Consider the following 72,089-nt stretch of genomic DNA (forward strand, 5'->3'; position numbering starts at 1 on the left):
CATAAACATCCCCTTATGCATATTAACTTTTGCCCTAGAATAGATAGTGGGAGTAGGGTCCAGTTAAGGTGCATAAGCCCAAGCTTATGCACCATGCATAATTGCTATGCGCGCCCCCCATATTACTACGCGCGCCCCCCAATTGCTATGCGCCCCCCGATTTTCTAGCCCCAATTTCTAGCGCGCCCCCCATATTGCTACGCGCGCCCCCCAATTGCTACGCGCCCCCCAATTTCTAGCGCACCCCCCCCTGGTTTTTTTTTTTTTTAGATTTCTAGCGCACCCCTCAGATTTTTTTATCACGCTTTTAATTTTGATTGATTGAATTTTATTTTATTTTATTGATTAGGGATAAATTTCAGAGTATTATGTATGGTTAATTATTTTAGTAGTTAGTTTTAAACTAAAATCATACCAAACCATCATCGTTGTAACCGCTGCAAGCTCTTCAATCTTCTTCGCTCTCGCTATCTTCGTTTTCCAATCGGAATCTTACAAATCGATTCTCTTGAATCGAACGAAAACGAGAACGAATTGCAATTTCTGAGATGAATCGGAATCGGAGTTTTGCAATTTATGAGATGAATTGGAATCGGAGTTCGTGAGAGAAGGTGTGAGTTAGTGAGAGAAGGTGAATAAGATGAACAGTGATCGCGGATGAACAGTGATCACGTTTTCACTGTTTCGCGTAAGAGAAGATGAACAGTGAATTTTCGTTACAATTATTCTGGAAACCATTGTGCTGGTTAAATGGTTTCAGAGAGTTAAAAAGTGAAACCATTTGTATTATAAAATGGTTTTATGTGTTTATTGAAATCAATATTGTGTTTTTATGGTTTTAAAAATCCTGGAAACCATTATGCTGATTAAATGGTTTCAGAGAGTTAAAAAGCGAAACCATTTGTATTATAAAATGGTTTTATGTGTTTATTGAAATCAATATTGTGTTTTTATGGTTTTAAAAATCCTGGAAACCATTATGCTGGTTAAATGGTTTCAGAGAGTTAAAAAGTGAAACCATTTGTATTATAAAATGGTTTTATGTGTTTATTGAAATCAATATTGTGTTTTTAATATTGAATTTATTGTATTATTGAAATAATATTCCTTCATTATTATTACTATTACTGAACCAAATTAACATCTCAAGATTCTCTAACCAATAATCACTCAACAATTATAACAACACAGACTGCGTTGTTATAATTGTTGAGTGATTATTGGTTAGAGAATCTTGAGATGTTAATTTGGTTCAGTAATAGTAATAATAATGAAGGAATATTATTTCAATAATACAATAAATTCAATATTAAAAACACAATATTGATTTCAATAAACACATAAAACCATTTTATAATACAAATGGTTTCACTTTTTAACTCTCTGAAACCATTTAACCAGCATAATGGTTTCCAGGATTTTTAAAACCATAAAAACACAATATTGATTTCAATAAACACATAAAACCATTTTATAATACAAATGGTTTCACTTTTTAACTCTCTGAAACCATTTAATCAGCATAATGGTTTCCAGGATTTTTAAAACCATAAAAACACAATATTGATTTCAATAAACACATAAAACCATTTTATAATACAAATGGTTTCACTTTTTAACTCTCTGAAACCATTTAACCAGCACAATGGTTTCCAGAATAATTGTAACGAAAATTCACTGTTCATCTTCTCTTACGCGAAACAGTGAAAACGTGATCACTGTTCATCCGCGATCACTGTTCATCTTATTCACCTTCTCTCACTAACTCACACCTTCTCTCACGAACTCCGATTCCAATTCATCTCATAAATTGCAAAACTCCGATTCCGATTCATCTCAGAAATTGCAATTCGTTCTCGTTTTCGTTCGATTCAAGAGAATCGATTTGTAAGATTCCGATTGGAAAACGAAGATAGCGAGAGCGAAGAAGATTGAAGAGCTTGCAGCGGTTACAACGATGATGGTTTGGTATGATTTTAGTTTAAAACTAACTACTAAAATAATTAACCATACATAATACTCTGAAATTTATCCCTAATCAATAAAATAAAATAAAATTCAATCAATCAAAATTAAAAGCGTGATAAAAAAATCTGAGGGGTGCGCTAGAAATCTAAAAAAAAAAAAAACCTGGGGGGGTGCGCTAGAAATTGGGGGGCTAGAAAATGGGGGGGCGCAAGTTTATCTAATAAACCTTACAATCCAAACTATCATAAAGTCGAACTAGGTACTCTTACCTCCATATCAAATATGGTGTCTTTATGATTTCTTTTATTTGAACTTTTGTGGGTAAAGAATAACTTTAATTAAAATAAATTTTCGAAAGAGTCATTGGAGATATAAACGAACTATCTTATTTGTAATCATGTTAAACATGATGTAATATAAATAGTTGTTACTATACTCCTTATCTAAGCATTTACCATTACGACTTGTTCGTATGGTCTTAATACTTTTCAAAATTATTCCTTTACTTCATTCATAAATTCTTTGAACAAATTCAAAGAATCATACTTTGTGTCAACCACACATATTCACAACTACTAAGTAAATGAAGTAAAAGAAATAAAATTATATCTAGCAAATAATTAGTTTAGTAGTTCATATACATCTCATATGTATATATTTCAAATAGATCAAATGTCACTTTGCCTTAGTTGGTAATTGACATACTGAACTATTTTCAAAAGTGGAACTCACATCCTTCAAATGATATAAATCAAATGAGTCCAAAAATTCCTATCCATGGAGTATGGAAATGTGTGTCTCACCTATTAGTACTAAACAATATTAATTGCCACTAATTTACAAGGTTCAAATCTTATTTGATCCTTATTCATCATTGTTATAGATAAGGTTATCAAGTTGATGGAACTCAATTCCATTACTCAATTAGAACAATAGAATAGAAAACATTATTTGGATAATGAAACAACACTTGTCTATTATTCAAACAAGCAGTCATTTTTCTTGTCAATACAAGGTTTAGGTCCAATGTTTCTATTATTAAATGAAACATAATAACAATTATTTGGTTCCATGTCAAACTTAACTTCTACGATCAATGAAACTATTTCATTCTAAACGTAGGTTGACTTTATCTATAGTCAAATTTTCACTTCTTTAAAACAATTTTCAATATTTCAATAAATATGAAATTAACATCTGGTATCATATACCTAAGTTAAAAAGTGGATAATTTAACTTTCTATAACAAGGTCTATGAAGAAGTCTTACTTCTTTCTTCAACTTTAACTCTTTCAAAATCATTAGTAGTTTTTCTCGTATTTGAGAGAACGATTCTCAATACATGTACCAATTCAGAAACTCCTTTCTGAACCTTCTGTCCTTCCTAAGGACATTTTACAGTAAAATATAAAATATATGCCAAATATATCTAACTACGAAAATAAGAATATTTGTATCATGATTAAAACATATTTAACTCGGCCTTTAATTAAATATGCTCCCACTATTTTACTCAAACCAAATGACCCTTCACATTTAATTCGGAAAATCCTGTTGGAAGATTTTCTAGTGGGTCGAGATCCGTATTTCACCATGTCTTGAGTCAGCTTTGGCTGATCACCCAAAACATAGCTATTTAGGTAGGAACTCCTTCCAATTGTATCTTATACAATTATCAAACATTACTTAGTTGGGTGAATAACTCCTTATTCTAATCCATCATATAGATTGTTCCCAACTCCTGCTTCTAAACTTTTATAATCGTATTATAATTAGTTTAGTTAAGTTAACCCAAAAATAGCAGTCGGATATTACAATTATCCTATCGCACCTTACTAGTATAGAAAATGCACCTCGCTTTGGCGAAACCACATAATTCGATATTAGTCTTGATGAGTGCTAAATGTTGGAAAGCTTTCAACTTAATATTTCTTTTAAGGGATTTTAATTAAATTTAATCTCACCGTATTTTGTATCTCATACAAAACATGTTTCAATTTACATGACACTCATGTAAATATATGTTTAACAATTATATAAAATATTCAAGACATATATAATTAAAACATTCATCTCATGCATCACATACATAAAATAAACTACGGTGGTATAGTTATGGCCTCCTAAAATGAAAGAATTAAATAAACTAATTTATTACAATTCTTTGACCCACGAGCATACTTCTCAAGTTACTCCGTCAGCATCCTTTTGTTTGGCTTTGTCTCCCGTCATCACGAGCAATTACAATTTACAAATTATTTAAATAAATAAAATAAAATAAATGAATTGTCACGATACGCAGGCCGTATTTTAAAATAAACCACGACACGTAGGTCGTATTTAAACCAAATAAAATAAATACCAAACACGCTAAGGCCATAACTATATACCTTTAAGAATTAATTGATTAAAATTTAATCAATTAAAAAAATAAAAATAATCAATTATAGTATTACACTATTATTATTAATCTCAAAACTTGAATACATAAAATTAATTCAAATAATTAATTTAAAACAAAATCAGATTATTGATTCAGATCAATCACTTTTAAAAATATCAAACTAATTTTATTTGATTCAAATCTCTTAATTCACAATCAAATTCTTTTGAATCAAATCTTTGACAATTCTCCAATCATCAAATATGGTAATTTATTTATTCAAAACACTTTTGAATTAAATAATTAATTTAAAACAGAATCAAATCTTTTGATTCACTATTGTTTCTAAAGTAACGATCAATTAATTGATTCAAACCTTTTAATTCTTAATTAAATATTTTGAATCAAATTTTGACAATCCAGTTATCAAATATGACGATTTATTTATTCAAAACTATTTTAAATAAGATATTTGCCAAAACAGTATTATCTTTTATAACAAACAAATTAAACAACCGATTGCAAATTGATTCATATGTCCTTTTGAAACAATTTTAAAATTCATATGTAGAATCAGGTATAAAAATTGATTTCAAATTCACTAATTCAAAATCAATATATAGTTTAAAAGAATATGTGACCATGAATTGGCAAAGTCACGCATCATGATACAGAGTATATCCTTACAAGAACAACACTTGTTTCTATAAGAACCGATTTCAAACTTTCAGAATTACTATAATTCAAAACGATGATATACTCTTTTAATTACGAATCATATTTGTGTCATCATGTTATCAAAATAAAACATCATCAAATAAACTTGTTCTTGATCAGTGATCACACAGATGCATATAAACATGAATATATCACCATATAATCATCATTATATATTAATCCGATTTAAATGTAATGATTTAATCGAAACCGATGCTCTGATACCACTGAAGGGATTTAAGAGGGGTTTTTCAAAAAAAATTAATCCTCTTAGCGGAACAATCCCGATGAACGGATCTTAATTAAATCATTAATCACAAATCAAACACAAACTTAAACACTTTAAGGATTCATGTGTTTACCTCTCGAAGGGCAGATCCTTTGAAGCAGAAATAGTTTCTAATCACGAACAAAGCAAAATAGCGATGTCTCTACTCAGTCCACACGAACAGACCTTCTCCGATGACCGGTGCTAGCCAATTCCAACAGAGATTCAGAGAGAATAGGGTTTAGAGAGCGGCGGCTAGGTTTCACCTTGTGAATTAGGTTATGCTCACAAAACTTCATCACAAGGGTTCTATTTATAGAACCACTTGTGTGGTCATCAAACCAAGCACTGCACCGTACCATACGGTGGACCACATTTCTCTATTTTCATAAATTAAATAATAAGTCATACTTAATTATTTAATTACTAATAAGTCCTACTTATTATTTTATAAATAAGTCTTACCTATTTATTTCTCTCATCTATCTGTTCTTTGTGTGTGACCCTTAAGGTTCTCGTAACGTTGGCAATAATATTAAATCACATATTTAATATTATAAACAGTGAGCGGTATCTAGCAACACATCACTGCTACCCAAGTGACGAGAATGTCATGTGATCTGACGAAACCTTTCTGTGATAACGATCGTGTGTATAATTACCCCTTTGCCCTTATGTCTATATTGAACACAAGGCATAGTATGTCACCCTTGCTAAGTTTAATATTGGGCCCATAGACATATCTCCTGTTATGTAGGAGGGACAAATTCCATCTAGGTCACTCATGTCCCTCAGCATGATTCGTGGAATACTCATCAACCAACTTTATAGTCATCCTGTTACGGATAACGTTTGAATGGCAACAAGGTAATACACTCCTACATCTAGGGTACATAGTGATTTCAGGTCGAAGGGTGGAATACACCATTATCACTATGAGAATAACTTATGACACTTTTCATAACATACTATGTAGTATTCTCATGGCGGGTCAATCCAATATAAATATTACTCCTAACATTTATATCTATGTGAAGACTTGATATCTCATATCCATGACTCGTGAGATGAGGTCATCAGTCTACTCACATAATAGTCTCTATGTTTTATCGTTATCCCACATCACAGTAAAACTTGACTATGGAGACTTTAAGAATAGTGTCCTTATGTTTAATGGAGTCTCACTATTAAGTCACACTTAATGTTCCATTAATTAGACTAGCTATTCTAGGGACTTTATTAGTTTCAAATAAACATAATAAAGAAATGCCTTATTATATATATTAAATATATAAATCAAAGTCATCATACAAAAGACGATTCTATCAAAATATATTGGCTTTTAGGGCTTACTCCAACATGCGCCACTGCGCAGTTGTAACTGCCTCTGTGCGCCAAGGCGCGAGGGCCTGCGCATGGCGCAGGTTCGTAAAATTATAAAAGAAGTGCAGGGGTTCGACTTTTTTGGATCTGAAACTCATATTTTAGCTCAATCTCGCAACTCTCTCAATTTTCTTAGCTAAAGACCACTAGTGCAGAAAGGGGATTCCACTACCGGCCAAATAGGGATTCCACTACTGGCCGCGGCCGGTAGTAAACACACTCGTCGTTGTAAGTCAATACTTTCCACGACGGGTCTTTTTATACCCGTCGTGGTATGTCAGGTTTCTACTGTATTATTAATTAAATTTATGAGGATTCCACGACGGTTTTTACAAATACCGGTAGTGGTATGTATGAGATTCCACTACGGGTATTTTCAATATCCGTAGTGGTATGTATGGTTTTCATTTTTTTTTTTTTATAGTCTGGGATTCCACTACCGGTATTTGTAAATACCGGTAGTGGTATGTATGGTTTTCATTTTTTTTTTTTTATAGTCTGGGATTCCACTACCGGTATTTGTAAATACCGGTAGTGGTATGTATGGTTTTCATTTTTTTTTTTTATAGTCTGGGATTCCACTACCGGTATTTGTAAATACCGGTAGTGGTATGTATGGTTTTCATTTTTTTTTTTTTTAGAGTCTGGGATTCCACTACCGGTATTTACAAATACCGGTAGTGGTATGTATGGTTTTCATTTTTTTTTTTTTAGAATCTGGGATTCCACTACCGGTATTTGTAAATACCGGTAGTGGTATGTTAGTTTTCACTACTGATTGTTATAAATATCAGTAGTGGTATGTTAGTTTTATTTTTTTTTTTCGTTTTTTTGTAGCATCCTGTGCCTGCATATTAGTAGTGCAGGTGTGTAGTTTTGTAACATGACCAAATTTCATCACAGACCCCAAAGAATGAGCCATTGCTGCTAGTGCTAAAGCTATATGTTAAAAATCAGTTGCACTAGCAACCAATAACCACACAACAATTGCCTTTAAATTTCCAACATCTTGATGCAAATTAGATAAGAAAGTAGCAAGATCATTTCCATCAAACAATTCATGTGCAGTTAAACTATGCTTCTCAGCAACAGCATCATAAAATTCCATCACTAGATAAACAGTCCTAAAATACCAATTCCTAAAATACCAATCCTAAAATACCAATTCCTAAAATACCAATTCTAAAATACCAATCCTTCATAAAATACCAATTCCATCACAAAAATACCAATTCTAATACCAATTCCTTCATAAAACCATCCTAAAATAGTCCAAAATAAACAGTCCAAAACAGTGAGAATGCACATCCGAGCCAAAATACCAATTCCATCACCTGATCTGCTTCCAAGACTCAAACTAAAGCTAATAACCAATTCATCACCCTGCAGAATCTCAAATTTGACAGAAACAAAGTTCAAATAAACAAGTGTAAACTAAAATTGCTGCAATGTATTGAATAGACCAATTTGCAAAAACAAAGTTCAAATAATTAACTATTCTATAACTCACCAGATAAATCTTAACCCTCCAATAACTCCAAAAAATATGTTGACCAACGTAATCGCAATTCATACATCTCCTCAGCTGTTAACTCTTTTGGGTCATTAAATACCTACAATAAGTAAATAATAATATAAAACTATTCTTGACTCGGTTATAAAAAATTATTGATGTATAAAAAATAAAAATTATTACCTCCATCCAAGAATCAGTTATCTTAGCAGTGACAATGTCCAACATATTTTTCATTACATAGTATCCACAGTCATTTGAATTATATTGTTTCCTCGCCTACAAATTATATATAGTAACATTTGATCAAAAAATACCACACTTACTTATCAAAAAAGTAAATATATATAAAGTTAGAATACCACACTTACTTGTGGATAAAGCCATACGGTATTGTTCTTTCTATTGCCATTCGCCATTTGATCAACCGTAAAAACACTAATTCATAAGAAAAAAAAGCCGCATAAAATCATATAAAATTTGTAATAATTTATGTTTATAGTATATAACCAAAACCCCTAAAGTATAAACTTAATTACCTTGAAACAATTTTCTCCATTATTGGATTAAGTTTCCAATGTAGTGAACAAATAACAACCACGGTATTTATCTTTGGACAAAGTACTATCAACTGCCAATGTCCTCTGTACGCGTGCGTGGAAGCAGTATTATATTGTTAATAACTATGAGTTATAAAAAATAAATAAGTATTAAAAAAATACACAAATTCATACAAACTTACCCATGGTTAAATGGTAATAATTGACACTCTTTCTTTTCATTTTGTAACTTATGCTGGATGTATTTCTTGCATTTACTTTGAGATATTCTCTGATCACTTTTTTTCCCAGCATCACCAACAATGTTCAGAAAAGTTGGTTCCAAAATTCCATATACATTTGTGGTGTTGTTTTCAATGCATAAACGATGAATGTACCTGAATATAATTTTAAAGTTAGGAGAGATATATAACATATTAACAGATATTGAGATAGTAGTAAATAAGAAAGTACACTTACGAGCACCAAACACTTAGAGTACTCATGTCGAGCCAAATAAAACCCACCAACAACTCTCTTATACACTTGCAAGACATGAGAAAATTAGTACACATTGAACAATGAATTAATTCTACATCCAAATGATCATCACCCCTTTTCAGAACCATCATTAACAATTTCTGAACATCGTCCATGTTATCTTGAGCCTCTGCTACCGGTGCAGGAGAACGACTTCCTTTTGCGCTTTCAGTGACAACAACCTCCTTGAGTTCATTTTGCATCTTGACCGGTGCAGGAGAACAACTCCCTTTTGCGCTTCCGGTGACAACAAGTTGTTCAGTTTGCGCTTCAGGTACCATGACTCTATTATTTGTATCAGAGGTTTGGGATAAACCCATGGACTTTAGTGTCTCCATAAGAGAATCTTGCATCATCTTACGCTCTTGCGCCAACTTTTCCTCAAACTTAGCTTCCAAATCTGCTTTAAATGCTGCTAGTTGCTCTTTGACATCTATACCTTGACTTTGACGTGAAACCTTTGATCTTCCCCAGTAAGTGGTAATGTTATGTTTTTTTCCAACACCACGAACACTACCACCATGCTCAGGTGTTCCAATGGCTTCTGTTAGGACATCGTGACGTCTCGTTGGAACAAAGTCACCCTTTTTTGAGTCTTCAACAATTTTCTCCTACAACATGCACAAACAAAGTCACAATATAGTAAATAATTGTGTTACTTGAAGCAAAAGCATGATTATAATGTTACTTACAATTTTCTCAGCAACTTTTTTTACAGGCTCGGATGTGAATTCTCCCCCTTTCTTTTGTCGTGCTCTCGTCCATGTCTCATAGCGTTCCGGTGGAGATGGATGACGATCATCATCAGTTAAGCCAGAACTATCTTTCGATAAGGACAATCTCTTTTCATTGATCATCTGCTCCTCGAGCCTCTTATACCCTCCACGGGATAATACATGTGGGTAAACATTCTTTGCATGATTCTCCCTACCCTTTTGACTTTTTTCCTATTATAAACTCAAATAATTAGTAATGTAAAAATCACATTCAGCAGTTTCAGCAGTTTCAGCAGACTTAGGCAATGTTAAAGACAGTTTCAGTCAAGTTTCAGTCAAGTTTCAGTTTCAGTCAAGTTTCAGCAGACTACCAACAATGTTAAAGACAGTTTCAGTCACAGTTTCAGCAGTTTAGGCAATGTTTTAACGCAGTTTCAGCAGAATCACAGTTTTAGGCAATGTTAAAGACAGAAACAGCAGTTTCCGCGCGGTTTTAGCGCAGTTTTAGCGCGGTTTTAGCGCAGTAGCAGCAGTCAAGACATAAAAATCACAAAATCACAAATCACAAAACACAATATTTAACACAGTAGCAGCAGTAGCAGCAGTCAACACAGTTTAATGATTTTGAAATTACACTAACCTTAAAATCAGAGGTCTGTCGATACTTCACAAACTCTTCCCATATATCTTTTTTGATGTAAGGATACTTGACGTATGGAGGAACGTCATCTGGTTTGGGGTCTGTGATATAAGTTCTAGTCAACCGTGATTTAAAATCTTTCCACCGCTCCGCCGCATAGTGAAACCATATTTTCTTAAAATGATCATTCCTTTTTGCATCATCAAACTCGGGTATAACAAAAATAGCCTAAAATATTTACATTAAAAAATTTGGTGTTAGCATAAGATGTATTTGATATGATAATAAAATATAACAAAATGTTGAATTTCAAATACCTTAATATCTGTCCACATAGCATTTTTTACTCCTTCAGGTATATGTTTCCACAACTCTTTCGCAATACTGCATCTTTCTCGAGTAAGAAGTGCTACGTAACTCTTAAAATGGGAGGCATTGTTACCATAACACTCTCCAGTTTCTAGATCAAACTGGAGAGGGATCTTTATACCCGTTTTACGAACGTTTTCAATTGCTTTCAACATAGTGGGACCTCTAACACTTTTTTTATTACGTTGACTAGTTTCAGCAGAGTTGTCGGTTGAATCAGCCATATCGTATCTGTTTACACAAAACACAAAAAAGTTATATTGTCGGTTGAATCAGATTATGCAGAAAAAATTATGCAGAAAAAAAAATTATGCAGAAAATGGTTCTAACCATTTTAAATATCAAATTATGCAGAAAAAAAAATAAGCACAAGCTCATAATTAAACATAAGTTATATTGCCCAGAATCTCAAAACAGATTTCTTAAGGTTCAAGTATTTAAACAATACAGCAGTAGCAGAAGTTTTTTTTTCAAAACATAAAAGCTAAAAACTAACAGTACATATTCAAAACATTACAGATGCATTACATAAACAGCACATCAAAACATAATCAAAATAAAAGGAGAAAAGCAATGATATGCTAGCATCTGCAGCTTTTTCTTCTCTAATCCCATATTCCTTCGTCATGATCTAAACGAATAGCTGCATGCACATCATCCTCTTCGTTTTCTTCAATGAAGGTAGGCACATCTGATGAGAAAGGAGGAATTTCGGAAATATCAAGCTCTTGATTTTCATAACTACCATGCACATTTTTTCCTTGTAGAACCACCGACCACCGTTCATTAGAAGGATCTTTGACATAAAACACTTGTTTTGCTTGGGATGCCATGATGAAAGGTTCGTCTTTATAAGCTAACTTGCAAAGATCAACTATTGTAAATCCTAATTCATCAATTCTCACACCATTGTTGATATCAATCCATTTACATTTAAATAAAGGCACTTTAAACACAACGTAATCAACCTCCCAGATCTCTTCAATCACCCCAAAGTAGGGTGTAGATGCCATAACCGGATTTTTATCTTTGGAACTAGAGAAGTGCATGGACTCTGCCACAATCATAACCCCACTATTTTGCATGGTACTGCGGTCATCCTTTGATTTTGTATAAAAGGAAGTTTTGTTAATATCATATGCACTCCAAGTCAATATGTTACATTTAGGCTCATAGGACAACCACTTTATTGTATCGGAAACACTATCATCTTGGCAGACCTTTTCTTTAAACCACTCTGAGAATTTCTTATTATGCTCTCTTAACACCCATTTTTCATTCATCTTATCGTGCATTTTCTTTATGATGCTTTTGTGAGCAGACAAGTAAGGTTGAACTTCATCAGTGTTATTCAATATATACAAATGCGCTTGAAGAATTATATCAATATGCATGCTCTTGACATTTAAACCTTGCGTGCCCACACCGTCACATCTTCCATCATGACGAGACTTGGGAACCCCTATAGCATCCACTTCTGACAAATAGTTTGAACAAAACTCAATAGCTTCTTCTGCAATGTACCTCTCAACAATCGAAGCTTCCGGACGGTGTGGGTTTTTTGTATACCCTTTTAGGATCTTCATGTATCGCTCTATTGGATACATCCACCGTAAATAAATTGGGCCACACAATCTAATCTCCCTTACTAGATGAACAATCAAATGAACCATAATGTCAAAAAATGAAGGAGGAAAATACATCTCCAATTGACACAAGATAACTGCAGCTTCGTTTTCCAACTCGTCTAACTTCAATGGATCAATTGCTTTACAACATATTGCATTGAAGAATAAGCACAACCTGCATATAGCTTTCCTAACATTATCGGGCAATATCCCACGAATAGCCACAGGTAGTAGTTGTTGCATCAAGACATGACAATCATGAGATTTTAAGCCGATTAATTTGAGATCTTTCATTGATACAAGGCTCTTGACATTTGACGAGTAACCATGTGGCACTTTGATACTTTGTAAACACTTGCAAAAACTTGTTTTCTCGTCTTTAGACAAAGTGTGACACGCGGGAGGCAAATATGTCTTGTCATTGATTTTTTGTGGTAATAACTCTTGTCGTATACCCATCAAATCCATATCAAGACGAGCATGTGCACCATCTTTTGTCTTGCCTTTAATGTCGAGAAGTGTTCCAATTACACTATCACATACATTTTTCTCCACGTGCATCACATCAATACAATGTCTTACATCAAGACTAGACCAATATGGAAGATCAAAGAACACTGACCTCTTTTTCCATATACTTTTCACAACAGGCTGCTTTTTCCTTTTGACACTTTCACTTTCGGCTTTTGGCACTTTCGCTTTTGGCACTCTCCCTTTTGGCTTTTGGCACTTTCCGAAGACAACATTAATGTCTCGTTGTCGTTCATAAACTTCCTCTCCAGTTAAGGGCGTTGGAGCAACACCATTCTCTTGGTCTCCGTCAAAAGCTTTTCGCAATCTACGATATGGATGATAACGATTTAGAAATTTTCGGTGGCCAAGATAAACAGTCTTCTTTCCATTTTTCAGTTGCTTATAACATGTTTTTTTTTCACATATGGGACACGCATTATGCCCTTTAACGGAATACCCAGACAAATTGCCGTATGCCGGAAAGTCGTTGATGGTGCAAAACAACATGGCACGCATGTTGAACTGTTCACCAGAATACGAATCAAAAACATCCACTCCTTCCTCCCACAACACTTTCAAATCATCAATTAGTGGACTTAGATAAACATCTATGTCATTTCCTGGTTGTCTTGGGCCTGAAATCATCATCGATAACATAATATATTTACGCTTCATGCACAACCAAGGAGATAGGTTGTAAATCATCAGGAGAACAGGCCATGAACTATGGTTAGTACTTTGATTACCAAACGGATTCATTCCATCAGTAGCAAGTCCAAGTCTAAGGTTTCTCGACTCTTTGCCAAAATTTGGAAACAAAGAGTCAATTTTCTTCCATTGCAAAGAATCAGCTACATGGCGAATTTGGCCATCACATTTTCTCTCTTCTGCATGCCATCTAAGATTCTTTGCGTCATTTGCATTAGCAAACAATCTCTTGAACCTTGAAATTATTGGTAGGTACCATACGACTTTCGCGGGAGGACCCGTTTTGGTCACCTCATCATCACTAGAATCACCATCTTTCTTTTTGTAGCGAGACGCCTTACATGTCGGACAATGATTATAGTTTACAAACTCTTTTCGGTATAATATACAATCATTAGGGCATGCATGTATCTTTTCATACTCCAAACCCATTGGACACAATACTTTTTTCGCCTCGTAATAACGATTTGGCATTACATTACCTTCTGGAAGCATTTGTATCAACAATTCAAGCAATTCAGTGAAACTTTTGTCGGTCCACCCATTTTTTGCTTTCAAATTAAACAATTTTAACACCGCAGACAAACGGGTAAAATTTGTGCATCCCGGATACAATGGTTCATCCTTGTCACTGCATAAAGTTTCATACACATGCGCCCTCTTAAACGAATCTTCTCCAATATCACGCATCATGTCTTCCAGTCGATCATCGATATCCACACTACCACTTTCTCTATGGGACACACTTGGCGTTGCAACTACTTCACCGTGCCATATCCATTGTGTATAATTTTGACAAATCCCGTCACAAATTAGATGATTCATGATTTCTTTCTTAGTACGTTTTGGTTCTTTATTTGCACAATTTATACACGGACATAGAAAAAGTGGAGGAAATTCAGGAGGAGGACGTTCTAGTTCAGCATTACTTTCCGCAAACTGTAGAAATTCCATCACTCCATGTCTGTACTCAGTACTTAATCGATTAGCTCTCATCCAACTACGGTCCATACCTACGTTTCGAAATTTATGCATTCTAAGTTAAAGGAATGACTAGGTTGTTACTATTGCGAAACATTCTCTCGCCCTATTTTAATAAAAATTCATAGCCTATAACAGAATGACTAGATTATGCATTCTATTTTAATAAAAATTCATAGCCTATAGCTTCTATGTTTTGAAATAGAATCGGTACCTGTAGATGAGACCGTGATTGAACCTTCTAACTTCAAACAAAGATGACAACACCAAAAAAGAGCAACACCAGCCCCTGCACAGCACAAGCAACACGCAGGAGCAGCAATCACCGCCTAACGCAGGAGCAGCAATCACCGCCTAACACAGCAACCCCTGCACAGCACAAGCATTACATATCATCTATGAAGTAAAAAATAATCAAAATAGCAGCAAAATAAATATCATAAACAGAAATGACCATATATCTTTTTACTTTTCATTAAATCTCATGCTAAAGTGACCTACACAGACCTACACAGACTTCCAAATCTCATGCAAATTTGTATTTTTATATTGACATTCTCATCATCAAGCCATCAAGCAGAAGAAGAATGAAAACCCACACAAAAAAACACAGACCCACACAGAAATGAACATCACAGACCCACGAAAACGACGTGAATGAAAACGAATGAAAACCCAAGCGAATGAAAACGAATGAACAAGAATGAAAATGAATGAAAACGAAAACGAATGAAATTTGGAGGAAGTTTGATTTATTCATACCTTTACCGAATAAAAACGAAGAAATTTGGAGGCGATTCAAGCATTCTAGGGTTTGGAGAATGAAACCGAATGAAATTGGAGAGATTGGAGAATGGAGAATGGAGAATGGAGAATGGAGAGATTGGAGAATGATTGGGAAATTGGAGTGTTTGATTTGAAGAACTTGGGACGATTTGGAAGAACTTGGGACGATTGAGAATGGAGAGTTTGCAGTGGGAGGGAGATTGAACGCGTATGAAAATTGGGAATGAAAATGACAATATGAAAAATATAATAACACTATTAGGATTCCACTACCGGTGAATCCTAGATCGGTAGTGAAAAGTGGGAATATGAAAAAAATAATAACACTATTAGGATTCCACTACCGGTGAATCCTAGATCGGTAGTGGAAGATAATTAAAACAAATTTGTACGTAATTACGACATTGCCACCGTGTCTACTTTCCACTACGGATTTAGCAAAGCCGGTAGTGAAATCCCTTGTCTCTGAACTTTCCACTACCGTTTTAAAAATATCAGTAGTGGAATCCTTTGGTCAAATGTATTTCACTACTGGTATTCACATACCGGTAGTGGTATCTCCAAACCAAAAGTCATTTTTCTACTAGTGGACCAAGAAGATGATGCAAGAATCAAGCAAGGTGTTGATGATGTGCAAGAGGAGCATGGCACATTAAGCAACAAGGTTGAGAGTTCTAGGTGAAGAGTATGGAGCAAGCACTCAAGTGATCCTTAAGCAATTGTAATCGTGTAATTCACTCTTTCAAACTTCTTTGCATGTAATGCGTTATGTTTTGTAGCTGATTACGTAATTGATTTTAATAATTGAATTGCTATGAGAATAGAATTTAGTTATGGAACTAGGAAGTTTGAGTAATTGATTGTGTTTAAGAGATTAGGCATTAATTGATTATGATATTTGAATCTTGTGTTGAAAAACCTCAATGAATCACAAATCACTTATATCGATTAAGGATTTGTGATTGATTGAGAGAATTGGATTGCAAGAGATTGAATCCAATGAGTGATGATTTATTCTTGAGTGAATTTAACTGATTCAATTGCGTCTAATGTCACGTGTTGCATACGAAATACTTTGATCCGACGAACTCTCGATCGTTTGAAAAACTTCTGAAACAAGATTCGAAAGAATTTTCTGAAATATTCCCCAACTAAATGTTCAAAAATATCGTTTTTAATACTTTTACCGTGATACGAATTTAGCACAATCCTCGTGGAGACGATATCTTAAATACTACTTGTCGACATTTGTATACTTGCAAATTGTCTATCAATAGTCATTAATGCCATCAAGGGCCTTGGCCCAGCGCTGGGGACTATATATACGAGACTCCATACCATTCACAAGGTACGTATAATCTTAGCACAGAAAACCTCACTCTCTTGAGCGTCGGAGTGCTTGCAGGTACACAACCCCCCTCCGCTTCAACAGGGGTTCACACAAGCTAAATGCCGGCGCGGTCGCATATTCTGATCAGGTAAGATCACACTCCAACCTTTCTCACAATCTTGGTTCTACACTCCAGGACCAAACTTGAATTAGACATCTACTTTGTGCATGAGAAAATTGTGTCGAAGCAACTTCATGTTTCAACTATAGATCAATCTGCTGATCCACTCACTAAGCCTCTCTTTCACCTTCAAATTATGCTACCATTTGAACCAAACTATTTAGGGTGATTCCTTGTCATGACCCTCCTGAGGGCCGGCCCGACAAATTTTGATGCCCCGAGCAAATTACATAAAGAGGCCTTGTCATGACCCTCCTCATGATTAAATTTTTTTTTATTAAATTTGTTTCAATAAGTGTTTCAATATTGCTATTAATTAGTTTATGTTTTGTTGTAATGGGTTTAACATCATATTGAAAAAATTGTCAAAGGCAAGAGTTGAACTTGCGCCCTTGACCTAAGTCTTTCCACTGCGCGCTGAACCGTTTATCATCTCTTGGTGTTTATTTCGGTAATAATACTTGGAATATTGCATTTAGGACGGATCTCAGAAATTTTTCAATTTTGAGACCCTAAAATGTTAAAATTCTAGATTATGGGTCTGTTTGCACTATCTCAGAGCCGGACCTGACCCTCCTTAAGTTTGTGGGGGCAAGTAAAATCTTACAAAAAATAAAAAAAGTCTGTCAAAAAATTATAATCATCAAAATGATAACTTTGGGGTAGGCAAAAAAAGTCAAAAACCAAACCGAACCGTCAAACTAAACTGAACCAAACCAAAAAAAAATTGAACCATAACTAATGGTTTTAAAACTGAACTTGGTTCGGTTCATGGTTATCAATTTTGTTCGGTTCGGTTTGGTTTAATGGCTTAGTTATTTTAGTGAAAAATTATTGTGGTTTGGTTAAAAATCATAAAACCGAACCACTTTAACAGTTCGGTTCGGTTCAATTCAAAAGATAAACAATTCAATTCGGTTCAGTTACTATAAATTTTGAAAATAGTTTGATTCAGTTCGATTTTCTTCCAAAATCGCCCCTATTAGATTTGTATCCAAAGCGCTCTCTCTATGCAATTCTGACGCATATTAATTAGAAAAACGTATAAACTCACCGTATCACCTATAACTTTATGTTGGCATACATACACCTATGCTAACTTTTATCTGATTTTCCTTTTTAAGTATTAAACAAGTGCAAAAAGAAAAGGAAGCATCATATCAAATAGCATAACAAATCTGTACCAAAAAAAAAATAGCATAACAAATTAACAATATTATTCATGATTACATTTCATTACAACCACAAAAAGGCGCTTAAAAGTTATATATATATATATATATATATATATATATATATATATATATATATATATATATATATATATATAGGGGTTTTCTAACTTAGACCCTAGTTAGGTCTAAGTTAGCAAGGTGCACCTTTTGAGTTGGACAAAAATACCTTTTTTTTTTTTTTTGAAACAATAGAGCAACTGGGGCATGTATGTAATTTGCATCATAAAAATACCCTTTTTTTTTTTTTTTGAAACAATAGAACAACTATTACATTTTTTAAATTTCTTCCAAATTTCGACCTCATTTTACGTGCGAATCGAACGCCGATTTCAAAAACTAATACCGGAAACCTTTGTAAAATTGAAAAACGATCAAAATCCATATAAGGAACGTCGAGTTTCGTTGAGTATTGAGGGAGATCGAACCGGGTCAAAAACCGGGTCGCACGACCCGTTTCTGCATAAAACGGGTGGGAGGGACGATGAACAGTGCGCGTCGCCCACGCCCACTCTCACCGGAGGCGCGTGGGGGAGCGTGCGGCCTCAGGGAGGCTCTATTTTTTTTTTATTTTTTCATAATAAAATAGTAGATAATATTCTGGAAATTTTGGTATATTGTATGAAATTTTTGGAGACTCGAAACTATTTTTAGTTAATTAAATGAGTAAAAAGGTAATTAAAAATATTATAATTCCATAAAAAATTTCCAAAATTTTATGTAAAGTACTATGAATTATTTAGAACCCTATTGTGTACCTCACTCTCCCTAGTTCAAGTCATGAAATTATTTTCACAAATTCCGCTGATTATTTAAAACCATTTAACAAATAATAATAATAATTTCATAGATTTGTACTCTGAAACCAATTGTTTTTTTATTTGTTTCTAATAAAATATTAGATAATATTCTGGAACTTTTGGTATATTTTATGAAATTTTTTGAGACCTGAAACTATTTTTCGTTAATTAAATGAGATAAAACGGTAATTAAAAACTATTGTTTGCTTCTGAAACCATTTAGCTGGAAGAATGGTTTCAGAGAGTTATACTGTGAAACCATTCTAGCAGTAAAATGGTTTCAGAAGCAAACAATTAAAAATCAACTCCCCTGAAACCATTCTATCAGTGAAATGGTTTCAAAGTACAACGCTCTGAAACCATTGTACCAGCTAAATGGTTTCAGAATGGTTTCAGAAGCAAACAATTAAGAAATTACTCACTGAAACCATTCTACCAGTAAAATGGTTTCAGAGAGTTATACTGTGAAACCATTCTACCAGCTAAATGGTTTCACAGTATTATATAAAGATAATTAAAGGTAGTGAAAAATTGAGTTTTTTTTTTGTGTCCAAATCAAACGAACCAAGTCTCTATTTGTAGACAAAAAAAAAATTATGAATTTTGGTATAAAAATAAAAAAATAAAAAATTAATTTACAACGAAATAATTGAGTTTAAAGTATTAAATGAAAAAAAAAACACGCCAACCACCCAACAGTTGACACGTGTCCTGCTTTTTTAAAATGAAATTTTCTCTCTCCAGGCGCAGATCTAGTGTGGTGCACGCGCTGGCTTATCATGGAGATGGATGATCTGGACTGTCTGATTGATCCGACAGCCATGATGAGATCATCTCTTGGCCGTCGGATGGAAATCAACGGTCTGTAACGGTGGTCCTGCGGTAGGCGCGCGACACTGGATCAGCGCCAATATGTTTTTTTTTTTTTTTTTAAAAAAAAAGAAAGGGTATTTTTGTCCAACTCAAAAGGTGCACCTTGCTAATTTAGACCCAACTGGGTCTAAATTAGCAGCCCCCATATATATATATATGAGCAATGCTATTGTCAGTTGTCACTCGTTCTAACACTCGCGTTCTAACCTCCGAAAGCTAAAACGAATATATACGATACAATACAACTTTGTATCCGATCAAACTTGAAGTACAATATGTACACATAAAATACCAATTGTACTGATCGCCCCTTATAAAGGATACTTCAGAATTAAGTTCTCATAAAGCAAGACAGCTTGAGAGCACAGTCTATTAAAAGAACAAGGAGTAGGAACTTTCTTAGAAGATATCGGCCTTCACACACGTCCATAGATTGGTCTGCCTTTTTATTTTAACCTGTTTTTTAGATGAAATACTATGATAATTTAGAGTTGAATCGAAAAACTAAGTGTCCAAATAGTTTCGCCTTGATAATCGAGTTTAAGGGTAGTTTATATTCAACACCACACCTTTCAAACCACCGAAGTGTTTTTTCTACAAAGGAAAAAACTGTGACACGTTAACCCCAAAGCGGACAATCTCTCGGAGATATAAACTTGATGTCGGATCGGAACATTAGTGTCGTCTGTGGCAAACGAACCCGCGCATGGTCGTGGGTCGACACACTTTAACCCCTTAGCCTCAATGGGAGGGCTATACTATTTCAGATATACCAAATAGTCTCACATCACTTGGTAATCAAGGCTAAGGGTAGTTTATATGCAACAACCATACCTTTCAGACCACCGAGACATCTTTTCTACAAAGGATAAAACCGTGACAGATTAATCCCAAAGCGAAAAAATCTCTCGAAAATGTGGAATGTTGTATCCGGAAGAGTAAGTAAAATCTAAAATATAATTATTTTACTAAGAATTTAAATTTAAATTTTAAAACGTACAGTTCGTTCTTAAGTGGAGTGCAAAGGTATGGCAACGGGGCGGGGACGGATTTTGTCCTCCCCAAATCCAAACCCATAAAGTTCGGGTTTCCCCAAATTCGTCCTAATTCCGAGCGGGGATAACCCCAAACCTATACCCAACGGGGTCGAGTATCCCCGACGGATTCGGATATCCCCGTTACGCCTCTTTCCACATGAATTAGGATTGTATTTTAATATTTTTTTTATTAAAACAAAAAGTTAAATGTCCAAAATTATTTTGTTTCAACGGTATTTTTTAAAATAAAGAAAAGAAATAGAGAAAATGGTTTGTTTAATACTCAAATTAAAATTAAAAATAAACATATGAATGTAATTTAAGAGATTGTTTACGGTTACTATTTTTTTTTTTCGTACATAAAGGGTTACTAATTTAAAAGAGGTGAAATCTAATTTTAGTATCAGTGGGGCGGGTTCGGAGATGGGTTCGGGTGGATATTGATGTCCCCATCACTACAAGAAAACATTCATTTACCGGCGGAAATTACTGGCGGTTTTGGCCCTCAGTAGCTTACTGGCGACCTAAGCCCCCAATAATTATATAAAACCGCCACAAACTAAACAAATAATATTTAAACAACAAAATTTAAACTTACTGGCGGACCTGGCCGCCAGAAACTGGGATTTCTGCTAGTGGCGGTCCAGGCCGCCACTACCTAAGCAAGAAGTCAAAAAAAAAAAAAAAAAACTGACGCCTTGAAAATTGTCCAGTCAATACTGGCGGCCTTGGCCACCACAAAAATGTTGGAAATATAAAAAATAGCCGTTGGACTATCGTCCTTGGACTTAGTGGCGGTTTTGACCGCCAACAATGTCCTTGAAGTTTGCCCAGCTATTAATGGCGGCCTGGGCCGCCGTAAAGTTGTTGGAATTTGAAAAAAAAATATGACCGTTGGGGCTTAGTGGCGGCTTTGACCGCCAATAAGCTCCAAGTCCAGTTTTCACGAATTTCATCCCCCTCTATATATATCTTCCTTCACTTCACAACTCTCATTTCCCACAATCTTTTCTCTATCTAAAATTTCTCCAACATCTCTCTAAAAATTCTCCAACTCTTTATCATTTCACTCTTGTTTTTCTTCATTTTGGTAAGTATTTCTCTAATATTTATGCAAGTTTAATATTTGATGTTTATATTGATATGATAAATTGTGTTTAGTTAGTTTTTAAATTTTAATGTAGCAAGTGTTATTTTGTTTGGCGATTTGTACATAGGAGTATAATGTAGACACCACTCTTTCTCAGCATAATAATGTAAGTTCAATTTTTTTTAAAAAAAACTTTATGAGTTGTTTTGTAATGTTATATATTTTTTTATTAATAGTTGTTTTTCTGTTTTTTATTTAAAGATTCATGGTTGGTTCGTCCGTTGTCGTGGTTGGGAGCTTAGTTTAAATAACTCCAAGTCAGACACTACCCGGCACAACAAGTAAATAATATTATTTGGTTTGTATAATATATATGTTTATGTGATCTTTTAAGCTTAGTATTTTTTTTGTTATTATTAAAATATATTGTTGGTTAATATGTTTAATGTGATGTTTTTGAAGTTATTCTCGCCGGTTATATGTTTAATGTGATGTTTAAAAGTTATATTTTTAATTTTTGTTAACAAAATTATTAGATCGTGTAAAAAGAAAAATAGTTATTAATATTTAACTTAACCACATGCATGTAAAATGATAATTATGTTTTAATTTTTATTTAAAAAAAAAGTGTTAAATTTTTTTTAAAAAAAATAAATAATAATGTTTTATATAATAATGAAATAAATACATGTCATATAGTTAATGTACTTTTTAATTGAATTTTTTTAAAGTCAAATAATAATTCTGTTTTAATTTTTGTTTAAGTGGAAAATGTTACATTTTTTATAAAAAAACAACAATTATGTTTTATATATTAATAAACGAAATACTAACAATTTAATTTTTTATTTAAATAAAAAATGTTTTTAAAATAAATAAATAAATAAATATGTTTTTTATATATTAATAAAATAAATACATGTCATATAGTTAATGTACTTTTTAATTGATAATTAAACAAAATACTTAAAACAATTTAATTTTTTATTTAAATAAAAAATGTTTTTAAAATAAATAAATAATTATGTTTTTTATATATTAATAAAATAAATACATGTCATATAGTTAATGTACTTTTTAATTGATAATTAAACAAAATTTTTAAAACAAATAAATTTTTCATTTAAATAAAAAAAAACGTAATTTAAAATAAATAAATAATTATGTTTTATATATTAATGAAATAAATACATGTCATATAGTTAATGTACTTTTTAATTGATAATTAAATAAAATACTTAAAACAATTAAATTTTGGCTAAATTGCACTTTTGGTCCCCTAAGTTTCAGAAACTTGCAATTTTGGCCCCTTATGTTTCAAAATAGCACTTATAGCCCCCTAAGTTTCAAAATGTTGCGATTTTGGCCCCCTATGTTTCAAAATAGCAATTTTGGCCCCCTAAGTTTCAGTAGTTGCGATTTTGGCCACCTATGTTTCAAAATAGCACTTTTGACCCCTATCTTTACCCCTTTTGCAAAAGGTCAATTTTGATCGAGTCAAAGTTGATGTGGCAAGTCACTTAAGTGACTCAGCTGCCACGTCAACATTTTTTTGTCATCTTATAATTAAAAAAACTAAAAGAATAAAAAAATAAAAGGAAGAAGTCACATGCTTTAAATTTATTCTTTCACTACGTTCAAAAAAAAAAAATTATTCTTTCACTAACACACATATATAATCTCAAATCCTAAAGAATTAACCAAATACTTCGTGACGTTTATTCAAAAGGATTTTTCACTATACGTAAAAAAAAAAAAACCTAATTCCAAATCCAAAAATAGGAAACAATGGAAATTGAAAACTCTTCGTGCTTTTTGTTATGTCTTTTTAATTATGTAATGACTTCATATATGTAATGACTTGATTTGTTATGTCATTTTGATTTAGAAAAGTGTCTTGAACTTCCATTTAGAAAAGTGTCTTGAACTTTCATTTTGCAAAAGGGGTAAACATAGGGGGCCAAAATTGCTATTTTGAAACATAGGAGGCCAAAATAGCAACTTTTTGAAATTTAGGGGGCCAAAAGTGCTATTTTAAAACATAGGGGGTCAAAATTGCAACTTCCTGAAACTTAGGGGGCCAAAAGTGCTATTTTGAAATATAGGGGACCAAAATCGCAACTTTCTAAAACTTAAGGGGCCAAAAGTGCAATTTAGCCTTAAATTTTTCATTTAAATAAAAAAAACGTAATTTAAAATAAATAAATAATTATGTTTTATATATTAATGAAATAAATACATGTCATATAGTTAATGTACTTTTTAATTGATAATTAAACAAAATACTTAAAACAATTAAATTTTTCATTTAAATAAAAAAAACATAATTTAAAATAAATAAATAGTTATGATTTATATATTAATGAAATAAATACATGTCATATAGTTAATGTACTTTTTAATTGATAATTAAACAAAATACTTAAAACAATTAAATTTTTCATTTAAATAAATAAATAGTTATGTTTTATATATAAATAAATGCATGTCATATAGTTAATGTACTTTTTAATTGAGTTTTTTTAAAGTCATATAATGATTGTGTTTCATTTTTTTTCTTAATAAATAAATGTTACATGGTTTTTTAAAATAATAAATGATTATGTTTAATAAACAAAATACTTATAAATACTTATAACTATTTAATTTTTTCTGTACCAAAAAAAAACAATTTAAGTTTTTATTCCAATAAAAAAAACGTTTATATAAATAAATGATTATACATGGAAGTCGATACCCCCTAATTGTAGATCTAATATGAAATAGATCTATAATATAATAGTCGTGTTGATATTGTATATTTATCCAGACATGGATCGTAGATGGATGTATGATCGTTATGAAGATGGAAAAAGAGGGCATGTTAAAGAAGTTTTTAAACTTGGGGTTCAGTTGTTTAATGATGCAGTAAAACAAAAGTCTGTTGTTATTAGGGAAGGGGGAATTAGGTGTCCTTGTGTGGTCCGTCAATGTAGACGTATTCGCAGCGTAGATGAAATTAAGTTTCATTTACATACTAAAGGATTTCAGCCGAATTATTGGGTTTGGACAAGTCATGGTGAATCCTTTACATCGGAGCAAGGTGCTTCATCAAGCAATACTGTATTACCTTCACAAAATTATCAGCATAATTACCCGGCAGAATTACCTTCACAAAATTATCAGCATTACCCGTTCAACATGATGAACAATATGATAAGTGATGGTCTTGGGTATAATGTGGTGAACGAGTTTGAAGATGAATATGAAGGAGATGAAGAGCCGAATGCCGAAGCTCGGAGATTTTTTTATCTTTTAAAAGAGACCAATGTACCGTTGTTTGAAGGTTCTACAGACTCGAAGTTAACAGTTTGTGTTAGACTTTTGGGTCTGAAGTCTCAATATCTAGTTCCAGAATTAGCCATGGACTTGATCGCGAAACTGGTGCTGGATACGACACCCATCTTCGCTCGCGGTGATTTGCCGCGAAGTTACTATGAGGCAAAGCAGCTAGTGTCAAAGCTAGGACTAGGAGTGAAGAGAATTGACTGTTGTGTTAACGGCTGTATGATATTTTATACCAATGAATTTGGTGTTAGTGACGGTGATTTACTTGAATGTAAATTTTGTGAAGAACCAAGATACCGTCAAACAAAAAATTCGAGGTCAAGTAGTAGAAAACCGACACCAAGAAAGACAATGTTCTATTTACCCATAGTATCAAGGTTGCAGAGGTTGTATGCATCATTGCAAACTGCCACAAAAATGACATGGCACTCTGCCACAATTTGAGTGTACACACTGGTGGTTCTACATCTGCTTCTACCTTGAGCATAAGGTTCACTCGGCAATATGGTCATCCACCAACTTTATGCCAAATGAATGTAATGCTGCATCAAAAACCAGATGGTTCTTGGGATACTGTAAAGGCTCAAAGGGCAAATATGAGTATATATATTTTTTTAATTAATAAATAATTGGTTATTTTGTATAATTTAATTAATTGGTATAATTTTATTTTTGAAGGATTTGATTAAGGGATATATCGAGGAACTCAAAGCTACCGAGGCTGCCCTTCCACTTGCTTTGCGGAAAACTGATGAAGAGCTACAAAATATGATATTAGACAAATTTGTGGAGTTTTCCGGGGGAGAGTATAAAGGTCGTATCCAAGGTCAGGGTAGTACGTCTTCGCTCATTCAGAGGACAACAAGAGGATATATGATGGATACTATGAGCGACTCTTATGACAGTACTGCCACCATGCCTACTGGTCGATCTCAACGTGTGGAAAGTATTGAAGAAGTGGAACAACGATTGAGAGCTGAACAACAACAATCAATTGCTTCTATGAGAGAAGAGTTGATGACACAGCTCAGGGCAGAACTCTCTAGGGGGATACCAGGACAATCAAACCAGCAACAGTTTCAGCAGCAACCATTTCAACAGCAGCAACCATTTCAGCAGCAGCAGCAACCAATTCAGCAGCAGTATCAACGTCCTAATCAATCACAACGTCAGCAAAATACCAACCATTTCAATTATATGACAGGTGTGAATTATGCAGTTCAACATATTCGGAACGTTGGAAGGAACTCACAGTCGTCCTACCAACCGGCAAGTCTTCATGAGGACCCGGCGGAAGAGGAGGGGTATCGACCCGGTGAAGTTGATTTGAACGTATCCTCTGACCTGGATGAGAATTTCTTTACTGGTCTCCAACATGAAACTTTATTGCAAGGGATGCTTGGGCCGCAGTGGCAGGCGATACTTGGAGACTTGGAAATTCCCGGTTTTACAGTTAGTCATGATTCCACTTCTCTGAATCAAGGTGGCATAAGTCCACTTGTCCAAAGTGGTGGAAATAGTCAAGGCAGAGGGGTAGGTTCTTCAACTGAAATTTCTATGGGCGGCGGTAGGGCAAGAGCCGGAAGGGCAAGTGTGGGAAGGGCAAGCGCCGGAAGGGCAATCGTGGGAAGGGGAAGCGGTGGAAGAACAAGTGCCGGAAGAAAAGGAAGGGGAAACGGTCAAAATGCATAACCTCCATTTGTGTTGTCGTATTAATTATTTTAGTAGTTTTATTTGTGAAAGTTCTTTAAGACAATTATCGTATTTGGTTTGTAACTTAAGACAAATTATCGGGTATTTTGTTTGTGTTGTATGACAATTATCGTATTTCGTCGTTTATTATTGAATTTTTAATTTATGTTGTTATTTTTGGGTCAACAAATTAATTTATGTTTAATTATTAATATTTTAAATAATTCTGTCTTATTTTTATATTAAATTAAAAAAGTTTTTTTAAAATAAATATAAACAAAATTATTAAAAACATTAAATTTTATATTTAAATAAATTAAAATGTTTTTTAAAGCAATTAATATTTAAAAAAAAGTTTTTTTAAAACAAAATAATTAATTAAAAACGTTTTTTTTTAAAAAAATTCGAATAGGCTGTAGTGGCGGTTCAAACCGTCACTAACTGGTCAAATTATGGGCAATATTAGTGGCGGTCCTGGCCGCCAGTAGGTCTGTCGCAAAGAACTGTCCTTTCTGACACTATATTTTGCGGCGGTCAAGGCCGCCAGTAACGACTTTGGTCTTTGAATTGACCGTTGTTACTTTGTGGTGGTCTGGGCCGCCAGTATGTGTCGTCATTGCAGTTTTCGACGGCTTAGGCCGCCAATAACATTACCGGCGCCTTATTTACTGGCGTATCGTGGCCCCAGTAAGCCGCCACTATTTACACTGTTTCTGGCGGTTTTTCCCCCTTACTGGGGGCTTTTGGCCGCCAATAATTGGCGTTTTTCTTGTAGTGCATTACCCGCCCCAACCCCATCTTTTAAAATTGGGAAAAACCCAAACTCGAATCCAAACTCAGTCAACTTGAGTTTTTCCAGTCAAAACGGGTAGGGTTTGGATGGGTAACCGCGGGTATGAGTTTTCAACAACTCTCAATTATTTTGAAAGAAATTGATAGTTAAAAAATGGAATTATATTTTTAGAATAATTCTTGAAAAAAAGAATGACATATAATTGGAGCCGGAGCGGAGAGTATATATTTTAATTAATTATGTATTTTATGTTACCATCAATTTCCAACACTTCTGGTTAATTATTCCCTAAAATTGAATAATAGTTAAAAATTACCGTAAATCAGACTCTCACCTCAATCAGACTCTCACCTCAATCAAATATGTTCCTGTAGTGTAAAATATGTATTAAAGAAAATCACATAATTTACTTCTTGAAAGATTATTTGAGTTATATTTTATTATTTTATGTTAAAATTTACACTGTTCGAGTATCCTTCTTTAATAAATTTAAGTTTGGTGTTTGTAACAGTTAAATACTTTAAGTTTTTTAAGTAACAAATATGTAATTTAAGTTTTTAACTTGTTGCACCGTTACCATATTTCAGTTATCCTACGTTTACAAAAACACTGACATGACCGTTAATTCTAATGTTAACCACGATGAATTTGAGGCCTAACTGAAAGGGTGGATAACTTGAAGAAGGGTAACAGTGCAACAAGTAATAAACTTAAAAAACCAATTTCTCAGCTAAAAAACTTAAAAAGATTAATTTGTTATATAAAAACCTTAAAAATCTAACCGTTAAAACGCAAAACTTAAAAAGACTTCTTAATACATTTGAGCCAAATTTTAATAGCAAGAACCGAAATAATAGGTTTGATTAGTAAAATTGTCCCTTAAAGTCATTTTTTGTTTCATATTGGTCCCTTATAGAAAAAAAGGTCCGAATAGGTCCCTTAAAGACATCTCCGTTAATCAGTTTGGTCCCTAAAAAAAGGTCTGAATAGAACCAAACTGATTAACGGATATGTCTTTAAGGGACCTATTCAGACATTTTTTTTTAAGAACCTATTCGGACCTTTTTTTTTTTTCTTTAAGTGATCAATCTGAAACCAAAAATATGTTTAAGCCGAAATAATATCATTCAAAAAATCCACACCCTCCGTTTTTTATATAGTTAGAAGGGAACACTCCACTATAATTACCAGATACATTTATCAGTAAAATCAATGGATACTTTGCTTGCACCAATAATAATATAGTAATTCAAATAACATTATTCTAATTATGCAGGCATTATATAAGAAAAAGAAAGCATCTTTAGTAGGGTAAAAAAGTGCTAGAAGGAACCAAAAAGTAGAGTTGGGCACTATACCAGCTAGGGGAGAAGAACTGTTCTGTGTCAGTTCATAAAGCAGAGGACCAAAACACTCATGCTTCTTTTTACAACCATTCTTATTAATTCGAAGAATCCATACCCTCCTTTTTTTTATTAGATGGTAAAACACAAAGTAATGAGCTTATTACACTAAAACGGAAAAAGATTGCCTGTTGTAACTGGTTAACGCAATTATAGTATCAACTGTCATGATTTATATGAATAGTCGGGATTATTTTGATGCACATGAATCATAGCCGTCCGATGTAAAATCAATGGACAAGATCAATTATTTCATATTACTGTGTTAATTGTGTACCGCAGAAAATCCAGGTCCCACTAAAACCATGTGCCTTCTTTTCCAACTCTATAAATACCAATAACTCCAATGCCTTATACTCACAACCAATTACAAATACATTACATCATAGTGTGAAACACAAACACAATACCTTATAGTTCAAGTTATCTACAAAAAAAACTAGAAGGGTGTGAAAAATGGGAGCTAAGAGGTCTTCTTCTTCTTCCTTATGCAATGTGTTCAAGGCATGTTTCTCAAGTGGAAACAATGATGAGTATTGGGAAGGTAGTGGAATTGGAAGAAGAATGTTTGCAAGTGATGAAGATAGAGGTTGTTTTGTTGCTGAACCTGGTATTGATAGGAAAGCTTCTGATTTCATTGCTAAATACTATGCTACTAGAGTCACTGATTCTCAAAGCCAATTTGCATCTTGAATTAATTAATTTCCTTTCTTTGTTGATTTTCTATTCCTGAAATAATTAGTAGCTATTTTTCCATCCTCTACTATGATCATTTGTAGTAGGATCTTGATTCTCTGCAGTCAAATTTTTTTATTGTCACTAAAGAAGTTATATCTCGGCTATTTGATGAATATCAAATGGTTTATATTTTGAATTTGTATTTTAAAATCAATTTTCTGAAGTTAGAATATATATTGTCTGATATTCATCAAATAGCCAAGATATAATGACTACGGTGACTACAAAATATTGACTGCATCAAACCGAACTGCGGAGCCATTTTTACTAGAGTGCATTCTTTTCGCGTTATAAAACACACTCATACTCAGATTTGAGTGTGTTTTACGTGAAACCAAACACATAATAAAGAAGCATGCAATCACCAATTTGAAGATATTTAGAGATGATTACAATAAAAAGTAATAACAAAAATTATGTAAGAATTAATCACTCTCGTGATGTTGTTCTTTCATTTGGTTGTAGTGATGTACTTGAGGAATGGATCATAAATAATGTAAAACTTTATTCTTTCATATATGTTGTGAGAGTTTTGATTTTGTAAGCTTTGTAAGAGACTATTTACTGTTTAGAAGTATGTAAGTTCATTTTGACAGTTACATTTTTTTTTCCTTTCTGTTTTAGCCATTTGACAGAAACTATTATCTATTTATCTTAAAAAGCTTATTAATTAAAATTATATATAAAGAAAAAATACATATTCTGATATGAATATCCAAGTCAAGATCTATAAATTTTCAAATGATATACATAAACATGTTTTAAATAAACATCGGTGACAGAGAAATCTGAGACTCGACATAATAATTTTTAATTTTGTGATAAACACAACACAACTGCAATTGAGGTTGCATTGCACATTTGCACCGGTCACATTTGACTGTAATCCTCTGTGTGAAAAGTAAAGATCAAACACCATTGTTGAAACTAAACAAAGGAATTAGAGCTTAAGCTATGAGGAAGAAGCTGAATTTGGCTTAGGCATTGAACAAGCCTTAAGCAAGAAGAAGAAAATTTTATTATTCACAAACTTAAGATGATTACAATGTACATCACTTATTAATACAAATCCAATGTGTAACTGTCATCTAACTAACTCTAACAGCTACAATACTAACCATTGGATCAAAACAGAAAACTAAAACTAACTATCTAACAATCAATTGGTTATGGAGGTTGGTTAGCTTGTAATGCAAGTAAATCTTTTATTGACTTTTAACTCCAATTTTGACATCCCCCCTCAAGCTGGAATAGATATCAATCATTCCAAGCTTGTCTTGTAGCATGTAAAATGGGCCTGGATGAAGTGATTTTGTCAGAATATCAGCCACCTGTTCTTTTGATGATACAGGAAGTAAATGAATGAGGCCTGTTTGCAATTTCTCTCTGACTACATGACAGTCCAACTCAATATGTTTAGTTCTTTCATGGAATACTGGGTTAGCAGCAATGTGAAGAGCTGATTTGTTATCACAATAGAGAACTATAGGTGTAGAGTGTGGAATGTTGAAATCGTGTAGTAAATATTTAAGCCACTGTGCCTCACATGTAGCTTGTGCTAAGGCCCTATACTCTGCTTCTGAAGATGATCTAGACACTACATTTTGTTTCTTGCTCTTCCAACTTATCAATGAGTTACCTAAAAAGAAACATAGACCTGTAGTGGATCTTCTAGTGTCTGGACAAGCACCCCAATCTGAATCTGAGAAGCCCTTTAAAACGAGTGATGAGTTAGCAGCAAAAAATAAACCTTGTCCTGGACAATTTTTGATATATTTCAACACATGTAACCCAGCCAGCATGTGTTCATTGGTTGGTGCAGCAAGAAATTGACTCAATTTACTAACAGCATAGGCAATTTCTGGTCTAGAATGAGTGAGATATAGCAATCTACCAATGAGTCTCCTATATGCAGTAAGATCAGATATAGCTTCACCAGATGCTGAATGCAATTGTAACTGTGGCTGCATTGGAGTAGTACATGGTTTGGCACCTAGAAGTCCTGTATCTTGAATTAAATCAAGTGCATACTTCCTTTGACATAAAGAAATGCCTGCTTGTGTCCTGGCCACTTCAAAACCTAAGAAATATTTGAGAATTCCAAGATCTTTAATACTAAACTTTTCATCCAATAAGGTTTTAATCTTTTGAATTTCTTCACTATCTGTCCCCCCTAAAACAAGATCATCAACATAAACTAAGATAACTGTAAATCCAGATGATGCTTGTTTTGTAAAGAGAGAATAATCGGATTTGGATTGAATGTATCCAGATGAGAGAAGAGTTTCAGTGAGTTTAGTATTCCACTGCCTGCTTGCTTGTTTAAGACCATATAATGATCTTTGAAGCTTGCAGACTAAGTTATTAGAGGGAAGGGCTAGACCAGGAGGTGGTTTCATGTACACTTCTTCATTGAGGTCTCCATGAAGAAAAGCTGTGTTAACATCAAGCTGATATAAAGGCCAGTTTTGTATGGCTGCAATAGCTAAGAACATTCTAATAGTAGTCATTTTAACAACAGGGCTGAATGTATCCATATAGTCAATACCCTCAGTTTGTGTATAACCCTTAGCTACTAATCTGGCTTTGTATCTCTCAATTGTGCCATTTGCATGAAGCTTCAGCTTGAAAACCCACTTACAACCAATAGCATGTTTATGTTTTGGTAATGGGACAAGTTTCCAAGTGTTATATTTTTCCAGAGCAGTTAACTCAGCTTTAATTGCTGCTTTCCAATTTGGATCACAAACAGCTTTCTCATAGCATGTAGGTTCAGATATGGTGGTGATATTTGAAATGTAATGATGGTGTGCAGAAGAGAGATGTTGATAAGAGATATATGAAGATATAGGATACTTACATTTAGAAGATGATGATGATGTATCCTTTGATGAATCATGAACTGCAGCATTAGTAAAGTTGCAGTAGTAATTTTTAGTAAGATATGGAGGAGGTTGAGTGACCCTATTAGATTTTCTAAGAGGTTCAGGTTGGATAATAGGTGAAGGAGGTGCATTATGAGATAAAGATGGTGAAATTGACAGATTTGGACTGTCATTGGTAGGATTATCTGAATTAGAAGTAATGTGTGGGGAAGCTGGTGGTGGTATAGAATGATTAGGATTTTGACTAATGAGATGATTTGAAGGATCATTAGGAAGTGAATTTGAAATGGTAAGTGGTGAGTTCAGGTCATTTGGGTGAGATGGGTCAAGAGAAGGATAATGACAATCAATGAAAGGATCATCAAACAAATAAGCATGACTATGTGATGTATGAGATTTGACTACATTATCTTGTGTTTTCTGAAAAGGAAAAATATGTTCAAAGAAAACCACATCTCTAGACACAAAGATTTCTCTAGTTTTTAAATCAAGTAAAATATGACCTTTGACTCCAAATCTGAAACCTAAATTCAAACACTTCCTAGATCTGGAATCTAATTTCTTTCTATGTGCAGACAAAGTTGCAGCATAGCATAAGGAACCAAAAATTTTTAAATTTGATATGTCAGGTAATTCATTGTAAAGAACCTGATAAGGTGACTTATTTGTCAAGAAAGGAGTAGGGAGTCTGTTGATGATGTGAACAGCATGACTAATGGCATAGTCCCAAAAAATTTTAGGTAAATGTGATTGAAAAAGCAATGCTCTTGCAGTGCCAAGCAAATGCTGATGCTTCCTTTCCACAATGCCATTTTGCTGTGGTGTACCAACACAAGAGCATTGATGAAAAATACCATTTTCAGAGAAAAAATCAATCAACTTGAACTCATTGCCATTGTCTGTCCTGATGCATTTAATTTGAGTTTGAAATTGTGTTTTAACCATTGAAACAAAATTTTTAACTAAGTTTGCTGTTTCAGATTTTTGTTTCATTAAGTAAATCCATGTAAATCTACTTTTATCATCAACCACAGTCAAAAAATACTTATAACCAGACATGGAAGGAATTGAAAGAGGGCCCCAAACATCCATATGCACAATATCAAAAATGCATGTGGAAACATTTGAACTATTGACAAAAGGTAATCGTTTCTGCTTAGCAAAAAAACAAGTGTCACAAGGAATATCAGATTTGGACAATTTGACAAAAGGGAAATTTTTATTAATTTCAACAAGTTTATCATAAGAGGTGTGGCCAAATCTCATGTGCCACATAGTACATTCTTTATTGCTATCTACAGGCTTAGTACTATCTAGATTATTGACTGTTGAAGTGGGAAATTTGAATTTGAAAGATTGCTTGTCTGACAAGTCAGCATGATTAGTGTATTTTGTGTTGAGAATGTACAATCCATGATTCAACTCAGCTACACCAATCATCTTCTGGGATGAACTTTCCTGTATCATACATTTATTTCCATTAATCAACAAAAAACAATTTAGGCTCTTTGTAAGTTTGGATATAGAAATCAAGTTAAAGGAGAAATTTGGAAGATACAAGACATTAGTGATGTACAGGTTTTTGTCAAAAATAATGGTGCCTGCAAAATGGCTTGTAACTAAAGCACCATTTGGCAATTTTAGTTGGATTGGTTTAATTCTCTTCATGCACTGAAAAAATTTTATGGAATGACAAACATGGTCTGTGGCACCTGTATCTAATATAAAGGTGTCATCTGTTTTTGAAGTAAAAGGAATGGTACAAAGAATACCTGTACTTGTTGAAGGCTGAGAGGTTATGTGATTCACACTATGAGATTGCATATTTGCAGAATTTTGGAGAAGAGCCAGTAAAGCTTTGTGCTGATCTGGAGTGAAATTGATAGAGACTTGAATTATGAATTGGGCCTTGATTATGATCCTAAGCCCAAAGTAAGCGTGAGAAAGAAATAAGGGAGGATGAGCTGGCAAAAAGAAGGGATATGCTTGAGTTAGTTACTATATAGTGGGAAAGGGGGAGTGAGAGGGATTAGCTAAGAATTTTGTTATTTGCTTGGTAGGGTCACCTTTGGTGATTTGGGGAGCACGCTGTGCTTTGTGGGCTAGCAGCACTTTTGCTGTTAGTTTGTTATCTTCTTCTATTCAGTTTTCTATTGTAATCACTATTCCATTACTATCCATTAATACAGTACCTTCATTCATCGTCATAATATCATCGTTTCTTTGTTTAATTCATACACATATCCATCAATTGGTCCGACCTGCCGGATCCAACGGAGAGCCAGTGATGGAGGACGTTTGGACTATGAAAAAGCAATTACCAGATTTTATGGGAACCGATCCTGTTGGCTGGATTGCTGCGGCTGAAAGGTTCTTTGAGAAGAATGAAGTTCCTTCTCGCGATAAGCTTCAGTGGGCTTTTATGAGCATGGAGGATAAACAAGCCATGATGTGGTTTTATTATTGGTGTGAAGAGAACCCAGATGCAGATTGGAAAGCATTTTCCATTGCTATGATAATTCAATTTGGAGCAGAGTATTTGACAGAAACACACGATGAGCCAAAGTTGAAGGTGATCGAGGCATTCACGGATGACCGAGAAGAAATTCGCATCAAAGAAACTGATCGCGAATCGGAAACGATCGTGATCGCAGAAAGGTTAGAAACAACTGAGACACAAAGAAATGAGAAAGAGAAACAAATGTTTTGTGACCTGACGATGGTTCCACCACCTTCGCCGAACTCCATCAATCCTTTGATTGCGATTTCAAAGCGTGGACAGCTGCCTGAGCCGCAAGACTCCGAAACAGTTGTTACTATTACGATGCAGCCAAAATCATCAGATGTGAATCTTTTCATCGTGGTCGGAGGGGTTTCAGTCACCAATCGCGTCAAATCGTGGAAGTCAGAGATGAAGGTGGAGAGACGACGTCCTCATAGTTCAGATTTGCAACCGCCGTCAAAACCACCGAACGTGGAGTTTGAACCGAGCTTGGATCAATTTGCAAAAGTTAGTTCACGGCGAGAACTGCCGGCCAAACCGCCAGATCGAAGCGTAGCTTTGGATAGGGGTGGATATTTGAGAGCGGATGCAGAGAGAAGGAAGATACAAACGTTTTTGCTCAGGCCACAGCCTCCACCGAATCCACCGTACGCCGGTGACAATTCCTTTCATGTGCGTGGTGGTGGTACCGTTACTAAGAGTCTGTTTGGTTCAACATAGGGGGAGGGGAGAGGAGGTATTTTAATGAAGGGGAAGGGAGGTGAGGGGAGGGGAGGTGAAATTTGTACTTACACATATGTTTGGTTCAAAAGAAGGAAGGGGAGGGGAGGTGAGGGATTTTAATTAGATATATGTTTGGTTCAAGAGGGGGAGGAGAGAGATTTTAAAACTAATTTACTTTTTTATCCTTATAATTTTCATGTAGTCTGACAATTTTATAGCTACTTGGTGCGAATTAACCTATATATCCACAATATTTTCTCAATTTTTATGATTGATCTAACCCAAAAATAATATTTATAAGTTTAAATTACCTATAAATATATTTAAAAGAATTTTTTGATAATTATTAACAAAAAAACCTTGTACTGATACTAATATTGTACAAAAAAAGTAATATTTATTTATAAGTATAAAGATCTTGTACTAATACTAATATTGTAAAAAAAAAAACTCTTGTATTATACTCCCTCCGTCCCAAAATATAAGCAAAAGTGGGTCAACAAAAGTGAATGTATCTGGACTAAATTTTAAACCAAATTCATCAACTTTTTGTTGACCTATTTTTGCTTATATTTTGGGACGGAGGGAGTAAGTTATAACGTAACAAACTTAATGATATTTTAAAAAATATAATAGTGCATATAAATACTAACTAATATGATGCAGGTACAAAGTAAGTAACAACGTTGATTTTCTATAAAAAAAAATAACAACGTTGATTCAAAAAATTATATGAACTTTACAAGATAACAATGTAATACAAAAAAAAATTAGCACAACAGTTAATGAATATAAAAAGACATGCGTAACAATAAAAAAAAGTTTGAAAAAAAAAATAGAACTAAAAAATGGATAATTTTGGCATTTTAAAATAATTATGAGGACAATTATGTCAAAATAATTAAAATGGTAATGATATCTTTCTCCTTCCCTCCCCTCCCCTCCAAATCCCCCCAATTTGGGGGGAAGCAAAAATTGAGATTTGGAGGTATTTTGCTCACCTCCTCTCACCTCCCCTCCCCTCCTAAAAATTGAACCAAACACAATTAATTTAAAATATCCCCTCACCTCCCCTCACCTCCCCTCCAAAACCCCCGAACCAAACAGACCCTAAAGGCGAAGAGATCCTGGAGAAGGAAAGGGCAAAAGTGGTATTTGGTGAGTGGGGTGGTGTTCTCCTAAACTCAATGGGTCAGATGCACAAATCCTGGCCATACATCTTACACAATAACAACTTATCACACGTGTCTTCATCAGGTCAGCACACATCTCTTTCTTCTCATGAGTCACCAAATGGACACTCATTATTAGCTGTTATGTGTCACCAATACACAATACAATGTGAGTTGGGCCAACTCTATATGATAAGGGGTCAGGCCCAAATAAATGCTAGTTTGTTGATGAAAAAAATTAAAAACTGTGGCAGAGTAGAAACACAAGAACTGGTTCCTTTATGCAACAACACTTGGATTCATGGAAAAGAGGGTTCAGTTAGCAAAATTCCTAGTCTAATTTTATGGGGCCCAGACCATAATTTTCTATATTGTTCTCCTATCGATTGGAAAATCTTTTTGCTCGGTGAATATGAGCTTCTTATACAACAAGCTTTGGAAATTAATAATGATAGGGTTCATGATATGCATATGTATAGAAGACCCTTAAGTGTTGATATCTCTTCATTAGTAGTTTTTGAGAAGATAATTGATATATTCAATGACTCTCTTAGAAAATTATTCGGCTCAAAGCAAGACAAAGATAAGGTGTTTGAATTTCAAGGATGGAGTAACATGATTTCCTGCTTACATGGTGATTTAGTTCCAAAGGAAAAAATTGATTTGTTATATGAGTTGTTTCAAAGTCAATCAACATGGAATAAAGGTGTCTACAAAATATTCAATGAGCATTCAAGTAAAAAAATAATTTACCTTGGTTTTCTCAAGGGTTCAGTCAAGGATTCTGATGGATTTGCAAATAAGAAGTTGAGGAGAGTTGATGAAATAGAGGTAGAAAATATTGTTGGAGTTGGGTATGGAAATGGAAATTTCAAGATAACATTCCTGCCAATGTATCTGAAGGTGTATGATCATGAACAAAGATTGGAAAAGTATACAAGGGCAGCTATTATAATTCATTACATGATGCAGCCAAGTTTGGATAGACATGATATTTCTATAGTGGCATATGGTCAAAACCATTCTGAAAAGACACACATTATGGTGGATGTTGCAAATGAGCTTGATTTTCTTCTAGCTTGGCCAAAAGGGAAGGAGTTAAATGTGTGTTCATGGAGCTCTTTGATTGATAGAAATGATTGGCTGACAACTATTCTAGGCGAGACACTGGCGCAATTTTGGAACACATTGATGGGGAGTTTAGAAGAAATGAAGACCGGGTTTCCTTTTGGCACGTCGTCATTGCGTGCATTCCGACAATGGGACCTAGGAGAACTAAATTTTTCTATGGCAACTGGAACTTGTGACTGCTGTTGGAATTATTTGATTATCTTTTATGGATGGTTCAACCTTGTATTTGATAGAGGCAAGTTGGATGGATGCAAATACGCAACCTTGAGGACAAGGTTGATTTGAAGGGGTCGGTATTGATAGAGACTTGAATTATGAATTGGGCCTTGATTATGATCCTAAGCCCAAAGTAAGCGTGAGAAAGAAATAAGGGAGGATGAGCTGGCAAAAAGAAGGGATATGCTTGAGTTAGTTACTATATAGTGGGAAAGGGGGAGTGAGAGGGATTAGCTAAGAATTTTGTTATTTGCTTGGTAGTGTCACCTTTGGTGATTTGGGGAGCACGCTGTGCTTTGTGGGCTAGCAGCACTTTTGCTGTTAGTTTGTTATCTTCTTCTATTCAGTTTTCTATTGTAATCACTATTCCATTACTATCCATTAATACAGTACCTTCATTCATCGTCATAATATCATCGTTTCTTTGTTTAATTCATACACATATCCATCAGAAATACAACTTACTTGAATTCAAGTCTTCATTATCCTCCTCATAAGCAGCTACTGATTTTGAATCCTCTTCATTCCCATTGTTTTGACAATTATTCACTGTTCCACCTCTCTGCATATGAGGGGGAAATCCATGTTTTTGGAAGCAGTCATCAATAATGTGATTTGTCATACCACAATGAGTGCAGAGCTTATTCCCCTTGCCTCTACCTCTGCCATATGCAGGTTTCTTGCTACCATTACCTCTACCTCTAGAGGAATTTGAGGAATTTGATCCCCTACCATAAGATTGGTTACTACTACTCTGGGATTGATAACCATTGGCAGCTAGAATTTTTGATTCATCAAAGATTAGTAAATATTGCCTTTCTTGCTGAACAAGAAGGGAATAAACTTTGCCTATATTTGGAAGAGGTTCCATCAACATAATTTGGGATCTTACAGCACTATATTGGTCATTTAAACCCTTGAGAAATCTAATGACTTGATCACTATCTCTGTACTCCTTCATCTTAACAATGGCTTGACAGTTTTCAAGGCAAAAATTTTCAGGAATGGGACGAAAATTATCCAATTCTTGCCATAGTTTTTTTTATCTTAGTATAGTATGTAGAGATAGAAGAATCACCTTGTTTCAATGTGTAGATTTCTTCTTGAATGTCTGAGATGCGAAAAACATCACCTTGATAGAACCTATCTTTGAGTTCTTTCCAAATCTCTGATGCAGTATCCATCCAGAGAATACTCTGAGAAATTTCTGGATCTACAGAATTGCTGATCCATGACATAATCATCGTGTTACATCGATCCCAAGCAATAGAATCTCGATCATCATCATGAGGGCGAGGTAAAGAACCATTGATAAAGTGCAATTTGTGCTTGGATCTCAAAGCTACAGTCATTGCTCTCGACCATGAGTGATAATTCGGACCAGATAGAAGAGGAGTAACAAGCACATTACCAGGATTCTCATTTGGATGCATGAAGTATGGATTCAAGGTATCATTTTGATAACCCTTGTTCTGAGGTGTTTGCTGAGGAATGGCTTGATCTCCATTGATACTACCAGCTGAACTTGCTTGAGACATGTTTGTAGAGATGAATCAGATAACACGATGTGAAGCAGAAAAAAGATCAAGATCGTGCAGATCTTGCAGAAACGGATGAAGGTTTGTGAAAAAAAAACGAAGCTTAAAGCATCAAGAAACAATGGCGGAGATCAGAATTGATTGCTCCTGATACCATGTGAAAAGTAAAGATCAAACACCATTGTTGAAACTAAACAAAGGAATTAGAGCTTAAGCTATGAGGAAGAAGCTGAATTTGGCTTAGGCATTGAACAAGCCTTAAGCAAGAAGAAGAAAATTTTATTATTCACAAACTTAAGATGATTACAATGTACATCACTTATTAATACAAATCCAATGTGTAACTGTCATCTTACTAACTCTAACAGCTACAATACTAACCATTGGATCAAAACAGAAAACTAAAACTAACTATCTAACAATCAATTGGTTATGGAGGTTGGTTAGCTTGTAATGCAAGTAAATCTTTTATTGACTTTTAACTCCAATTTTGACACTCTGCAATATCAAAACGTGATCACCCTATTAACACGATCGCGTAGCACGGATTTACTTGAATTTCATGGATCACTAAGGAAGGGAATTTGGGAGTACTGGATGTACATAGAATATTTCCTCCATCTTTTTAATTCCTGAGAAACTCTTGATGTCTCTCTTCAACTCAGCTCTAATATTTGGATTTGCAGCCACTGCCATATTAGATTTTTACTATATATAAACGCATTTGGAGAAGTGAATGTTGGAATATTTTATAATATTCCAATAATATTATGTGGGCAAATATCTTTATATAATTATATTAGCTATTTATCAATTAGGAGCCTTAATTGATTAAGTGATCAAATAAAGTAAAAGGCTAATTAGATTTCTATTTAGAATTAATTGATTAATTAATTGGATATGAGCTCAATATGAGTGGATGTCAGGATGACCCATTTCGGAATAATGGGAACCCTAATTGGTCATCACACTATATATAGGCTATGGTCCCCAATATACCGGACACACTGCATATCGACTCTTCTCCCCATCTGAAGAGTCCTAAAGGCATAAGGAGTCCTGGTTGAGGAAGAACCACAAGCCAACGGGTGTTCGTCATCCGATTCTGTTTCAGGTCAGTTCATCAAGTGGATTCATCCATCCAGGTATTCCTATAATCCTTGATAAATCAACATGTCGTAGATCCTATTTTATATACATGCTCATATGTTTATTTGGCTTCCGCACTAAAGTAAGATTATGGATTTAATCTTTATTGTTGAGCATGATTTATACGATTAATATTAAATTAATTCCAACAAGTGGTATCAGAGCGGGTCTTCATGTTTGATTTATTGGGTTTATGTATAATTTATACTTGCGGTAATTGTTTGGGATAGTTCTTGTATCTCCTCATGAACTTTGACTTTCGGGAATCAATATGGCTATTTTTCATCATGAATTGTCTTACCGATACGTGAGTGTATACACGTGCGTTCTTTCTGAATTCAGAGTTCATCGTTACGGTTTCAATACATGACATTGTTCATATGTGTTTTTGCTCTATCTGGATATTCAATAATTGGTGGTTTTGTGTTTTAATTTAAATTTACTTATTTTCATTTTGTTAAAGAAATAAGTATTGAGGCACTGTACATAATATAAAGGCAAACTGAATCATGGAAAATTTGGAGGTGACAAGAACCTTTTTTTTTATATGAACCTGAGCAGTAGTCGTATGTGTTTGATGAGAATTAAGTTTTTTCTATATCAAGCATGAAATTTTGCTTAAATTTTGGAGTTTCATTTATTTGTAATCACAATTATTGATTTTCTTTTGTGATTACATCTTTCGGATTAATACATAATTTCATATGTATATAGTCTTATATAAATCCTGTAAAATTTTGAGTGTAAAGATATATATAAGCATATTTGGATTTTGAGTTGCTTTTATAAAGCTATGGAAAATAAAATTCGGTTCATTTATTTTCTATTTCAGAGTTTACACATTTGTTTCTTTTGATCAGGTTTGGTTGTCATGATCATAATTTTGTGTAACTATAAGTAATAAGGATTTTGTTACAGAAGTCTCAAATTTTGGTTTTGGTTTATGCCATTTGGTCTTTGGCAATTTTTTGAGCAAACGTGAATCGGTGGCTTTATTTAGGTTCAAAATTTAAGGAATTGTAATTACTCGGTATTTATTATGATCCGATCAATTAAGTTTGAAAATAAGGTTTTGAATATGATTCGAAGTTTAATTTCCTATTTGACATATCTATTTATTCACATTAATTTTGTACTTAAAGTTTATTTTGAGAAATAAGGTATATCAAGATTTAGTAAATATATATAAATATTTGATTATTATATATATTTTTGTACAAAATTAATTGCCGTTAAATAACAATTAATAAGGATTTTCAAAATATTTTGATCCAATTTTAGTATGCACATAAATTAAAGTTTTGATTCTTTAAAATTTTGGGAAAATACAGATTCTATAATAATTTGTTTAATTACAAATATATAAAGTTTTTTTTTTTGGTTTCCTTCTATTTTGGAAAATAAAGTTATAGAATTCTATTTAATTATTTAAAGAATCATTGAGTATATGTGAATAAATTGTGGCATGAATATTCTTTGTTATATATAAAGATTTAATTTTTATTTAAAATTAAATATTTGGTTTATAGCATGATTATGATGTTTGAGTTTATTGTTATTATGTTACTACAATAATTTTCTTTTATCATGCTCTTTGGACATATCTCATATCAATTTCAGTTTGCTTGTGAGTTTGTTCTCACATTAAGAGATGCCGAATAATCTTATGATTATCATGCGGTGTCATAAAGGAATACGGCCTACATTTTGTGGATAGTGCCTTGTAAATTTAAGACTTTCCCATTTAATTTAATAAATTGTCAGGTGATTTTGAATGAGTTGGTTGAAACAACAAGTTGCAAAAGTAACCTCTGTTGCGTAGATTTGATTCAATTAGAATCACATAAGGATGTATAAAATTATTCATACAAACTATTTTGGTCTACCAAAAGGTAGACACAGTTCGGCCGAATAATTACATGCATATATATTCAATTTATTAAATTGTCTAATAATTTTGATTGAGTTTGTCGAAACAAAAAGTTGCATAAAAGCAACCTCCGGTGCGTAGACTAGATTCAATTGAAATTATAAAGGGTGTAGTATGAGATTATTCATGCGAGCTGTTACTGTCGGCCAAAAGGAAGACGTGCAGTTTGGCCGAATAATATACATACATGTGATGGTAAATGTGTAGTAATTATTAAATTTATCCATGTGGATAATGGTTGGTGTCAAAGGCGCACATTATCTGACAGGACTTATTACCAACATTTGATCATTACGTTGAGAGTACCGCTTGCAGTTAATTCTTACAATCAAAGATTAGGGATTGATGGTGCGTTTGGTATCTTGTTTGTCTTATAATTTACAAATAAAGTTGATGTCTCTATCATAATTTATTGATGTGCCTAATAAAGACATGTTAGTGTAGATCCATATAAGTATTTGGTGGATTACATTCACACTTATAATGATAAACATGTGATGATTATAAGGATTTATTGTTTGTCAATATTGATTGTCAGTGTTTGATCATTGTCACAAAATACCACTAGCAATTGATGTGATTTTCTAAGAGTTTGACATCAATGATGCACTAGGTATTTTTAATGACTAATTTTTTTGTTCTCTATAAACTACTATAGTTTATGTATCTGCAAAATCATGTTAGAATTTTCTAACTCTTAGGAATAAAAGAAGAACATTATGTTCTTAGATAAAGATGGAGAAACTCGAGTTCTCTCAATATTTGGTAATTGAAAGTGAGACTCCAGTATAAAAGGCGAGTATACTCCGAATCACGAAGGTCATGTGATTACAAAGTTTTGAATCCCAGAGACATTTGAGGTATTATTTAAGATGACACAATTTTTTGTCATGTTTTCTTTGCTTAAATTAAAGTGCCTCTAAAGCAATAAAGCGAAAAATAAGCTCTCGTCGGAGAGATAATATTTCATTCGGATTATTAAGCAAAGAAAATCTCAAGAGCACATTAGGTAACTATTTAATCTTGATAAAGTGATATAATTTTGACAATCAAGTAACTTTGTCGAAAATTTTAGCATTTAGTGTTCAATATGCACAATTAGTCTTATAACTATTAAAGTTAGAGATGATTCTTTAATAGAATTATTTCATAAAGTGTGCAATAAAGAAAAAGTTGAAGCAAGAGAAAATAAAATAGTGCTCATTATGTAAATACCTCAAAGGATAAGGGCAAATGATGAATAATAAGAAAATATGATCTAAACTGACAAATTTTCAATGATGTTGAAAGACACATCAATCTAGTGGGGAAATAAGTCGGTGAAGATTGATGATTTTCAACTATTTGTTAGATTGTTGTTACTTTGTATTTAAAAGACAAATTGGTGAATCATCATGTGAATTAAGTTTTGTTTTAATGTTATAAATTCTTTATTATTATTTTAAATTAGAGATTAAATTTGTCTTTTAAATAAAAATACTATTATAGTCAATTCAGTTATGACTTGTGACAATCTAGAATTGTTGAAAATTTTGAGAAATATAAACTTTTGGCCCCATGTTAATGAACATTATGAGACGGAAATTGCAAAGTCTCTTGAAGATATTAAGTTTGGGGGAGAGATATGGTAAAAGAACAAAATCGAGTGGGGAAGAATTGGTTATAAATCAATTCATATAGTTACTATTTATATAGTGAATATGGATCCTCATAAGGACATTAGTGTTCTTTCTCTCAATTAAGTTAAGAGATTAATTCATGAAGATCAAACTCAATACCTTCAAGAATTAAAGTATGAAGTGTCATAAAGTATTGACTGAAAAGAGAATTCATGTTCGTTTTGTTTTGAAAACTCTATTAGGACAATCACGACACTTGTTACTTATTATAGTTTTTGGAGCTAAATAAGATGGATATCAAGATAGTGTTCCTTGATGGCAACATAAAGAAACACAATAAAGTGCAATCAGATGAAACTTTATGTCAATAGACACAAAGTAGATAATGTGCAAACAAAAGCAATCCATTTATTTGTTAAGAAAATTGTCTCATTATTGATACCACAAGAGTCTCATAAAGTTATTGTCTCATTTGGTTTTGAGATGTATATTTTGGAGAGATGTGGGTTATACAGGTTCAGTGGGAGCATGCTTATATTTCTTACAGTTTAATGAATCGATTTTATTTTATTTAGTCAACATTGATATATGATTGTTGTGCAAAATCAAGAAATCACTAACAAAAGTTTAGTGACGAAAGATCTTGGGCACATCTCTTTTGTATTAGGCATTTTAATATTTAGAGATTATTCTCAATGTATCATTTGGGTATAACAAAAGAGTCGTATCAATAAAGTTGAAAGTAAATTCGACATGAAAGTCAATAAACTAAGGAATTGCCTTAATTATAAAGGGAGACTATCTAGTCTCAATCATTGTTCAAAAGAAAAATCTGGAAATTTAGAAAATAAAGTATTTTCCTATATGCTTTAACTTTGATAAACTTATGTATGGTCTTATTTATATGCATCCGGAAATAGCTTATATAATAAGATCATTTGGCAGATACTTGAGCAATTCATAATTTGAATTGTTGAAATGAGGCAACCATAAGGATTGTTATAGAGAACAATAATATTATGTGGGCAAATATCTTTATATAATTATATTAGCTATTTATCAATTAGGAGCCTTAATTGATTAAGTGATCAAATAAAGTAAAAGGCTAATTAGATTTCTATTTAGAATTAATTGATTAATTAATTGGATATGAGCTCAATATGAGTGGATGTCAGGATGACCCATTTCGGAATAATGGGAACCCTAATTGGTCATCACACTATATATAGGCTATGGTCCCCAATATACCGGACACACTGCATATCGACTCTTCTCCCCATCTGAAGAGTCCTAAAGGCATAAGGAGTCCTGGTTGAGGAAGAACCACAAGCCAACGGGTGTTCGTCATCCGATTCTGTTTCAAGTCAGTTCATCAAGTGGATTCATCCATCCAGGTATTCCTATAATCCTTGATAAATCAACATGTCGTAGATCCTATTTTATATACATGCTCATATGTTTATTTGGCTTCCGCACTAAAGTAAGATTATGGATTTAATCTTTATTGTTGAGCATGATTTATACGATTAATATTAAATTAATTCCAACAGTGAATGCCAGTTAAGTTTACTAATGTTTTGAAAACAATAGTATCTGATGCTGGTCTTGACTCTTGATTGCATTAAGTTCTGCTAGATCAATTAGCTGAAGCAGTGGCGAGGCGACTATACTGAAGTCCGGCTGAAACTGCTGACGCGTGAAATTCTATCAGTGGAAACATGGATATTTCTAGTCAGGTGCTGAAAATGGTAGACGTGGAATTGCTGACCGCAAACCTCCGGTTTATATATGCTGCTCTTGGTCGTATGACTCGTATCTCATAAGGTCTTTGTCCAATTGTATTTAGTGGCTGGACGCGAGATCCTAAGACGCTATATATTAGGAGTTTTTGCTGCTAACTCAGCTCTGCTGATAGTGATCATGAGTATTCTTTCAGCATAACCTTCATCTGTATCGGGTGCTAAGTTATGCTGCCTCAGTTCTTTGGCTATCAATTTGTGGATTTGTGCTTGTTCTATAAGGATAAAAGCTTGTAATACATTAGCATAGTATAGCCTTATTATTGTTTGTTCAATCTCAGCCTAGTGATTAAAGGGTGGACACTACTACTTCAATTTTTGAAGCTTTATATGTACCGGACTTGTTTCTTGCAGTGTATTTAGCACTCCATGTGCTTAAATCACTCTTAATAAAATTAGCTTTTCAAAAAAAAAAAAAAAAATTACTAATGGTTTGAGTTTGAAAACACATTAAGCAAATTCTCCAAACCAATTGCAGTTCATCCTACCTTAGTTATAAACAAATTATTCTTCTTTTTCCAATAATCTGATCAGAAATGATAAGTACTTGTAAAAATTGCATGTCATCAAATTGCTAAAGATAATAATTGATATCAAGATTTAGAAATTGAAAATTGTATAATATGAGTTTAAACTGCAAACATATACATAAAGGAATTTTTTTTTATATGTGAAAAAAAAACCATCAACACCAAAGGTTTAATGAAGTCACAAATAAATCATAAATGTAAATGAGAATGAAATGATATCTCAACGTACAATGGTACAACATTCCAGCATATTTTTCATCATCAAATCAATCATGAGTAGAAGAAAGAAAGCATATTATTCTCAGTTCTGGCTTTTTAGTACAAAAGCCACTTTCATTGCCTGGGAATCCTGCTTAGATATATTCTTTTATAGGTTTGTCACAACATAATTTCAACACCAACTTTAAATTTCAACCATTCGATCTTTACTTATGGTAAAACTAATTTAAAATTGATTTTGTTATTATGTAATCTCAACTGTTTGATTTTAAATAAATGACAATATTGTTTGATTCATGTCATGTGCCAAGCACCACCGTGCAACACATCAAATTCAATGATAACACTCTTTGCCTGGAATAAATGTACCTTTAAATCTTAGTGGGTTTGTTGAAATCACAATGGCTAATTATCATGTTTTTTCACCACGAAGCCGAAATCATGGAGTGTTTTACAGCTTTTCATGTGCGGTCAAGGGCGGAGCCATGCATGGGCTGGGCAGGGCCATGGTCCACCCGAAGTCTCAATTTTATTTTATTTTTTATTGGCATATATATACATATTTTTGGTAAATTGAATATGATATATATTAGTCTTTACAATTTTTTACAAGCTGTGTGATGTGTTCCTGTGGTAGCGAAGGCCGCCCAGTTGTGAGAATGGCGTGAGTTCGAATTTTGCAGTCTCCATTCGAACTCTGATCTTGCAAGTAAAATTAAGATAAGATACCACTACACCGGAAGTGATAAACATCCTCTATTGATTGCGGTAACTCCGATTTCAAGCAATTTATGTACCATTATCAAAATATTTAAATTGCATAAGTAATAGTCATTTTTTTTACAAGTGAATAGACTAAAATATGCCTAGCTATATAAGCTGGATTCAAATAACATCAATTCACTTAAGTTTTCACTTTTTCCCTACATAACATGAAATTAAACAAGTTCATTGTACACTTGGGGATCATATGTTCACTCATGTAACACTTCAGATTCATACTTATCACTGCTATATGGTTTTCAATTGCACTTTTACAAACATATATGGAATCTGATTTGAAGTTATCTGTTCTCAAAAATTAACAATACAATAATTAAATTGAGGCGATACAGGTCCTCTGTTGTTGATCTTAGTAATTTGTAAAACAAATGCAGTAACTTTAGGCCAAAAGCATATCTTAGTAAATATGAAAATTACTTTCTTTCTTCGCTACCCTAAGAGCACATGTTAACATTCTCCAAAAGGTATTTGTGGTCCACGGATTGGGTTCATCGGTTTTTGCATCCCGCTATTCAACTCAATCAAATTTTATTGGGTTTGGTTGGATAAAAATCTGTAGTTTGTAAGAATCTTTCGCAAAAATTTAAAATCTCGCACACAAAAATTTAAAATTTAAAACCTCTCTCACTACCAATTTATAATCTTACAAGAACCTTTCTCACAAAAATTTTAATTTTTTTAATATGTGGTAAATTATTTATGAATTTTACTAAAAATTCTTATTTTGTACTAAATATAACCGCAGAAAAAAAAAAAAAAACACTCAAATGATATACACAACTTGACTAAAAATCCCTAAAATCCCTCTAGTGTTTTAGGACTCAAATAGATATCAAAGTTTCCCTAAAATTTTAATACTACTGCATATTCAAGCGAGAAACCAAACCCTAAGAATTTATTCTTCTAATTTTAACATTATTCTCATTCTCATAACTCTCTAGGCATTATTAAAATGGAAGAAAAGAAAGCATCTTCAATTGGTAGTGAAACAGACTGATAATAATAACAAAAGGAATTCCTTAGCTTGGACACATTACAACCTAGTGGGATAATACACATGATGAGTGTCACTTCATGTATCGCGTGTCACATTCATGCAATCCTTACTTTTGATATGAAACAATCTTAATCTTGTACAACCATGTGGTATACCACTCTATAAATATGTACACAAACATATCAGCTTATAACTCAAGTATCTAAACTAACCTTCAAATACTTACAAGGGGGGTGTAGTAAGTAATTAACCAAGTGTTGAGACTTGAGACAATGGGAGCTAAAAAGTCATCATCTAATTCATTTTCAAGCTTATTCAAGTGTTGTTTTTCAAGTAGAAGTAACTATGAGCACTTGGAAGATAGTGGAAGAGGAAGAAGAATATTTACAAGTGATGAAGACATAGGATTTTGGGTGGCAGAGCCAGATATTGATAGGAAAGCTTCTGATTTCATTGCTAAATACTATGCTACTAGAGTCACTAATTCTCAAAGCCAATTTGCATCTTGAAAATTGGATTTCTTCAATGCTTTTCGATTTTCATTCTTGCAAGGAATTATTTTTCCAATCTTTTTTCTCTTTTAGAGTGTTACTTGGACCATTTTGGATCCAATAGTTAATTGTTAGCTAAAATAATATATGGTCATCAATAATGTAACCCTTTAATCTATAAATGAATTCTACTCTATTGAGAACCTAACTACATGCTAATTTTAGGTCCTCTATCCAAGTATGATTTCTTGTTTTGGTCATTAGTTCAAACTATGCAATATGTTTTTTTTTTTAACAAGCCAAAATGAGATATGCATTATAGAAAAAGATATCTCCTCAACACAAGGCGTGCCAAGGGAGATTATAAAGTTACAAAAGAATTCAAAATAAAAAAAAACAAAACCATAAAGAAAACTATACAATGCCCAAAAAAAGTAGAGGATTAGACCACCAACTATGGCAGTTCAAAGCTAAAGTACTCCTCGTCGCTTTCAACCACCTAAAAGAGAAAGACTTGATCTTGTCCAAAATCTGGTGCACTGAAGTTACCGAGACTCTCAACAAACTATGCAATATGTTATTTGGTATGTTAGCTTGTATTCTACTTTATAAATTCAGTGCTATGTAGTATTAGAGCAACTCCCATGTTTTTTTTTTTTTTAACCAAAAGGTGGAAGCTAAGAGCTATCCACACCAAAATATAATATATAAAGAGAGATAATAAAACAAGTATAAAAGGAGGGGGCCAAACCAAACTCCATTAAGCACGACAAATTTTAAAACTAGGCATTCCTAGTTTGTTCTTATCAAAACAGTCACTAATAAACAAAGGAGTATCATTCCAAAATACAATGGAAGCTAAGGACAAACCATGATTAGCCATAAGGTCAGCCACCTGATTTCCTTCTCTAAAGATATGAGTAACAATGCAATTCATTTGACTGATCATGAACAAAACATGTTTCCATCTATTCCTTAAAGCCCAAGTAACTGGTTTTGAAGGATTATTAAAAGTTAAAACTACTATGGTTGAATCTGATTCTAACCAAATAGATCTCTAATTCTTCTGATAAGTAATTTCAATGGCTCTTATAGCACCACAAAGCTCAGCAAAAACAGAAGATGCAACACCTAAGGGCTCGGCAAATCCATAAATAAAATCAGCTTCATGGTTCCTGAAAATACCACCACATGAAGCATTACCTAGATTTCCACAATAAGCACCATCAATATTGCACTTTATCCAATTCAACAAAGACGGCTGCCAGTAAATTTCTTTGACAACTGGAACTTTTGGGTGATGGATAGTAATTCTAAACATCTTCAATAATAAAAATTTTGAGTGATGGATAGCAACTCCCATGTTGGATTTCACTCATAAGTATTTTGCGAGGGCCATTGAGCCACAACATATTGAAGCAATTCACTCATTTGTCCAATAATACAACTCTAAAAAATTATAATAGATCTCACAATTAAAGGAAAATATGGATACTAAAAACAAGGAAAATAGTGATACTAAAAACAAAATATATAATGCAACGGAAATTAAAAATTTCCTTCCGTGGAACATTACCAAAAGGGTATGGATTAGTGATTAGATAAGAGGAGGGATACGTTGATTCCAGGAGTAAGTTTCTATTGACTTACTCCGCTTAATAACTCGATATCGGTATTATATATTTCTTCAATCCAACCATTGAATTCAAAGATCTCATTGAGTAGATCAACTTTACAAATTTTTATAAAAATTCAAAACTGTTTGATACTTTTTCTGATAACTTCAATTGAACGTAAGCCAAACTTTTAAAAAAACCGTTGAATTTCAATAGTCTAAATACATAACTACATTTTTTGAATTTTTATAAAAATTTGTGGAGTTGATCTACTCAATGAGATCTTTGAAATCAACGGTTGGATTGAAGAAATATAATGCCAATATCGAGTTATTAAGCGGAGTAGGTCAATGGAGACTTACTCCTGGAGTCAACGGATCTCTCATCATTAGATAATATACATCTTGTATCGCAAAAAATTTGTAGTCAACGTTTATAATCACGAGCAAAACAAACTAGTGATGCATATACTCGTCCACACGAACAACACTTCTCCGACAGTAGGTGCTAGCCAAATCGTTCAGAGCTTTCTTAGAGAGGGAGATGATATGTGATTTAGGGTTTTGTGTCTAATCATCATTAGCAATCTACTACCCTAATGAGTCTCATTTATATAAGGGTCATGTTAACTTGTGCCCTAAAATCACATGTTAACATTCTCTTTTATATAATCACTAGTTTAAAGACTCGTGCGTTCGCAAGGGTCATTGACCTTTTTTTTTATAAGAAAACAGGTCATTGACTTTTATTAAAAATTTATGTTTGTTATTATATTATGGTAGAAAATTTATTTAAAATAAAATATTTAAAAAATATATATAATATTGTTAAAATATAAGTGAAACTATTGTGCTATTTTTTGTAAAACTTATTAAATAAATAAATTTGATTATAATTGTCAAAGATAAATTATCCAATTTTCTATGTATCCATCACAAATAATGGTCCCGTGTATATTTTTTAATAAAAAAATTAGAAATTTGATTAGGAATATTTTGGATAATTTAGTAAACTTGATAGTAATTAACTTTATTGTATTATTATTGTAATACTATTATTAATAGTTAATAGTATATTGTTTATGTTTTTTTTATGAAAAATATTTATTTTTTTATTTCTATATTCTTATAATCTATTTTATTCTTATTTTTAAGCATATAATTTTTTTATTATATTTATTGTATATTTTTTAGTGATATTGTTGAGTTCATCGTATTTATCTTTTTTGTTGCTATTTTTATGAGTAAGATTGTTCTGTTTTAATCTAATCTATAATTTATTTTATTTCTATTTTTAAGCATATCATTTTTTTTATTTATTTATCTTATATTCTTTGTATTTTTTTTTTGTATTTATCCTTTCTATATTTTTTTTTATTTATCTTATATTCTTTGTATTTTTTTTTTGTATTTATCTTATATTCTTTTGTTATTTTTTTAAATTTTTTTAGTGAAATAATTATGAAGGATATAAAACTTGCAACATGGTTAAAAGCAATAAGGATAAATTAGTAATTTTGATGGTAATCGATTTTAATATATTAGTAATAGATTAGGCGCACACCATATCATAAGATACACAACATTTTTTTTAAACGCATTGCACCTTACAATGTACTGCACTTCTCTAATTTTGCTAATTAAATAATAAGTCATCACTTATTTAATTATAAATAGGTCCTATTTATTAGGAGGAATATGTTGACTTCCTAAGTAACTTTTTTAGAGTTACTCCAAATCTCAGTCTTCTATTTCATTTTAACCTAATGGCCCTACTTAGTTATAAATTTATTTAACATGATCACTATTTCCCCCTCATCTTAAATGATCACTATTTCTTTATCTCATTCTCTTGCGGTCAACAAGAAGAAAATATGGTTACTCTAAAGAATTTAGCATTGCTACCATATGAACCTACTACTCATGCCTTCCATTTCTTTTTGTTCAATGCCTTTTTATTTGTTGCAATATTTTGATTGTAAATCTTAATCATTCTATTTTTTACCAACAAAGTTAATATCTAACAATAGCGTCGGAGGTTGTGAATGTTAAGGTTCAAACTAACCTTCTTGATCTTATTCATCTTCCATAATGGTCTTATATAGGCAACACACCTAATACAAGCCAATGGGCCAAAGTACAACAATTGCACAATGGGCTTAGGCCTATAATGAGGCTCAATACACAACATATCCTCCCCTAATTGTATAACCATACAATTATCAATTAAAGGAAGTAAACAACATAACAAAACTAAAACAAAACAAGCTACAAAACAGATGATCTGGTATGCTCATAGGCGTGCTCAGCTGCTGATAGGCTTAAGAAGCAGACAGGCCAGGCAAGGCAGGTTTCACAAGCAGGCTTACTTTTGAGCAGCTATCATTCCCAACTCTTTCTTTAACTTCACAAAAGTGTCTAGCTTCAGTGGTTTTGTCATCAAATCAGCTAGTTGTTCCTGAGAAGTGCAATGCTTAAGCTCCACAATTCCTTCTCTTGCTAGATTTCTCAAGAAGTGAAATCTCACATCTATATGTTTGCAACGACCATGCATAATGGGATTCTTTGACAATTTGATAGATGAGTTGTTATCACAGTAGATCATAGTAGTGTTACCCTGTCCAATTTTCAAATGCTTCAGAACACTCTTCAACCATATGCACTGACAAGCACAATGTGAAGCTGCAACATACTCAACCTCAGTTGTAGATAGTGTTACAATGGGCTGCTTCTTTGATGACTACGATATAGCACTTGATCCAAGCATAAACACATAGCCTGATGTGCTCTTTCTATCATCCAAATCTCCTGCATAGTCAGAATCTGACCATCCAACCAGTTCAATTTCCTCAGTAGAGTGATTATACATGATACCATCAGTTAGTGTGCCTTTCAAGTACCTCATGATTCTTTTTATGGCTACAACATGCATCTCAGTTGGCCTATCCATAAATCTAGCAACTAAGCATACAGAGTAAGCTAGGTCAGGTCTTGTAGCAAGCAGATACATCAAACATCCAACCATCTGCTTGTACTCTCTATCATCAGTAGCAGTTCCACTTTCATTCTTGACAAGCTTGCATCCAGGCACAATTGGGCTGCATACTTCATTGCAATTCTCCATTCCAAATCTCTTTAGAATTTCAACTGCATATTTGTATTGGTTTATGAATATACCTTTCTCAGATTGAATAACTTCAACTCCAAGGAAGTATTTCATTTTTCCTAAATCAGTCATGGCAAATTTCCTTTTCATTGATTCTTTGAAGGAATGAACCATATTCATGTCATTACCAGTACAAATTAAGTCATCAACATATAAACTCACAATCAGAATTTTCCCACCATCACCAAATTTCACAAACAATGTATATTCATGAGAGCACCTTTTAATTTTTTCTAGGTTGAAGTAGCTTTCAATTTTACTGTACCATGCCCTGGGAGCTTGCTTCAAACCATATAAGGTCTTTTTCAGTTTGTATACCTTATTCTTGTTGCCCTTTTGATAGCCAAGAGGTTGCTCCACATTGATGTCTTCATCCAATTCACCATGTAAAAAGACACTTTTTACATCTAATTGGAACACATTCCAGTTTTCCTTGGCAGCTAAGGCAAGAATAGTTCTTATAGTGTCCCACCTTGCAACTGGAGCAAAGACCTCATTATAATCAATTCCATACTTTTGACTGTATCCCTTAGCAACCAGCCTAGCTTTATGCTTTTCTATCTCTCCCTTTTCATTATACTTTGTTTTGAAAATCCATTTGACTCCAATTGCATTGGCTCCATCTGGTAAACTAGTTAACTGTCAAGTATCATTGTTTTTAATTGACTCCATCTCTTGATCCATTGCATTTTTCCAAATATCAAGTTTTGCAGCTTCTTCATAAGTTTTTGGATCTTCTGCAGGAGTGTAGATGGCAAGGTTGTGTAATTCTTCTTCATTGTCAAGTTCACTTCCTAACACATAATCACTGAGACCAGCAGGTGGTCTTCTGTTTCTTGGAGCTAGTGAAGTTGAAGCTTGATTCTCATTATCAGAGTCACTTGGATTTTGTATTGGATTCAAAGGTTCACTCATATCAGAGTCACTCTCATCATCATCGTCACTTGTCTCAACTGTGACTGGTTCATTTGTTTCTGCTTCAAATTCATCTATAGTGACTTCACTATTTTTCTTAGTGCCAGGTTTACTTCACTCTCAACCTTTCTTTTCTTCAAATATCACATCTCTGCTGACTATAATTTTTTGCTTCTTTGGATCACACAGCTTGTAGGCTTTTGATTCATCACTGACTCCCAGAAGGATGCATTTGATACTCTTGTCATCTAGTTTGGTTCTTTGAGCATCTGGTATATGAGCAAATGCTAAGCAGCCAAACACCCTAAAGTGATGAACAGTAGGCTTGTTTCCACTCCAAGCTTCTTCTGGAGTCATGTTTTTGACAGACAATGTAGGACTTCTGTTCATGACATAGGTAGCCCATTTAACTGCTTCAGGCCAGAAAGTTTTAGGTACATTTCTTCCAGCTAACATGCTTCTAACGATATTCATCAATGTCCTATTCTTTCTTTCAGATACCCCATTCTGCTGTGGAGTATAAGCAGTGGTCAACTGTCTTTTGATTCCTTGCTTGCTACAAAAGTCATTAAAAGTAGTTGATACAAATTCACCATCCCTATCTGTTCTTAGGTATTGTATTACACATTCAGATTCTTTTTCAACTAATGCGTTAAAAGTTTTGAAAGTATCTAATGCACTAGATTTTTCTTTCAAAAAATTGATCCAAGTTTTTCTTGAGAAGTCATATGTGAAGGTTATAAAGTACATGTTCCCTCCATTGCTCCTTGGATTGATGGGGCCACATATATCAGAGTGAACCAGTTCCAATCTCTTGCTGGCTCTCCAAGTAGCCTGTTTAGGAATAGCTTCTCTGTGTTGCTTGCCAGTCAAGCAATCTACACATTTTGCATCAATCTCAGCCAATGTTGGTAGACCTTTTACCATTTCCTTTTTGGCCAAAATGTTCAGACCTTTGATGCTCAAATGAGCAAATCTATCATGCCATAGTTTGGCCAGATCATCATTTGAAGCTTTCAAGCACTTAGGGGTTATTACTACAACATTAACAATGTACATTCTATTGGCTGACATCTGAGTAGAGAAGAGTAAACCTTTTTCATCATGAAAGATTCTACAACTATCATTTTTGAAAATGATGGTTACACTCTTCTGTTGGATTTGTCCAATGCTAAGTAGATTGGTTTTAAGGCCTGGAATGTAATATACTTCAGTTATTACATGAATTCTACCATTGATGTTCAGCTTGATATTTCCCTTGCCCATAACATTCATTTTTGAGTCATCTCCAAGTTTCACAACATCTCTATAGCTTTCATCAAGTTCATATAACCACTTTTTATTTCCAACCATGTGTTTGCTGCATCCTGAATCTAAGTACCATTTTTCATATTCAAATTCATCTTGATTGGTGTTGGCCATGAGAAGCATTTCTTCCTCATCATCAAACTCAGCATACTTTGCAGCCTCTTCCCAAGTGGGGCACTCATTTATATAGTGTCCTAACTTGTGACACTTAAAGCATTCCACAGTTTCCTTATTAACTCTTCCTCTGCCACGCCCCCTTGAAGAGCTTCTTCCCCTCCCTCTGCCTGCATTGGCAGCCTTCAGGGCTTGCTCATCATAACTAGTATGTTTCCCTTTCATTCTTTGCTCATGAACAATGAGACTGCTTTGAAGTGCATCAATTGAAAGTTGGGTAACATCATTAGATTCTTCTATCGAGCAAGTAACATAGTTGAATCTTTCAGGCATGGAACGCAAAAACTTTTCTACAATTGTGACTTGTTCCATTCTTTCACCATGTGAAGTCATCTTGTTTGCTATAGCCATTGTTCTTGCAATGAATTCATTGACTGTTTCACTCTCCCCCATCTCAAGAACTTCAAACTCTTTGCGCAAGGCTTGAAGTTGAGCTCGTTTCAAAAAATTGTAATTGATTTATCAAAAAATCTTTTACTTTATGATAATCATCATATGTATAGATTATCCTCGCTGCTCAAGCCAATTAAAAGTGTCCTTTTTTTTAGGGGTTACTTGAAGAACCTTCAATAGGGACAATAGGGATAGTGTTACTTGAAATTAGGAATATAGATGAAATATGTCTAATTATGACTTTTTTTGAACCAAACAAACTTAATTCATATCATTAACTAATAAATGTTCAATACATAAGGGAATACTCTCAAATCTATGCAAACTAGCTCAAACATTGGCCGCCCTAGCAAGAGTATGAGCAACCAAATTCATTTGTCTCCTAACAAACTTAACCTCAAAGTTTACAGAAGATGACATAAGAAGAATAATGTCGTTAACAATTAAACTAAATTTCAAATTGTCCCGTCTTCTCGAATGGATGACGTCAACCAACACCTTTGAGTCACTTCAAATTGGACTCGCTGAAATCCACGATGGATAGCCTCTTTCATTGCATGTAACAGTGTCAATGCTTCGCCTTCCACTATGGAATAAAAAGACTGCTGCCATTGAGTCAAGCCAGCCACAAAATGTCCATTGGTATCACGAAAGCAAAGACCTATAGAAGTAACACCTGACCCAACCACAAACGCAGCATCAACATTACACTTTATCCATCCCGCTTCTGGTTTCTCCCACCGAACCGGCCTAGGATCCTCAATCGGAGAAACGTTATGACGTTGTAGTTGGTGGACAGAAAACCACTCATTCCAGACGACAAACGCTATGTTTCCAACTTGTCTCGGGGACTGAATATTGTCATTCCAAATCTTGTCGTTTCGATTATGCCAAATGCACCAAAATAACGATGCAACCCGTCCTATCATTGCACTGTCCTCGTTTCTGCACATTTGAAATACCCTGTCTGCGACAGTCCCATGCTAGTAAGTTGCATTATGAAGCAACTATGACAGGCCTGCGACCGACCAACATTCGCGAGTTGCTACGCATCCAAAAAACACATGAGTATCATCTTCGACCTCAACATTGCACACAGGACAACTTAGTTCACATTCTACATAACGCTGTCTCAAGCGAACTCGCGTCGGCAGGCACCCCCTACACAACCTCCATAGTAAGTGACGCGTTTTGTAAGGAGATTGAGCTTTCCAAATATCATTCCAATTGCCCTCTACATGGTGCCTATCGCTTCGAATAATACTTCTCATGGCTAGATTGTAACCAGATTTAACTGAATAACACTCATTCCTTTCCTCCTCCCAAACCACGTTATCCTCTTTAACCGAACCAATAAGAAGGGTTGCAGTAATCTCGTCCACTACCCAACCTGTAAACAAGTTACGAATCTTAGCTATATCCCACGCTTTATAATTCTCAAATAACAAGTCTTTAACAACTAAATGATAAACATCTTCCACTTGAGGTGACCATGTCTAATTATGATTTAATGACTACAAATATTATGACTGTGTGAATTACTTACATACAGACTTTAAAAAATCCGTGTACTCTTGAAAATTGTAATTAATTCAAATCTTTGAAGTTGTTGCCGTTGAAGCTGAGTCTGCTGGACTGCGCTTAATTAGGACACCGCTTAGACCATCTCCAATGGTGTAGTACCTATTAGGTACTTATGGTACTTATTAGGTACTATCATTGGAGTACCACCCATTTGAGTACCTATTAGGTACTACTTCTAAAATAAGAATCCTCTCTCTCCTCTTGGACCCACCTTATTTTTCATTAAAATATTATTTTCATGAGCCCACTTTATTTTCTATATTCAATTTGAATTAATGGTACAAAAACACAATTTTATTTTTGTACATCACAAAAGCATAATTTTTGAATTGGCATGCCTCTAAAAAAATTTAATGTCAACCATATAGACGTTGGTGCAATATTCGGTAAATAGAACCTAATATAATATGGGGTATTATTTAGCCGACGGTATTTATCCATAATGGGCTACACTTGTCAAGAAGAGCACAAATTCAAGATAGGCGAACTCATCTTCAACTTCAACATGATCTTGTCGAGCATATTTGACAACGTTTTGGGCATGATGATCAACAAAATTAATTGTTTTTAAAATTATGTAATGTTATTTTAAATTATTTTTTTAATTATCTAATTCTTAAAATTTGGCAATATTATTTTAAATTAAATTTTGAATTTTAATTATTTTTCGAATTATAAAAAAAAATAGTACATACTAATTTTGTAATTTTATCATTCAATCAATTTATATTATAAAATATATAATTAAATAATAAGTTATTGTAATGATGTGAAATTATTGATGGGACCCATTTTAGAACTTTTTAAGAAGTGCTCCATTGGAAGGGTTGAGTACCTATTAGGTACTATTATTAAAAAATAATAAATTAGTGATGTGTCAATGTGGGACCCATTTAAGTACTCAAAGTTGGAGTGCTCCATTGTGGATGGTCTTAGTTCAATTTGTGAAGATAAAAATTTCATGTTCTCTTTAATATCCGTTCAAAACTTTGATCTTATAACACTTTCATTTTCTATTTACTTATTTATTTATAAAAAAAAAAAAATCACTATAAAACTTGTTTTGAGCCCTAAACATGTTGGACAAACTTCCCCTTCTTTAAGAGACAAACAAGCACATAATTGTTAGCACATGACATTAGTTTTCTAAGAATATTCATGAATTAAATAAAAGGAATGGATATACATATATAACTTGGTATTTGATGATTGCGTCCAAGCTTAAGTCCTTGTTAGTAGTACGTTGTTGGTCTCTAGTTGGAAGTGTGGCACAATTTGGTTTCCACCAGATTGTACTTCATCTTGGACAATTTGGCACAATCATACTGATCCGATGTAACTTCAAATGTAATTTACACATAGTAAGTATTTCATAATTTTAATTGTAATTTACACCGCTTAGTTGTAATTTGTTGAAAGGTATGAAATTTTTAACCATTTTTTATATAGTTTTAATTACATCTAACAATTATTTATGATATTGTTGCAAACATAATATATTATTAGCTAGAAACTTTAATACTAAAAAATTCATGGTCACAAAATTGGAAACATCTAGCTATACCTATCAATGATGGTTGGTTTAGTGGTGATTGACGCTGAACTTGGTAGAAAGTAATAAGATTTGATCCCCGCAACTGTAATCGAAAAAAGGCCGAAACCACTTGATGTCACAACTGACCTACAAACCAGATTAAACAGTCTGATATTTGGCTAGATATTGGTGGTGGAAAAAAAATAGTCATCAATTTTATTAATGATTAATTTCTGTTAGAGAACTTGATTGATCACCTTTATCGAAAGGGCCAATTCTAACCTAGACACAAATACAAATAAAAAAGATTTAGGCACATACTTATAACCATGAAAGAATAAAAGAAAAATAAAATAAATAATGTGTACTTTTTTAATAAGTACTCCCTCGGACACAAATATAAACAGAAAAAAATAGTTTATGCGGTTTTTAAGAAATTTAGTTATGTGTAGTTAATTTTCTTGATTTAATGCAAAACATAAGTTAAGTTTACTATATTACCCATTTTAAAAAGTGTAAATGTGAAATAAATGCCTAAAATAAAATAGAATTAAATAGGGATATATTAGGAATAATAGTATTAATTAGTTTAAAAGTATTTAACTTTTGCTTATAATAATGACCAAAATTTGAAGTGTTTTTTTGCTTATATTTATGTCCGGACAAAGTATATTATTTTTATTTTGATGAGTGTCTGCCTAAATTGGTTTTGTTTAGACTTGTACATGTACGGATGTACCCAAAGTAAGTGTAGCTCTATCGAAAGATCTCCCCTCTTGGTTAAGTTTTTTTTCACCCACAAAGACTCGATCATCAACTTTGCTTAGAGTATCCAAGTTCAGTTCTACTAGATTAACGTGTTCTTGATATGTAATACAAGGATAATTTAATAGTTATTTTAGGTTCTTATATATATTATCAATAATTCCAATTTCATTTTAAAGAAATTTGAATTGAAATTATATTTGGGTGTGTGCTTGAAAGTTGAAACTTCTCACTTGAGATTGGCATTGCAAGTTGTTGTAAAATTACAACAATGAATTTAAAATCTGGTATATGATGTTTAAAAGAATATTTAGTCCTTGGCAAAGAAGAATGGATATAATTTATCAATAATAATTTATTATGTATAATATGATTTATAAATTAGGCAAAATAAAATAGTAGTAAATATAAATTAATATATTAAGAAGGGCATAAAAGATTTTTTTTATTTTTTATTTATTTTCACCACCAGTATCTGGACCGCTGGATCGTCTAATATGGTTCGCGGGTCAATTTTGGTATCAAGTGATTTCAACCCCTCTGGATTGCAGTTGTTAGGATATAATAGAATGGTGGTCTTCCCTATCAAGTTAAGCGTCAATCACCACTGAATCAACCGACGATCAGGAATTTTTTTTTTTTTGTACATGATTTTATTTTATTTTTATCATAAAGAAGAAAAGTAAAGACCGACCAAACATTAAATTCCCGAACATGCAGTCTGTCTACATGTGAAAACCTACCATCAATCATCTCAATTCATTGTTTTATCTTTTTCAAAGATAATTCAATGTTAAACAAATGAATTATTAATTTCATTTATAAAATAATAATCATAGAAGCAATAATTAGAAGTGTTCAGTTGTCAGTCACATTGCATGTGTAAGGGAATATAAAAGTGTAAGTACGAAATTGGAAATGGCAAGCATAACTTGTTTATTAGAAATTTTAGATCAAAGGGGATTCACTGTTGGATTGGGTTTCTGCAAATGTACTTAAAAAATCCTTATGCATCTTAGAGAGTACAAGCTTTGGTTTGGTTTAAAGAAAAGTATATAACACAAATAAACTACCAAATATTAATTTGGATATTCCACTGACTCAAGATTACATTCTTTATGGGGTCTTAGACACCCAAATTTAACGCAAGTAATTTTGTATTATAGTAATACTCTAAGTAAAATAATTGATCTATTAGTGAAAAGAAATTGTTTTAAAATGACGATCCATTTTATTTTTCAATACAATATTTTTAATTTATTTTTCCAATTATAGCATCTTGTTAATGTTATTTATACATGCACTTCAAATTTAATATTTTTTATTTTACATTTATGGTAGACGTGAATACACTAATATTTTTTTTTTTTTGATAAGAAAATATTGAATTATAAGGAGTACAAGGGGTACTCAACCCTTACAATTCAAGAACAAACACATTAGATACATTGGAAACAGGCTAACGGATTACTACACCAATCTGAAAAAGCTAGATTAGCCTTGCTACCTAGTCGACCTACAAACCAAAACCACGCTATGTAAATAATTTTTTCCACTAAAGATTGTACATTAACACATTCCCCTCTAAACAATATGTTATTTCGCATACGCCAAATACACCACGTTGTTGCCAACCAAATAATATGACGAAAGTGCTTGCTTTTATGGCCTTTTGCTATTTCACCAAACTTTAAAAAATGTTGCTGAACCTGTAATAATGGTATAGAGCTAGTATTCATCCACTTGAAAATATGTTGCCAAATTTGAATTGATATGCAACAATTAAGAAAAACATGATGAGTATCCTCTTCCTCTTTGAAACATAAAACGCAGCACCTGTCATGATGATTAGTGAGTACTCCTTTGCGAAATAAAGCCTCCCTAGTTGGTAATTTTTCAAGCAACAACCTCCACCCGAAAATGCCAACTTTCGAAGGGACATTATTCTTCCAAAGACTCCCTAAGGCTGCTGTTGTGATTGCATCAATATCCTCCAACACGTATCTGTTTTGTAGTTGCAAATACGCAGATTTTACAGAGAAAAAACCATCTATGTTTGGAGACCATTTGCGCCTATCACTACTGTTATTACCAGGCTGAATATGTTGCAGCAGTAGCAGTAATTCTGCTGCTGTATCAGTTTCCAACACAGTGAGTTCGTCGGTCCACAACAAGTTCCACATCCAAGTATCGTTATGCCAAAGTCCCATAGCCGAGACAACAGCATCTTGCTGTCCAGATTTGCAATATAAAGTCGGATACACAGTGCACAAAGGTGACAATCCTATCCATTTTTCCTTCCAAAATCCTATCTCATTGCCATCGCCAAGAATATTGCTAATATTATTACCGAACCAGCCCCCATCATCCTTATTACCTATACTCCATAAATCACGCCACCAAATTGAAGCGTGTTTAAGATCTTCTCTCCCTTCATCACACAAGATATTAGCTACTAACGAACCATATCTAAAACTTAATAGATCATACCAAGCAGCTACTTTGTCATTCAAACACCTCCACTTTCATTTACACAAAAGTGATGAATTGAAAAGCTCCAAGTTAATATTATTTATACATGCACTTCAAATTTAATATTTTTTATTTTACATTTATGGTAGAAGTGGATACACTAATATATGATAATGTATATTAGTAAAAATTAGGCAGAAGACTTGAGGCGAGCATAACATAGATTTTGGAGTTTATTGAGAATTTAGGGTTTATTGAGAATTTGGAGCTTTGAATTTTATGTTTAGAAAAAATATAAGGTGAACATAACATAGATTGATGATATTTTGAGGTATATTGGAGTAAGAATTTTTTATTTTATTCAAGGATTATATTTGAGTAAGAATTTTTTATTTTATTTAAGGAAGATGATGAAGATTCAAGTGAAGAAGATGAATATGATGCAGATGTTCATCTTATTTATAAAAAAAATTATTTTAAAAATAACATTATCTAATGTGGCTTGCCACATCAGTTTTTTTAATAAAAAATGAAAAAAAATGACTTAAATGTGAACTTTATAAGAGACAAAGGACCTAAATGGAAAAAGAAAAAAAAAATTAAATAAAAAAGTATAGTGTTTCAAGTATAAAAGAGTCCTCTGATATAATTTTACCTAAAAATTATTAATTCTCTCTTTTTCATTTATATTTTTTTTAATCTGTAAAAATTAATCAACAAAATAGTTATTTTTGGGACAGAGGGTCATATAAAAGATTCATGCATAGTAAACAAAAAGAAAACAAAAAAACAAAAAAATTCATGCATCCAAAACAAGTGGTTAAAAGTTAAATGACTTAAATGCACTTTTGATCCCCTATTTTAAAAATTAACTTTTTAGTCCCCCAATTTTAACTTTTTTTGAGTTTTGATCCTCCATCCTATTTTTGGGCTAATTTTGTTGAAGTGGCATTGCCATTAATGCATATCACCGTCCACGTGGACAAATTTAATATTCATGTCATTATTTATTTTTAATTCAATAAAACTTATTTTATAAAATATTTTAATTATTAAAATTATAGTATTTTTTAAAAAGAAATCAATCAAAAAATAATTCAAAAACATCAAAAATCACACCAAACAATCTATAGCCCCCATTATCATCATCCACTTATCCAGTTATTCTACTCTTCTTACCAACCCAAAAAACAAAATAATCACGTTTCATCATCATCATCATCACCGTAAACTCATTAAAATAAAAAATCTCAAAATTCACAACCTCCAATTTATTAAACCTAAGAAAAAACAAACAAATCACAACATGGACATGGTCCTCTTTGATTCAAATCAAACTATTGCATATTGAAAGCAAGTTTTGTGTTTCAAGAACCGCAATTTTCATCATCATCCAACTTTATATAAAACCAATCTAGAATTCAACTTCAAACTTAAAACAATTTATGGGTTTTCATTCAAACTCATCCAAAGTCATAGATAGTTTAAAGAGTATGAATAATTTCTATTGAATCACAAAATCATCTCTAATTTCTTTTCGTTTTTAAAAATCCAGAAACTGTTGAGTTTGAACGGAAACCATAGGATTGGTGAAATCCATAAGGAAGGATTCTCTCTGATGGTGAATAAAATTCTAGTAGTCGAAGGTTTGATAATTAGGATTTCAAATTTTATATTTTATAAGATTTAACAATTATTATTTCAGTTGAATATATAATTATAATAATTAAAATAATTTATAAATAAATTTTATTGAATTTAAAAATATATAATAATGACATGAATATTAAATTTGTCCACGTGAATGTTGCCACATCATTAGTCACAAAGCCAATCAACAAAATTAACCTCCAAATGGGATGGGGGATCAAAACTAAAAAAAATGAAAATAAGGGGACTAAAAAACTGGTTTTTAAAATAGGGGGACCAAAACTTCATTTTTTTTAAAATAGCAGAACCAAAAGTGCATTTAAGCCAAGTTAAATTTTCAATTAGAATGTAAGAATTAAAATAATGATTTGACAAACTCGAAACTATTCAAACCAATTAATTAAAATGACTGGATTTTTTTTTCTATGTTTGAGTTCATTTCAATCAAATTTGACATCTATTGGTTCGAGTATTTCATTATGTCTTTTTTATAAAGAGCATTTTGGAAAAATCTCATAGATTAAGAAATTTAATTTTTCTCATTATTAATTCTAAAATTTTATGTTGTATTTCAAAACTAACCTTGAACTAGCATAATAAATATGTCTTTCTAATTAATGCAATAGCATTGAAATGGATTATTCGGTTTTATTTAATAAGGATATAAATGAAATTGTGTACTCCCTCCGGCCTTATTTATAAGCAAAAATCAACAAAAATTTTTGGCCTCAAATATAAGAAAAAGTTACCAAAAGTAACTTTATTAAATGTCATCATTCCAAAAGTACCCCTAATTAATTGTTCAACTTTTTTACATCATTGTAGAGTCTCAATGCAAATTTAATATATTAGAAGGTCATTTTAGGAATTGTAATATAAATTTCACATAAAATTAAGACAAAAAAGTAACTCATTAATAAGTGTGCAAAAGAGAATTTTGACTTACAAAAAAGGCCGGAGGGAGTATTTAATAAACAATAAATTTAAAGATTATTTTTTATAAAAAGGACAAAAAATAAATCTAAAGTGTTTCTTATAAAAAGAATCAGCGTGAGTATATCAGTTTTATATCATTCATAACGATCATCCAAAACTCAAACGAACCATTTGTAAAATATTGTTTTTTTTTTCTTTTCTTGAATGGCAAATTAAATTGTTCGTTGTTAGTATATTAAAATGTTATGTTAGTTTTTCTTCTTGTCAGACATTATTATTCTTTCTTTTAGTTTTTTTTATAAGCAAAAAAAATTGAATTATAAGGAGTATATATGGTACTCAACTCTTAGAATTCTTTGAAGATGTCATTTGATGCTAAAAATGCAAAATAATGCATCTTTACACCAATCTGAAAAAGCGAGAAGACAGACTTGTTATTCTACCTATAAACCAAAACCTGAAAATATAAATAATCTGATCCACTAAGGATTGCAAGTTAACAACTTTTCCTCTAAACATGATATTATTATGAACGCGCCATAAACACCAAGTAGTTGCTAACCAGATTACATGTCGAACCTTTGCATATTTCTTATTTTTCATCAAAGCCTCAAAAGAAATGAAATGCTTCCAAACTTCTTCAAAAGAAAAGAAAACCACATTCATCCATTTAAAAAATTTCATCCACAATTGTTGTGAGAAAGATCAATTGAAGAAAAAATGGCCTATCTATTTTCTTCTCTGAAACAAAAAGGGCAACAAAACTCACGCGGATTGGCAATAAATAATTCATTTTCTCACCAAAACCATATACGAGTTGGAAGTCTCGATAGTAATAACCTCCATCCAAAAATGATCATTTTGGATAGCACTTCATTCATCGATAATTGTTGCAACGCTTCCAATACATGAATATCTAACGCCAAAGAAACATCACGGGATTGAAAAAACATGTACGACGAATGCACCGAAAAAACTCCAGCTTGGTCTGGCAGCCATCTCTTTCAATTTGCACTATCCGAAGACGGGAAACAACCTGTCAATAAACACAGCACCTCAACAAAAGCTTCTTGCTCAACACTTGACATCACTGGCAACATCTACTGATACTGCAACATTAGGATTCTAACACTTCAACAACATAAAAACCTCTGTTGTATATTCTTTTAAGACGCATGACAGTGTCTTAAAGTAAGAAAAATAAAATAGAGGTAGCCTAGATGGAACCGAATTAATGAGTGTACGTAACTCTACATCCAATTGATAAATTCCGACCATTCCACACATTTAGTCGTTTCTTCATAGATTACACTATAGGATTCCTCTGCTAAAATTAGCACCAACAACAATTCCTAAAAGCGAAAGGGGAGAGAATCAACCTCACAGTAAAGAAAAGAGGACACAACAGACAAAAATCATCACCAAGATTAATTTCACAAAGTTTACTTTTAAAGAAATTGATCTTCAACCCAGACACCAACTTAAAACTTCGCAACATTATGTTAACGGACCATAAGTTATCCAAAGTACCTTATCCTATCAAATATTTGTCTTTTCTTCTCTTTACCAAATCAATCAATTCATTCGCAACGAAAACTCCATTCCATATCTTTCTATCTAGTAGTACGAAGCTGATTGTTTTTCTTTTACTACCCACAGTAGGAAAAAAATAGTGTATGAAAAAAGATACTTATTTAGATATAGTATATTTTTAAAATAGTACCCCGGCCTTAATTATAAGCAAATTATACTTTTTAGATTCATTGGAAAACCAATGTATTTGACTTTAAAAGTTAGTCTAGATACATTGGTATTCAAATGAATATAAAGTAGAATTTGCTTATAATTAAGACCAAAGGGAGTAGTTTCTAAATTTTCTGAAAAATTATTCCATCCGTCCCATTTTATAAGACCTACTTTGACTTAATGCACTATTTATATGTCTTCTTTTAACCGTATTTTTTAAAAGTATATAAATGTAAATATTATCATATATATAAGATATTGTTTGATTTGTTTCAATGAATATTTTCAAAATATCAAAATTTTATAATTTTTACTAATACACAATTAAAGATATTTGTAATCAAAATTATGTATTGACATACATGCAATGATCAATGAGATATTATATTTTTGGACGAAGGGAGGAAACCATTGATCCATCTTATCTTTATCAATTTGATATGTTGGCTTTAGGTCAACATAAAGTCAAAATGTAAACAATTTGTTTAGTTTTAAGTTTTTAACCAATGATCCGACACACTTTGAAGGCAAGGTATTGAGGCAAATTGATTGGATTATATAAATAGAAATTGCATTGAGAAGCTAAACAATAACATTAATTAATTAAATGGAATTATTTTGAAGCACCAATGGTTGCCTAATATGTAAGTGAATGTCGTTTTAATCCATGATTAGATTCAACGAACCGTTGGTCTTGCATGTGTGTTCACATTCATTGTTTTAACAAAAATGTAAAAATATGAAAATCTGTTGAGAGAGTAGAACCTATACTATTCTGGATATTTAACATGAGAAATTGGTCTATCTGAATTCAATAATACTAATAAGGAGGTATAAATACAATTTTAGTCCTTCAATCATGATATTTTTATTTAGGTCAAGACGTCGGTGTCTCCGGAGCATTTGTTAAGTATACAAAAAAGAAAATGAAAGATACAATTAATATTAGAAATATAACTTTTGACATATTTAAGGCATTAAATACACACATTACAAGATAAAAAGTTCTTTTTAACATGCTTAACTTTTGACGTATTAAAGACATTGTTTAGCATTTTTATTTTTGCCTATAATTTTTTTTGTATAAATTCTATTCCTAGACATTTAAGAGTTGCTACTTCTAATAGTCTTGCTAACGAAAATTAAAATTATTATATTAAAAAATACAATAATTTAACTTTTGAAAAGTGAATACAAAACTTTTGATAGAAATATTTTTATATTAAATTATTTATAACGTGTCATAAGGGATTGATGTATTTATACTATATTATTGTATTTATACTATACTATACTATACTATACTATACTATACTATATATAAGAAATATTTCACATTTTAGATTTATTATAAAATTGATGTATTTATACTATATTATTGTCCAGAAACATCAATTTTACAATGAATTTAAAAAGTCAATTGTTTCTTGTATATAGGATCAGAGGGAATATTTTCTACTTTTAATTCTATAAAGTCATAGTAGCTCTATAAATTGACGATTGAAACTAAAAGTAATGGTACATATAAGAGACTAGAGGAAGGTCATATGAGCAAGAGTTGGCGTTCAACTTATCTATACATATAAATCCTAAATAGTTCTCCTACCACTAATCTCAACCCTAATTGTATTAACCAATCATAGTTTTTAAATTATTTTCTTTAAAAAATAAATAATAAAAAAATTAACAATTGTAATTAATTTTTTTTATTTAGCCACATGTCACATTACTTCTAATGATTTGTCATATACCACATTTAATAAGAAGCATTCATATGCCTTTTCATACGCTTTGAATATCTATAAAATAATCTTTTGTTTTGTAGATATACTAATTTTTCGAAGAAGCGTAGATATACTAATTTACATTGGTTGATCTAACAAATACTTTATTTTAATTTTTGTTCAGGTAGATGTTGATATCATCATGGAAGTAGGATTTGGTGTGATTGCTTATATATTTATAACGTAATACTACTATTATGCAATTGCCTTTTTATATGCTACTATTTATTTTGGGTTTCTATTATGGGACTATATATTAAATAGTGTATTGTTTGTTATTTATTTATACTTTTTTATGTTTGCATTATATATATTTTGATTTTAATTTAGAGATTGATATACTTGATCTATATGTATATATGATTTATATATATTATAATTGTGTTTCTCCAAACAATTGACACTGTTTATGCTTAATAATTGATTTGTTTGTTTGATTTTTGGTTACAAAGTTGGAAGAACTTGAAGAACTTGAAGAACTATGTTTGTACCAAAAAAACAACTTATGAACTATATATGTCCTTGCCTAAAAAAAAGTATGTTCATGATTTTTTTTTTAATTTCAAGTGTCAACTATAGATCATTCCTCCTTCAATTATTTAAATTTTTTAGTTAACGTTATATTATAAACAATAAATAACACCCGTGCATCGCACGGGTAAGCGTCTAGTATATTTTAGAGTGGATATTCTAGTGACTAGATTACTGAAAAAATTAAAGTATTTATTAAAAATATATGTAAATCCATTGACTTCATTTCCAAAGCTAGAATATGGGCACTTTTACGTCAAAGTTTGGGTACAAGATGGGCCTGAAAATGAAATGCTTGTTACTGCATTGAGACCCCACAATGGTTTTGGTTTATCTTTTGTTTGAATTGAGTGAAGTTCTCCATGTTCTCCCATTCCCCACTAGAGCATGTGGCCATCACATGCCATGAAATGAGAAATTAATCCCGTATGAAAAAATATTTGTTGAAAGAGATCAACCTTTAAATAAATTTTAGTTATTTTGAGGGGATTAATCTCTATAATTACGTGAGGAGGATATATATTTAGTTTTAAAAAAATAATAATAACTTACCTTATACTCCTACGGTCTTATATACAAGGAACACTGTGGAAAAAATTTGGTTTTTTTATAAAAAAACCCTCTTTAAATTTATTCTTTATTAAATAGATAATCTCTTGTATACTCTTATTAAATTGTATAAAATGCAACATATTCAAATGTTATGCATTAATTACACAGACATATTCTCAAAATTAGTTTTGGAACAATACATAACATTTTAGAATTTTTAATTAAAAGATAAACCTCGTGTTTTTCTCAATGTGTTTCTTATACGTAGAGCTATGGGAGTAATTTCATTACATTGGACACTGAATTTGCAGATCAGCATCGGGTTCCTCCCTTCACAAAAGTCACCTATTATATCTTTCATTGTTGACCCCAAGGAGATAATCTAACATGAAAGACCCAAGACCCAAAATTTTCCTTATCTAGTTGTAGTTTTACTCTAGTGTAAATAGTAATAACAATACAATGTTCCAAACCCACAGAAACAAGTAAAAAAATGTCAATAGGATAATAAGGGTTGGTATATGAAAGGACCTCGATTCACCGGTGTTGCAAATTTACATAGTTTATCGCAGTAGTGAATTTCCGCCGTCCATATATGACCTTATGGTTTTTAACTTTTTATTATACAATTTAAATTTTGATAATCTCATACAGTATTAGACGGTTTAAATTCATTATTGCATATACACAATAAGTGCGTATATCCAATCACCCTATGAAAATATGATGGAGGGTTAAAAAGAGAAAAAGGATACAGTTTCTTTTTTGGTACAGGTAAAAGGATACAGTTAAGGATTTAATTGATATGCATCGACGATGTAGCATAATCTTACACTGTCAACCAATATCAATTATGTTTTCTGCCACATCATCCCACTTCACCCCACTTTCTTGACATGACATAGCAAAATGATGGTTATTTATTGGACGGTCGTGTAAAACTATTTTACACCGTCAGTATATATCAATTAGACTCTACAGTAATACCAAAGATATAACTACTTACCAAATGTGAATAAATTGAGTAATCGGAGTTCGAATTCTGGCTCATACACATATAATACAATGTCCCTACACCAATTAACTAAGCTCACGCGGACATCTCAATAATTTTTTACTTAATATTTGCTT

General features: G+C 32.6%; 5 protein-coding genes across 5 annotated transcripts; 2 read left to right on the forward strand and 3 right to left on the reverse strand.

Moving 5' to 3' along the window:
* Nucleotides 1–7,841: 7,841 nt before the first annotated feature.
* On the reverse strand, nt 7,842–16,001 carry LOC123910026. The gene is made up of 12 exons (XM_045961050.1): nt 15,629–16,001; nt 15,081–15,235; nt 10,985–11,267; nt 10,668–10,895; nt 10,004–10,258; nt 9,252–9,922; nt 8,975–9,169; nt 8,772–8,876; nt 8,604–8,670; nt 8,416–8,511; nt 8,230–8,332; nt 7,842–8,102 (listed from the first exon to the last, which is right to left on the reverse strand). The coding sequence occupies exons 3-11, from the start codon at nt 11,258–11,260 to the stop codon at nt 8,240–8,242; spliced, it is 1,986 nt and encodes a 661-aa protein (XP_045817006.1). The 5' UTR covers nt 11,261–11,267; nt 15,081–15,235; nt 15,629–16,001; the 3' UTR covers nt 7,842–8,102; nt 8,230–8,239.
* Nucleotides 11,642–14,896, reverse strand: LOC123905176. The gene has a single exon (XM_045954808.1). The coding sequence runs from the start codon at nt 14,894–14,896 to the stop codon at nt 11,642–11,644; it is 3,255 nt and encodes a 1,084-aa protein (XP_045810764.1).
* A 13,785-nt stretch (nt 16,002–29,786) lies between the features above and the next one.
* On the forward strand, nt 29,787–30,698 carry LOC123909542. The gene has a single exon (XM_045960402.1). It carries the CDS (start codon nt 29,867–29,869, stop codon nt 30,101–30,103), a length of 237 nt encoding a protein of 78 aa, XP_045816358.1. The 5' UTR covers nt 29,787–29,866; the 3' UTR covers nt 30,104–30,698.
* Nucleotides 30,699–37,375: 6,677 nt separating this feature from the next.
* Nucleotides 37,376–39,176, forward strand: LOC123911042. Its single transcript, XM_045962358.1, has 2 exons — nt 37,376–37,516; nt 37,686–39,176. The coding sequence occupies exon 2, from the start codon at nt 37,897–37,899 to the stop codon at nt 38,845–38,847; it is 951 nt and encodes a 316-aa protein (XP_045818314.1). The 5' UTR covers nt 37,376–37,516; nt 37,686–37,896; the 3' UTR covers nt 38,848–39,176.
* An 18,683-nt stretch (nt 39,177–57,859) lies between these two features.
* LOC123905177 lies at nt 57,860–63,652 on the reverse strand. Its single transcript, XM_045954810.1, has 5 exons — nt 63,638–63,652; nt 63,124–63,518; nt 60,780–60,804; nt 58,438–58,900; nt 57,860–58,371 (listed from the first exon to the last, which is right to left on the reverse strand). Exons 1-5 carry the CDS (start codon nt 63,650–63,652, stop codon nt 57,860–57,862), a joined length of 1,410 nt encoding a protein of 469 aa, XP_045810766.1.
* Nucleotides 63,653–72,089: the final 8,437 nt, after the last annotated feature.

This window comes from Trifolium pratense, linkage group LG2 (assembly GCF_020283565.1).
Source record: "Trifolium pratense cultivar HEN17-A07 linkage group LG2, ARS_RC_1.1, whole genome shotgun sequence".
Taxonomy (NCBI): Eukaryota; Viridiplantae; Streptophyta; class Magnoliopsida; order Fabales; family Fabaceae; genus Trifolium; species Trifolium pratense.

What these genes read in the sequence shown, in the direction of transcription:
- LOC123910026 (XM_045961050.1), bottom strand. Translation starts at nt 11,260, where the DNA reads ATGGCTGATTCAACCGACAACTCTGCTGAAACTAGTCAACGTAATAAA. An exon ending in GACAGACCTCTGATTTTAAG is followed by an intron (nt 10,259 to 10,667) that starts GTTAGTGTAATT and finishes AGTTTATAATAG; the next exon opens with GAAAAAAGTCAAAAGGGTAG. An exon ending in CCGTATGGCTTTATCCACAA is followed by an intron (nt 8,512 to 8,603) that starts GTAAGTGTGGTA and finishes TATAATTTGTAG; the next exon opens with GCGAGGAAACAATATAATTC.
- LOC123905176 (XM_045954808.1), bottom strand. Translation starts at nt 14,896, where the DNA reads ATGGACCGTAGTTGGATGAGAGCTAATCGATTAAGTACTGAGTACAGA.
- LOC123909542 (XM_045960402.1), top strand. Translation starts at nt 29,867, where the DNA reads ATGGGAGCTAAGAGGTCTTCTTCTTCTTCCTTATGCAATGTGTTCAAG.
- LOC123911042 (XM_045962358.1), top strand. Translation starts at nt 37,897, where the DNA reads ATGCATATGTATAGAAGACCCTTAAGTGTTGATATCTCTTCATTAGTA.
- LOC123905177 (XM_045954810.1), bottom strand. An exon ending in CTCACTAATCATCATGACAG is followed by an intron (nt 60,805 to 63,123) that starts GTGCTGCGTTTT and finishes ATTTGTGTCTAG; the next exon opens with GTTAGAATTGGCCCTTTCGA. An exon ending in ATGCGTAGCAACTCGCGAAT is followed by an intron (nt 58,372 to 58,437) that starts GTTGGTCGGTCG and finishes GGACTGTCGCAG; the next exon opens with ACAGGGTATTTCAAATGTGC.